Below are 72,089 nucleotides of genomic sequence, written 5' to 3' on the forward strand. Positions count from 1 at the left end.
CCATCGCTTTGATACCAATTTTGTAACGACCCGAACCCATGAGTCCGAATCGCTAACCAGGTCCTTACCTGAACCCAATGTCAACTAAGGACACTACCGTCCATTCCTATGTCAATACATATTATACGTGTCATTCCAGGGTTTATAAAAAAAGAGATAATAATAATAATTATTATTATTATTAAATAAGATCATAACTACAGAGTAGGTCAAAACAGTCCATTAACCCTTCAAGACCTGTAGAAGAGCGTCGTCCGCCACTTCCTTCCCGTATCCTAAAACATGTTAATAATAAAGGGATGAGCAAATTGTCCAGTAGGTGGTGTCTAAGACACACCTCTTGTAACCCCGTGAATCCAAACAATGAATATGAACAAAGTCGTAATGAACCATGTTATGCAATGAGATGCAATGTCGCTCCCTATTTCCAAAACATTTTCGTCATCATTTCCAAACTGTTAGTGAAACCCATCCTATGGCAACCCATGGCAACACAAGAGGAGGTTTGGATAACTGTCCCCAACCCATGGCAATTCCATGGCGTCATTTGGGGCCAGGTAACTCAACCACGCTAAGGCAATCTCCCTAATCCCTTCTAGGTCGCACTAACGCCACGAACACTAAGCAACTCTTAGGCGCCCGGGTTTTTCGCAAACCCTTTTCAAAAAAAATTTCCCCCAAAACAATTTCTTTTACTTTAAAAAAAAAAAAAAAAACACTTTTCCATTTTTTTTTCTCAATGGAATGCATGAATGCTTCATGCCATCAAATACCCATTCAACGATAAAATTCCATCAACATCAAGGTTTCATAATTAAAAGAAATTCTACATATTTATTAGTATAGCCACATCATTTTTTTTATATAGAAATTGAAAATCATTGGACGTTTAATACATCCACACTAAGCATGCTTCTACACCACAAAGAATATCATCATACTTTTAATTCAATTAACACATAGCATAGACTTATCACTTTAAATACAAATAACCACAACAAACATAATCAAGATAATTAAAATTAAGCATGCTAAAATGCTCAAGCTCCTGGCCTCCTCTGCAAAAAAACTCAGCTCCTTTTAGTACCTCCTCAAAATTCTCTCTGTATATTTGCTCTTAGCTCACTCTCTCATTCCTCTATTTTATTTTATTTTATTTTTTCCTTCTCTGCGAACTCTCGTCTCCCTCTCTCATTCCTCTATTTTATTTTATTTTATTTTTTCCTTCTCTGCGAACTCTCGTCTCCCTCTGTATTTCACTTTTTGTACACCCCCTCGACATTTCTCTTTCTATTAATCTCTAATACTCTAATCCAATGCACTAAACACACCTTATATAAACACATTCCACCGACAAAACAATTGTTCACCACACACACAAAATATCAAAGACCATAATCAATTAGTGGACCCGCCACCCATGCTTTCTTCTTCTTTTCTCATTCCTTATCTTCATGCCATCAATTCGGCAGACCCACCTGCCATCTCTTTTCAACAGACACAACATAGATACAATAACCAAATCAATTCACCCAAACAGCTCACGTGAAGCCAAAGACTTTTGGCAATAAATGGGACTCACGAAATCATTACAGCTTTTCCCTTTTTTCTTTTTTTTTAAAGGCATCCACCCATTCCTTCTCTCTTCAGCAAACAAATTATATATATATATATATAATCAAATCAAATCAAACCATAACTCCTTGTTAGACCCACAAAAGCCATTTCCATTACTCTCACTCTTCTTCCCACTTCAGCAGCTCCCATATATATATATATATATATATATAATCAAATCAAATCAAACCATAACTCCTTGTTGAACCCACAAAAGCCATTTCCATTACTCTCACTCTTCTTCCACTTCAGCAGCTCCCTCTTTTCTACATCATTCAACAGACATTAAATATATAAATGTACATCATATACACAAATGTAAACCTTCACCACTTCATCAAAAATCAAGACCCACCAAATTAAAATCATCACCACAATTTTTCTACCTTTCCCATTTCAGTTGACAGTTATCACCAACCTCCATTAAATATATATATGTTATATATACAAATGGACTTCCACTTAACCTTTTAACAAATCAAGACCTACAATTTAATAAATAAATTAATTAATCTACTAAAATTAAATACCAAAAACAAAATATCAATTACCCAAAATATCCGTCTTTAATTAAAATTAAATAATCAACTACAAGTCATGAAATAAATGCAAATTAAAATCCTAAAAATCTGGGTTATCACAGGTTAAGGGGTTATTTGTAGGGTTTTGTTCTATTATCTTCAATAAGCATTCTAGTGAATCTGAAATCTTCCATAATTATTTTTTTGAAGTGAGTTGGCTTCATTAGGTATTAATGTGTTATCGAAAAATTTGGTATTAAATGTATGTAGCAACTACACATTTCACATGTTTTTATTTGATATTTATAAGAAAAAAACATGGCAAAATTTAATATTAATTGGCACACTTATCCCCGGCCTTCACAATTAAAATAAGGTATTCACATAGTGCTGACTAACTAATGTCACACATAAATATAGCCTGAAACACCACCTTCACCGTCAAAATAAGATATTCAAATAGTGCTAACTAACTAATGTCAAACATAAAGCTAGGCCAAAAAATTGGAGATACCGGCCAATGGCTAAGGTACAAATGCTCTATGTTCCCTGCACACATTCACATTGTTTTGAAGGATATCATATTGTGCTTCCATTGTATTAAATATGTTGACTAAGTAATGGGAAGATATGAAAGAATTGATAAATTTCCTCAGGCCAGTTTTGAAATAACAACATAATAATTTGTTCAATTGACATATATTTATCTGTGACATTAGTTATTCGGCAATATGTGAATACATTATTTTAAGAGTGAAAGTGGTGAGTGAGCAAATGACAAATAATACCAAAGTTTGTAAATTTTTTGTTACAGCTTTGCAAGGTATAAAATCCTATATTCATAAATCTTTAAAACCAACCACTTTGGAGTGGAATAAGATGCAGAATTAAAATTCTGATCCTTGATCTATTTTATGCTTTATGTTTCAGCTCCAAAAAAGAAAAAGAAAAAAACTGAGAATTCATATTATTTATTCTGATAATTTAATTTTGATAAAATTTTATTTGTTTGATCCACTAAATTTTAAAGATGCTGAACATAACTCTAAAAATTGTTTTAGCTTTTCAATATGGAAATATAATACCATTCTCAAGGGAGGAACTATTAATGGGCTAACCTGTATAGCCCAAGTTGAATTAAAAAAAAAAAAAAAATAGTACTACTATTCATATAAGCTCAGTACACATGTAATCAATTTGTAATACTACTCTTCATTTTCTTATTAGCCCAACTGTTCATGTGTTTATTTGGGCTATATGCTACTGTTATCTTCTTGTTCGAACTGTTCTTGTGTTTATCTTTTATTTTTTCTTCCTTAAGCAAGAGCATAAATTATGTTAATTAGAAACCACAATTCAAAAAATTTACAACTACTAGAAAGTGAGGAAACATCTAATTTTTCCTTCAAATTAGGACATAAGTCCATATTCCCTAGAACATGGGCAGTCTTATTTCAAAATCTAAGTACCTTTATCAATTAATAGTTGAATGGATATTTAAGATTCAATTGGATAATTTTTTATTTTATTTTTACTTTGAAAACAAATTCTAATGGGCACTTTAATGGTGGATTATACTTGATTTTAAGTTGAGATCTAAACGTGGTAAATTAGGTTTGTAGGTCCTCTTGGATCGGATCTTCACTAAAAAATGATCAATTTCATAATTTAGTTACTTGAACATGAAAATGAGACCATATTGAACACATTATATATTTCCTTACCATATCTCACTTTTATACGAATTTTTTTTAATATTTTACAACTTTTATTGTGTTCAGTTTCATATTTTCTTATTTTTAACTCTTCTACGTTACAACGACTTTTTGATTGACAAGGTGGGTCTCGGAGTACGTCCGCTTTACTTGATAGGCCTGGAGGGTAGACAAAGATAGCAATCCATTTTTAATAATATATGTGTGCCACCAACTAATAATAATTTGTTCAAGACAAATTGCGAATTCGATGAATATGAATTATTAGAGATTGTGTCCCGAACATAAAGGTCCCCAAATTCAAAAAATGGGAAGATGTCAAAAGAGTTATTTGATTTGCATATCATAAAGTAGTTAATTTACTATTTGATATATATTAATTAAAAATCATTAATACTATTCAACAACTGAAGTTCAAGTCCATTGACCATTTCATATCTTTTTTCTTCACAATAAATCCCAGTCGCTGATAGCAGAGAGGAAAAAAAAAAAACACACTAGTATATCTATCCATAATATTTATTCAGCAAATTAACTTTGAGATACCGGTCAATGGCTAAGGTACAAATGCTCTATGTTCCCTCAACACATTCACATTGTTTTGACGGATATCATATTGTGCTTCCATTGTATTAAATCTGTTGACTAAGTAATGGGAAGATATGAAAGAATTGATAAATTTCCTTAGGCCAGTTTTGAAATAACAATATAATAATATGTTCAATTGACATATATTTATCTGTGACATTAGTTATTCGGCAATATGTGAATACATTATTTTAAGAGTGAAAGTGGTGAGTAAGCAAAAGACAAATAATACCAAATTTTGTAAATTTTTTGTTACAGCTTTGCAAGGTATAAAATCCTATATTCATAAATCTTTAAAACCAACCACTTTGGAGTGGAATAAGATGCAGAATTAAAATTTTGATCCTTGATCTATTTTATGCTGTATGTTTCAGCTCCAAAAAAGAAAAACAAAAAAACTGAGAATTCAAATTATTTATTCTGATAATTTAATTTTGATAAAATTTTATTTGTTTGATCCACTAAATTTTAAAGATGTTGAAAATAACTCTAAAAATTGTGTTAGCTTTCAATATGGAAATATAATACCATTCTCAAGGGAGGAACTACTAATGGGCTAACCTCTATAGCCCAAGTCGAATTAAAAAAAAAAGTAGTACTATTATTCATATAAGCTCAGTACACATGTTATTAATTTGTAATACTACTCTTCCTTTTTTTATTAGCCCAACTGTTCATGTGTTTATTTGGGCTATATGTTGTTGCTATCTTTCTTCTTCGAACTGTTTTTTTGTTTATCTTTGATTTTTTTCCCCTTAAGCAAGAGCATAAATTATGTTAATTAGAAACCACAATTCAAAAAGTTTACAACTACTAGAAAGTGAGGAAACATCTAATTTTTCATTCAAATTAGGACATAAGTCCATATTCCCTAGAACATGGGTAGTCTTATTTCAAAATCTAAACACCTTTACCAATTAATAGTTGAATGGATGTGTAAGATTCAATTGGATAATTTTTTATTTTATTTTTACCCGGAAAACAAATTCTAATGGGCACTTTGATGGTGGATAACAAACATATTTTTATACCTGATTTTAAGTTAAGATCTAAACTTGGTAAATTGGGTTTGTAGGTCCTCTCGGATCGAATTTTCAATAAAAAATGATCAATTTCATAATTTAGTTACTTAAACATGAAAGAAAAACAATATTGAACACATTATATATGCCTTTACCATTTCCCACTTTTATAAGAAATTTTTTTAATAATTTACGACTTTTATTGTGTTCAGTTTCATATTTTCTTATTTTTAACTCTTCTACTTTACAACAACTTTTTGATTGACAAGGTGGGTCTCGGAGTACGACCGCTTTACTTGATAGGCCTGGAGGGTAGACAAAGATGGCAATCCATTTTTAATAATATATGTGTGCCACCAACTAATAATAATTTGTTGAAGACAAATTGCGAATTGGATGAGTATCAATTATTAGAGATTGTGTCCTGAACATAAAGGTCCACAAATTCAAAAAATGGGAAGATGTCAAAAGAGTTACTTGATTTGCATATCATAAAGTAGTTAATTTACTATTTGATATATATTAATTAAAAATCATTAATACTATTCAACAACTGAAGTTCAAGTCTATTGACCATTTCATATCTTTTTTCTTCACAATAAATCCCAGTCGCTGATAGCAGAGAGGAAAAAAAAAACACACTAGTATATCTATCCATAATATTTATTCAGCAAATTAACTTTGACATACTTTTCAAAAATCAATCAATATTCCAGCACCATATAACTATTTTTAGGAAAATGATAATCTTTCTTATTAACAAAAAAAAAATACAGAGATGAAAATGTAACAAAAAAATTAGAAAACAAATGTAGTGTAAGTCTATCTCATGTGACATTCAAGCCTACTTATTCAAACTCTAAATATATGTGTAATATAAGTTTCTCATGCAGTGGAGAAGATGATTTAGGGACTGGAGGTGAAGTTGAAGTTGGAACATGTAGTTCGCCTGCCGAAGAGGGTAGAGCTGAACCCTAGCCTCGAAGTTGCCAGATCAAACTGTAGAAGATTGTCCTCTATTTGGTGCCCTCCAATCACTATAGAAGTCCTAGGATTTGATCCACCATCAACAAATCCAAGACACAACACATTGTCACTCACGTACACCATCGAGTTCGAACCGGTCATCGTCCACGCCACGCTCTCGCTCTGCAAAACCAGATAAATGTAGGGCACAGACGGCCCAACTCGAGTGCTAAGAACATTCTCCGAGCTAAAACAAACGTCGAATGGTGCAACCGATGCAACTCTAGTGATGTTACTGGCAGCAGCCTGACCGATAAAGGCCTCAGTGACTGCTCTGTAAATGGAGGTCTCCATGACGGTGTAGGGATTGACCAAGCTTATCTTTGTTCCTCCGTACCCTTCTTTGTTAATCGACAGCAACGAAGTGTTGAGTTGCACGACCGTGTCGCCAATCTTGATGGACTTCACTCCGATGAAATATTCGGCGGAGGGCTCGCCCTGGGAATAGGCCGATGCAGTACTCACGGGGTTGATTAATAGTGGCGTGTAGGTGAGTGACTGAGAGGCATCAATGTCAGGAAGAAGATTGTATGGACCGTTACCGAAGAATATAACACCGTTGGATGATGTGGAGGAGGTGAGACAAATGGCGAATTTTCTGTTGGAGCTGAAGGCGGAGGCAAACTGAGAGGGGAATCCGATTCTGGTTTGGCCGAGTCCCGCCATGCCCATCACACCACTAGCTAGGCCTTGTAGAAGGAAGGTTGGTGCACACGAGAAAATGAAGCTGGACACGGTCACTGCCCGACCGGGGTTTGACCCGTCCGTTGATGCAACCGACACAACGTCCTCAGCAATCTCACCGCCGGTGGCGGTGCGGGTGATGCTGTTGTCCGGAGAGACACCGCATGTGTTGTTGTTGCAGCCTGGCTTGGGTCCATTGTAGCAGTCCCCACAGCCACTGGCTCTGGCGAGTGAGCATTGGGCCGAGCCGCAGCGAGCAGGGCGGTAGGAGGAGGAAACATAGTTGTTTTCACAGTCAACCCATAGGAATTGGCCACCGATATCGACGACGAGGCTTACCGGGACGAGAGGGGTTCTTTGATTGATCTTGGTAAGGTATTGGAGGGTGGAAGGATCTTTGGAGACTGGAAGAACAAGAGCCTTGGGTCGAAAAGAGGTTTGAGCATTGGAGACTGAAGATACAAGAAATTCCTTCCCCTCTTTCTCTCTCTAGAATTCTTGTATTTCAACCAAAAAATCCCCCTCTTTCTTTCCATTACTTCCCCTATTTATAGATATTTACAAATGTTGATGGACTGCTGGATCTAGGCCCGTTCCTCCATGAGTCCTGGTCATCTTTGATGGGCTTATGCGCGTTCGGCCCATATGGCAGTGTCTTTCTATGGGCCTGACCCACCTGTACGGACTGAATGTCGCGTTTGCAAGTCATATCCGGCCCATGTCATCTCGGGCCTCCTCAACTGCCCCCATAATTACCCCTTGTTTAATAAGGGGGTAATTATTGAAGGCGTCTTATCATGACGTTGACGGCTCGAGAAACCCACATGGGGGAACGGACGGTCAGATCCAGAATCAATGTTCCGGGGCTCGATGAATTTCTCGCCTTCCTGACGCTTCGGCCCTCGGGTCCCCCTCGCCTTTATAAGGCTCTAGAATACCACTTCATGCCTTTTTACCGTCTCCATCATCAGTCAAATCTCTCTCTTTTTAGAACAGTGCTAAGCTTTTTCCGGTGAAATCCTTCAAGAGTCATTCTTCTAGTGGTCTTGCAGTGCTCTTTGTTGCTTTCTACCTCAGAGGTTAGTTTTGTTCCTTTTTACTTTCGGCAGGCTTCTTTTTACCCTTTTAGATCCTTCAAACACTTCCACCATGGTTGTAGATCTAGATGTTCTTCGTATGAGACTTACACTTCCTGACAACATCCAAGTTAGGGTTTGCCCTAAGGATGTTAATATTATGACCGGTGCCGGCCTCCTTCCCGGCGAAGTTTTATTTTCAAACCTTCAACTGAATGTCGTTAGGTTCCCTCTGCACCCCTTCTTTAATTATGTCTTCAATAAACTGGGGATATCCCCCTTGCAGGTAAACCCCAATTTCTTTAGAATCATATCCGTTATGCTACTGTTGATTCGTGACAGAAGTCTGGACCTTGACCTTATAGATCTTCTTCTGTGTTATAAGGTCAGTAAGATCCGAACTAACGAGCCCTTTTACCACCTCTACCCGATCGAGAAGATGTCCATATGTACGGACATAATCAAATCTGAAAAGGGTTGGAGGGATAACATCATGGGCATTAGTGGGGCTTGGTCTTCACCGGCTGCAGAGGATTACCCAATCCCGAGCGCCTTTGGCGTCTGTTCTGTTTCCTCATATAAGAAATTCAAATCTCACAAAAACGATTGCCCCTGCGAAACATGTGTTCCTTGCTTTTGTACTTTCTTATGCCGCTCCTTAGGAATACCTTGTGATGACTTGAGCTACAGTGTTTGCAGGGATAGGAGTAATTACTTGAAGAAATACGTTCTGAACGATATTCCTTCCTGCTCAGACCTCCTCACTTCAGACAACCTCCTAGCGCTCTCATCCCTCGGCTATACCATGAGCAGGCTTCAGATTCCCTCCTTTGGCAGGAAGAAAAATACTCCCCCAGCCACTTCTGCTGCTGGGGCAACCTCCTCTCCTGTATCAGCCTCTTCCTCAGCTACCATCTCTGACACCATCCTTAGCACGGTGGCTATTGACTCTGTTGTCAGCACCCCTGCTACCAACCCGGAGCGCGTCTCCACAAATCACTACAGCCCCTGCTGCCACTGGGGGCGCTCGGGACAAAGAACGAGGCAAAAGGCCTCATCCTGACAGTGGAGTCGACCCCGAGGAGGAACCTCTCATAAGAAGGACCCGGGTCTCTGGGCCGGGTGCTCTCTTGCATCGCCCGGTCAGAGCTCCTGCCCCCTCCGGGCCTGTTGCAGCTGGTGCCTCTGCTTCTGCTTCAGCCTCCCCTTCTCTTCCCACTTTACCACCATGGGCTCCTCGGTACACCCGAACGGATGGGACGTTCGTGAAGCCGAACGAGACCATGCTAAAGGATGGCCAGACCGCCATGGCGTATTATAGGAGCATGTGGACTCCGAAAGACCTTGAGGGGGCGAAAGGTCTATCCCAGAAGGATGTGTTCAGCCGCTTTCCCCAATCTACCATGGAGGTGACTTTTATTTTTCACCTCATGAATCCTCTCATATTATTTGGTCTTGCCTTCGTCCGACCAGACTATCGGTTTAACCATTATTAATGTATATCTATGCAGACTTTGTTCGGAATGATGGCTATGCAGAAGCAGGTCGAAATGGGGAATGCCAGGGCTCGTAAGTTTTCTGATAGCCTGGAGGTGGCCAATAAGGAAAACGACCTTCTCGCCAGCAAGAATACCGAGGTATTGGCTCGGCTTAAAAAAACCGAACAAGAAAGAGATATCTTGAAGAAGGAGAACGACTCTCTTTAGGATGAGAAGGATACCCTCCAGCTTGAAAAGAGCGTCTGGCAGACTGAGCGTGATTCAATCAGAGACGAAAAGGCAGAGCTCCAGCGCCTTCTGGCTGATGAACAGTCTACTCGGATGGCTTTTGAGAAGAGAGCTCTGGACGAGCGTACTGCTCTGATTGATACCATCAGCAGAGTGAACGGTGGGATGCTGGCTCTTCATGCTCGGTTCTCGAGGGTCGGCGCTCTTAGATATGCTCAAGGATTCTGAGAAGGTTTCTCCGACCGAGTTCCGGATGAGGGACAGACCAGCTCAACTCCAGATGAGGTTGATAAGGATTTAGGGATTGACCCTCTGGGGGTCTATGTTGACCCAGAACCCACCGAAGTGGAGCATATATTTGATGAGTGCCTGGACATTGCTTCCTCTAGGATAACTACAGCTCCTCCTACCGCTCTGCCTCTAACCGCTCCTCAATCGTCAACTGTGGTACCTCCCATAGCCACTGCTGACGTTGGCCCTCAGCAGAATGACTCTGTTATTCATCTTGATTCCCCACCTCGTGAGGGTGAGATGGCTGATAGGACCGAGGAGGCGGGTCGACACAACTAGGAGGCTGTCGGTACTGAGGCAGCTAGCTAGGACTCCTCCGGACTCTTCGATTCCATACTTTTTTGTAACAATGTGACTTGAATATTTCATTTTTTGTAAATCCAATGCTTATTATGAATGAGATGACAGAATTCTTTTTCTCTTTTTCCTTTGTGTTGCGCTCTGTTCAAACCCATTTTCAATATATATATTCCTTTTCTCTCTTTTCTTTTATATTAACTTTGTCGTGTGCTTGTTTATGGCAAGTGCTTGGCGTTCGGCTTGCGGTGCCAGCTGCCACTTATCTTGCTCAAGTGCCTGGCGCTCGGCTAGAATGCCACTTGCCACTTGGCTTTTTTCATCATTCATTTTTTTTTTTTTTTTTTAGCAAGTATCTGGCGTTCGGCTTATGGTGCCAGCTGCCACTTATCTTGCTTAAGTGCCTGGCGCTCGGCTAGAAAGCCACTTGCCACTTGGTTTTTAATTTTTTAGCAAGTGCCTGGCGTTCGGCTTATGGTGCCAGCTGCCACTTATCTTGCTTAAGTGCCTGGCGCTCGGCTAGAATGCCACTTGCCACTTGGCTTTTCATTTTTTAGCAAGTGCCTAGCGTTCGGCTTATGGTGCCAACTGCCACTTATCTTGCTTAAGTGCCTGGCGCTCGGCTAGAATGCCACTTGCCACTTGGCTTTTCATTTTTTAGCAAGTGTCTGGCGTTCGGCTTATGGTGCCAGCTGCCACTTATCTTGCTTAAGTGCCTGGCGCTCGGCTAGAATGCCACTTGCCACTTGGCTTTTCGTTTTTTAGCAAGTGCCTGGCGTTCGGCTTATGGTGCCAACTACCACTTATCTTGCTTAAGTGCCTGGCGCTCGGCTAGAATGCCACTTGGCACTTGGCTTTTCATTTTTTTATTTTTTATTTATTTTTAGCAACCCATTGAAAAGGAAAGTTATTTTTATAAATTTTGGGAATTTGCACATTCATACGTACTTGATTGACAACAAACAACACCCAATAAAGCCGAAACTTAGCTTTTATTGGTAGTACCTCTTCAGAGACGTGGCATTCCAGGGCTTGCTGACCAACCTTCCCGCCATGGTTTCTAACGTATATGCCCCCTTGCCTATGACTTCTGCAATTCTGTATGGGCCTTCCCAGGGTGGCATCATTTTTTTGACTATCCCCACCTTTCTTTTCAGAACCAGATCGCCAGGGGCAAAATCTCTGCGTTTCACTCTTTTGTTGTGACTATTCGCCAATACTTGCTGGTATGATGCTAACCTTATTGCTGCAGCGTCCCTCCTTTCGTCTATCATATCGAGGTTCAATCTTAACATCTTGTCGTTCTGATCTCGACTCCATGCTAACCTTCTGATAGTTGGGACCAAGTGCTCAACCGGTATAACCGCCTCGGTACCATATGCCATTGCAAACGGGCTCTCCCCAGTCGGCCGCCTTGGAGTGGTTCTGTAAGCCCATAGGACGTTCGGGAGCTCATCCAACCACTTCCCTTTATGGTCCTCCAGCTTCTTCTTAATGCAGGCGAAAATGGTTCTGTTTGTAATTTCTGCTTGCCCATTGGCCTGAGGATGACTTGCTGCAGCCAACTTCTGGTTAATTCCATACTCCTCCAGCAGCTCTCTTACTTGCTTGCTGTCGAGGTTCGTGCCATTATCCATGACTATTGATCTTGGAACGCCGAAACGGCAGATAATATTGTTCCAAATAAATCGTCTCACATGAGTCTGAGTCACGCTAGGATATGGTTCTGCTTCCACCCACTTAGTGAAGTAATCCGTGGCCAGTAACACATACTTGTTCTGAGCTCTTGCCGTTGGCAGAGGACCGACCACATCCATCCCCCATTGCGCGAAAGGCCATGGCGAGGCCATTACGTGCAATTCCTCAGGTGGTTGGTAGATCAATGGTCCGTATCGTTGGCATTTATCACACCTTCGAGAGAACTCCTCCGCATCTCTTGACATGTTCAGCCAGAAATACCCTTGTGTCATTGCTTTATGCGCTAACGATCTTCCCCCAGAATGATTGCCACACACACCTTCATGAATAGCTCGCAATACCTGCTACGACTCTGCGGGGGTGACACACTTCAAGTATGGGCCAGAGTAGGATCTTCTGTACAGCTGGTTATGCACGATGGCGTATTTTGCGGCATTCTTTTTGAGTTTCCTAGCTTCATCCCTTTGCATAGGCAAAACGCCATCTCGAATATAAGTAATGATGGGGTCAATCCAACTCGGTTCATACGGTATGACGTTGACTTGCCAAGGGTCAGAGTCCAAAGGTTCTTCGAAAATGGATGGCTGGGTCAATATTCCTACTGGAATCACCCTCGCCAATGTTTCACCGGAACTCGAAGCACTACATGCTAACCGGTCCGCATCTGCGTTCTGTTCCCTCGGTAACTGTATGAATTCAATCTTTGCAAAGTCCTTGGCTTTATGCAGAACGGCAGAACGATATGCCTCCATCATGTCATCCTTGGTCGCGTACTCACCATTTACCTGCCGAACAATCAACTGTGAGTCACTATAAACAATCAAACTTCTAACCTGTAGCTCTCTGGCCAACTTTAACCCATTCAGCAACGCTTCGTATTCTGTTTCATTATTGATGGCTCGGAACTCAAGTCTGAGTGCTTAACTCAAAGAAGTACCCTCTGGGGTTTGCAGTTTAACCCCAATTCCAGCCCCCATCTGGTTAAAGGAGCCATCCACATAAAGTTTCCAAGAGCCGCACCTGAGGTCTTCTTCCGTATCTTCAGAGTCACATTCTAGCAGGAAATCGGCTACCGCTTGTCCTTTGGCAGCTGTTCTTGGCTCATATGTTATGTCAAATGAACTTAACTCTATGGCCCATTTTGTCATTCTGCCCGAGAGTTCTGGCTTGTGTATAAGCACTCTGATTGGAAAAGTTGTTAGAACAGCTATAGGGTGGGATTCGAAATAATGCCTCAACTTTCTTTTTGCGTTTACCAGTGCAAGTATCACCCGTTCGGCCTTAGAGTATTTTCGTTCTGCCTCGGTCATTGTTTTACTGACATAAAATACCGGGTGTTGCACGCCTTCCTTGCAATGAATCAGAACGGCACTTGTCGCAACACTAGATACTCCAAGATACAAAAATAACTTTTCTTCTGGATCCGGGGCTGACAAGACTGGTGGGTTCTGCATATATTCCTTCAGATGGGTCAATGCTTGTCGTTGCTCATCTCCCCAGACCTGTCTTCCATGACTCCGAATCGTGTCAAAGAACGGCTTGCAGCGGTCTGACAATTTTGAAATGAATCGACTTAATGCAGCTATTCGTCCTGTGAGGGCTTGCACCTCTCTGATCGTCTTTGGTTCGGCATTTTTAATCAAAGCCTCTGCTTGAGCGGGGCTAACTTCGATGCCTCTGCGGTTGACCACGTGTCCCAAAAACTGACCGGAACTCACACCGAACGAGCACTTGGTTGGATTGAGCCTCATCCCATATCGCCTCAACACATCAAATATATCTTGCAGATGTTTCAGATGATCATTCTTCTTCCTACTCTTTACCACCATATCATCAATATAGGCTTCCACAATCTTTCCTATTTGATCCTTGAAAATTTTGCTAACAAGTCTTTGATAAGTTGCTCCCGCGTTCTTTAGTACGAAAGGCATAACTTTGTAATAGTATGTCCCTCGCTCGGTTACAAAAGAAGTTTTTTCTTCATCTGCCGGGTCCATAGGGATCTGATTATAACCTAAATAAGCGTCCAGAAAGGTTAAGCGTTCATACCCGGTGGTAGCATCCACCATTTGATCAATCTTTGGCAGCGGGAAGCTATCCTTCGGATAGGCTTTGTTCAAATTGGTGAAATCAATGCATACTCGCCATTTCCCATTCTTCTTCTGCACGACAACGACGTTAGACAACCAATCAGGGTAGTGTACTTCTCTGATAAATCCCGCATCAAGCAGCCTATCAACTTCCTCGGCTATGATTTGGTTACGTTCTGGAGCAAATCTTCGTTGCTTCTGTTTTACTGGTTTGAAATTAGGATTGACATTCAAAGAATGACAGGATACGGAGGGATTAATTCCAGGCATGTCTAGGTGACTCCATGCAAATACATCGGCATTGTGAGACAAGAAGTCAGCTAGCTCTTGCCGCTCTTCCCTGGTCAGTCTTATTCCTACTCTGGTAGTTCGTTCTGGCCTGGACTGATCGATCTGCACATCCAGAAGGGGCTCTTCGGTCAAGTCAACTGACTCCTCCACCCTGTTCTGCTTGGGCGGAGGTTCCTGTAATTGCTATCTGGGGCTTGCCGGTTGGACGGGCGCCTTCCCTTTCCCAGCATACTTTAGTGTGACGGAATAGCACTCTTTGGCTGCAACCTGATCCCCACGAATGTCTATTACCTTATTTTCATCGGGTCCGAGGCACCTCATGACCTGATGCAAAGTTGAGGGTACTCCTTGGACTCTGTGAATCCATCCTCTTCCCATCAGGAGATTGTACGAGGGGTGAATCTCCACAACCACAAAAGTTTCTATAAGAGTTCGTTCTGCAGCTTGAACTTCTACTTCCACCATTCCGACGAGCTCCACCCTCTTGCCATCGAATCCTAACAAGGGATTTCCAGTGGGCTTGAGCCTCTCTGGTTTAATCTCGAGCCGATCAAATGTGTCCCTCGGCATGACATTCGCACTACTCCCGGGATCGATCAGAACTCTGCGCACCAAGCAGTCCGCCACTGTCAAACTGACTACCAACGGGTCTTCATGGGGGATCTGAACACGCTGCAGGTCTGTCCTGTCGAACTTTATCTGTATCGATGTGATCTGCTGGTGTAGAGTATTCACACTGCTGACCCTTTTCTTCATCTGCGCCTGCCGTAGGCGCGCTCGGAGCAGCTCATCTGAATCTTCGCTGGGCTCGGGTCGACCGTGGATAGCATTGATTATACGAACTGGTTGTCAATTGTGGGAGCTTTGTTTATGGCTCCTTTTTACTTGTTCCATCGGTCGATTCTGCTCTGTCGCCGAGCCTTGAACGTAACTCGCGAACTCCCCTCTAGCTATCAACATCTCCACTTGCCTTCTCAAATTCCTGCATTCATTAGTCTGATGACCGAAATCGGAATGGAAAGCACAATATTTAGTCTGATCCCTCTGTTCGAGGAGTTGCCTAATTGGCAGTGGTGGATGAAACTTATCTTTGTTCTCCTAATATAGCCTCGCCAGAGTGACCTTCAGCGGAGTGATCAGCTCTTCCTCTCTGGTCCTTTTTTCTGCCTTCCAGGAGGTCTAACGCTGCGGCTGAGCCTGCTTCTGCCTGATCTTTGCCTTGGACTTCTCCTCGGTCGACACGAGCGACGCTGTCCGAGCGTTGGCTGCCTCATCTTCTTCTAGGCGCACAAAGCCGTCGGCTCTTTCATTGAGTTCATCCATAGTCGTCGGCGTGTTCACCACCAGATTGGTATGCAACGGAGTGCCACGTGTCATGGCTAACTTGAAGGCTTGAACCGCTGTAGAAGGGTGGCATTCGATCACCATACTCTTAGTGAGATTAAACCTGGTGAGAAAAGCCTGGAGACGTTCATCTTTGTGCTGTCTCATTGTGAATAGGCTTGAAATGTCCTTTAGCGGACGCTTGTTCCCATAGTACTGACTTATGAACTGATCGCACAGATCTCGGAAGCTACCAATGGAGCTCTTAGGCAAGTTCTTGAACCAGCTGAGCGCAGGTCCAGCTAGACTTGTAGGGAAACATTTGCACATTAAAGCATCGTTTTCCGTATTCAGGGCCATCTTCAACTGGATATGGTACACATGATCGATCGGATCGGTTGTTCCGTCAAACAGAATAAATACTGGCATAACAAACTTCCTTGGATGAGGGGCATTCAGGATCTCGTCAGTGAATGGTGAATCAACCGTTCGAGCTGCGGATCGGAGCGCTTCATTCTCTCTTTGGCGCCCGGTGGTAGCTCTGTGGGCTACGGTTCTGCTCTCCGAACCGCGATGAGTGATTATAGCCATGGAGGGCCGGTAGGACGGATCGAACGATCGTTGCTCTATGAGCTCTCTTTGCCAAGGCGACGCAACTTGGCGGCGATCAACCTCTATCACCTCCTCTCGGTTGAACCTTTCCCGATGCGGATCTAAGGTCATGGCTTCATTCTGTCTGATCTGCTCATGTCGCGGATCAACGTGAGTCGATCCTTCGTGATCCTCAACTCGACGAGCATTTGGCGGCAAATCACGGTGGAAAGCTGACTGACTATTCTCGTCCTGCTCGCCTTGATGCGCGATATTAGATTGAACACCTCCTTCTCCGGCCGGAGGTGGACGCGAAACCGCGGGCATTTGCTGATGTTGCATTCCAGCTTTCAATTCTGCATTCTCTTTTTTGAGAGCCTCGATCAAGTTCATCAACTCCTCAAGCTTTGTTTGCTGGACAGCCTCCATCGGATTGGAGCTTTCACCTATCATTATTCCTGAACGGAGTAAAGGCATTAATCTCAAGTTCGCGAGTAGATCCGAGCTTCATGAGTGGGAATTTTTCAGATCTGGTTTCGAATTCTCCGAATTATGCTCACGGTTGACGAGATCTGAATTGTCCAAATTCTAAATCCGTCAGATCCTGCCACAATCGAACAACTCGTTGTTGCGTAGATCTGAAGCCACTTCTGCCAAAGCTTGAGGAACTAAAATTCCTCCAGAGTAGGTCACAATCGCTCAGATCTGGATCTAACTCCCAAAGATCGAGTCTCGATCAACCGAATTGGTCTGAATCCACGCGATATTAGTCATTGATCAACCAATCTTCCATGCGATTCCCACAGACGGCGCCAATTGAAGATACAAGAAATTCCTTCCCCTCTTTCTCTCTCTAGAATTCTTGTATTTCAACCAAAAAATCCCCCTCTTTCTTTCCATTACTTCCCCTATTTATAGATATTTACAAATGTTGATGGACTGCTAGATCTAGGCCCGTTCCTCCATGAGTCCTGGTCATCTTTGATGGGCTTATGCGCGTTCGGCCCATATGGCAGTGTCTTTCTATGGGCCTGACCCACCTGTATGGACTGAATGTCGCGTTTGCAAGTCATATCCGGCCCATGTCATCTCGGGCCTCCTCAGAGACACAGAAATGAATAGGATAGAAGAGAGAAGGAGAAGCTGAATAGAGGAAGCCATTGTCGATCTAGCTAGATAGGATGATGGTGTTTGAGGTGGTGGAAGGCCACCTCTATTTATATATTGTGGATTTGCATAGTTTCTGCGGTGATTAGCCGCCGTGGACACGCCAAAGTCAATGAGGGCTGCTTTCACTTGCCAGCTCAGCGAATCCAGAAGCATTAGGTTTACGACTTTGACTTCCAGATTTTATTTTTTATTGTTTAATTTTTTATTTCCAAGAAATCGAATTCCTGTATTTGCAAGAAATGTTTGCATCGAATTCAGGCCCCTGGCCAGATAAAAAAATAAAAATAAATCAAGGGTTGTCATCCGTGGAATATTTCTGGTCGTTTGCCAACTTTCTTTCATCATCATCAATCAACAAAATGAGTCCTCATATTTGCAAGATATGTTTACGTGGAATTCAGGCCTTTTGCGAAAAATTAAAAATTAAAAATTAAAAATAAAAAAAATTCAAGGTTCGTTATACGTGGAATTCAGGTCCTTTGATTATCTTCATTATTATTATTAATATGCATATGCTAATTAAAATTAAGTGGAATTATTAATATGTTTATGTTCAGTATTGTATCTGTACAAAGAAAATTATTTATATTTACCGGAAAAAAAAAGTTATTTATAGGATAGCATAATTAATTTCACTTCCTATTCAGTACCATGTTAGAGAGTACCATTTTCCTACGGTAAATGAGATTTATTAATGTAACACCAACTATGTGAGGTTGACAAATATCATGCCGACAGACTAACAGGTATACTATTCAAACACTTTGGCGCGGCATAATAGGGGATTTGATCTGATCAAATAAGTAATGCAGTGGACTCACACAATGGTCAACTAAATATTCACTTCAAACATTTTGGTTAACGGATAAGTGGGGAGAAAAACTCAATTACAACTAGAAGCTTTCACCTTTTCTATATTATAATGTTCTTGTATCCTATAATACTAGTAATTTTTATAATAATAGAATGTTTTATTTATAACGGTTCACTCCACCACATATAACCACTTTATTTATTTATTTGTTTTTATCAGGCGATGTAAGATTGTGTGTCCATAACTCATTCAGTGTGATAACTTGTTTAGTGGCTCGCACAAGGGCAGATCCAATGGTGGACGAAGTTGGGCTTCAGCCCCACCCCGAAAAAAAAAAAAAAAAAATTACCATACTACTTTAAGCCCAGCCCAAAAATAATAATAATAATAATAATAATAATAAAATAAAAATAGTAATGATAGCCCAATCCAAAGTTAGTCCAGTCCAAAATTAGCCCACTCCATTTTAAAAGGCTGGATCCGCCCTTGGTCTCGCACCCACACACATGATCATCACAATCCACTCCCTTGGAGGGCTTGACGTTCCCGTCGACACATTTTCAACTAAACCTGGCTCTGATACTATTTGTAACGACCCACTCCACCACATATAAATACTTCACCTTTCTCGATGTGAAATTGTGCACTTATAACTCGCCCAGTATAATAGTCTGGCAGTGTTTTGCACCTGCTCACAACACACTCGTCCACAGAATCATTACAATTCCACTTTCACGTATAAAAATAATTGTGATAAGAATAAAGAATGGATTGAATAATGATGGACTTATTACGTAAAAATAATCATCATATAATAATATGGAATAAAAACACTGCCAACATACGTAAATGATCTATAATATCAAACTTTAATTACCATCGTAGCTACCTTTATCTTGCACGTGTGCATAGTGGTGAAATTTTCAAACGGTTAAAAGATGAAAGCCGGTTTTAATTTTGATCACAAATTACAATTAATAGAGTCAAATGGACAATTCATGGCCATGTTTCGACCCAATTAATCATGCATCGAAATCAAATGCATGCATGAAAGGAAAATGGTAGTGATTGATGTACGTGGATATTCTATTACACTGCTGGAAATACATAACCAATCCAAACCGATCGAGATTGCATTTGAGGTATATATATATATATTGGTTTGACGTGAAAACTTTAACAATTATTGATCCTTTTACAACTCACACTTATCAATTAAGTTCGAATTTACTTACTCAAAGAGAGTCAAACACAATATAGTCTATATATGTAGAGTTCTTGTATTAACTACTGAACAATTGGAACTATCTCGTGCGGGCTTTTGGATGTTAATAACAATAATATTAAAAAGTTGAAGAACCTAGTATTTTATTGAATGGAAAATTTAAATCCCTCTAAAGAAAGTCTTCATAAACTATTATCATTATACTAACTCAAATTGAAGGAATACAATTTAAAATTTAGGGGTATCGGGTTTCTGCATATGCTCGATTTTTATTGAATTTAACTTTAAGTAACAGATGCAGTTGTAGTTTTGTTAATTCTTTCATTTGATAGTTCTTTTTTCTTTTTTCCTAGTTGGTATTTTATTCAGAGTTCTTGTTTTGTTGAAATTTTAGTTGGTTGTTTATGTTATTTGAGAGCTCTTGTTTAGTGAGATATCAGTTTATTTCTTTGAGAATTTTTTTTTTTTTTTAGTTTGTTTCGTTGAAATTTAAGTTTGTCTTTGTTTTTTTTTTTGGGCATAAGAATGGAAGGCATCTTGTGAGGTGGAATGGTTTAAAATATTTTCGTTTTAAAATAGTTCCCTATAACTTGAGAGCTGAGACTTGGGTTGCCGTGTAGATGTTGGTAGAAGTGTTGGTTTCTTTTTGTCGGACCATCCTTCTGTCTGTCACCACCCAAAGATAGAGGAGATACTAGACTACAATAAGAGTGCATAACGGGTCTGACCGGGACAGCCAGGCCCGCTGTCTTGGGAGCCGAGGCCCGAGGCTGTGGGCTTTAATTTTTTAACAAGCCGGGCCTAAATTCATTTTTGAGCGCCCAAGCCCGGCCCTTGGGGTTGACAAGACGGGATGCGGGCTTAAAATGGGCCGGGCTACGGGCTTTTTTATTACTATTTTCTTTGTAAAGCAATGCATTATGTTATTGTTGCATGAATTTGACTTTTACTTAATTTATGAAAAAAAATCCTTTATAAAATGTAAGTTCACCAACTTTACTTTGGTTACTGGAACTTTAAAACTTCAGCATGAAATTTTAAAACAATTAACTTAAGTCTTACGTAAACTTAACATGTGTCTTATATAAAATCCAATAACTAATCGTATAATTTATAAAACAGTTAACTTAAGTTCCAAAGTCCAAACTAACTCATGTTTGAATCCAGTAAAAGAATATCGCGCCATGAGTAAAAAAAATGCTTAAAAGTTAGTTTAGAATGTCAATAGTAAAAGAATAAAAATTGAAAAAACAGTAAAAAATGAAAAACTTAACATGAGTAACTTGGATATATAGATATAAATTAATATAAAGTATCACGACTTTGGTGGACGGGCTAGCGAGCCTTCGATTGTTGTAATTGAATCACCATGTACTTCATTCGATCAGAGCATGTTCTTGTTTTTCCAAACTTTCCTCTAATGGGTTTATAGACATCTCTTTCCTTATAAGATTATGCAATAGACAACATGCCAAAATGATTCGAGTTTGTGTTGTAGTCGAATAATAAGGACTCTTCAGAATTGCCCAACGCATCTTAAATAGTCCAAAGCATCTCTCTATCACATTCCTTGTCAAAGAATGCTTCATGTTGTAAAATTCTCGAGTAGTAGGTTGGTGTCCATCCCTCCAATCATTCGAGTGATATCTTTGTCCTCTATATGGTGCAAGAAATCCTTCACAATTTGCGTACCCAGCATCAACAAGATAGTAGTAACATATATTGGTAATAAGTATAAGTGTACCAATTGGAAATTCTATTTAAAATTTAGTTGAAGTGTAAATATTATTTTTTTTTAATAAAAAAAGCTTGAGAAACTTTAAATCCATTTCTATTGTCCATTGCTTCTCAAAGCACTCTATTATCAGCAATTGACCCTTCCCACCCAGGTAATATGTAGATAAATTGCATGTCTTTTGAACACACTCCTAACATATTTGTAGCAATTTCACCTTTGCGTGTTCTATATCTAGGCTTATCTTTTATTGGTACCCTTACCTTGATGTGTGTCCCATCTAAAGCTCCAAGGCAATTCTAATTTTTTTTTTTTTTTTAGGAAAAAAAAAGTCATTATGGTTATTAATAAATAAAAGATATATTCTTTCAAAAAAATAAAAATAAAGATTAATTACCTTAAACCATTTCCACCTCTCATCAGTTGAATTAACAAGAAGCGGCTCTAGTTTTTTAAGTAAGACTTCTTCAAAACGCACGAGAGCATTCAACACATCTTGAAAGTGTCCATTGATAGTTTCTCCTACCGCTCAAATCGAAATTTAATAACCCGATTCTTGACATGATCTGCAAGAATGTGAATAAGCATTGCTACTTATTCATCTATCGACATATTTTGGGCATCTTTTAACCCTCCTATACTTGTAAGCATGGAGCACAATTTGGTTAACTTGCCTATTCATCATAAGTTATTCTATTCAAGTCACATCACTTGCATAAACTAGTTTGTATATAATTTCTCTATTTTGGTAAAAGTTTATGACATATCTTGAGTTTAATAATCACCTTTGATTACAGAAGTCTAATATACAGCATATTAGATGAAACCACCAATTTACCGCATACAATATATTTAATATAAATACATTTATTGGTGCTAATTTCTTTTTCCTTATCATCTTCCTTGTCCCTAAACATAGGCGAGCCATAACTGCATAAATTTAACTTAATTATGAGATGCAATTATAAACCTTAAATATAGATTAAAAAATAATAATAATAAAAAGCAAATTATTCAACAACTCAAGCTAGAATTTAACAAAGCCTGCAAGTTCTAGTAGAGCCCATATAACAAAAGTAGCCAGTTCCACTTAAATTAACAACATGTAAAAATGTCCAAAACTAAAATTATTTGATTCTAGCATGCTATTAGTAAAAGCTCTAAGGCACACTACTAAAATTTATTTATTTGAATAGTAAGTATATATATATTATTATGGGAGCACAAAAATGAATAGTATATGATAGCAACAAACTTTCAAAAGAATTCTTTTCCCTGTCAATTAAATAAGCAATTCCTACTCCAAACAATGTCCTCGAATGAATGTTCAATAGTTAATCTCAATTGCTTAGATGTCAACCCATATAGATTTTGTAAGTGAATATTTGATTCTGCATTCATATTAAAAAAAATTAAAAAAAAATTAAAATTAAAATTAAAATTAAAATTAAAAACCGACAACAATAATAACAACACCACAAATAAACAATTCCACTTGATTAATAGGTCAGTAATAAATAAATATTAATGATTGTTAATTTTTATTTTATATTATCATTGCTTCATATATAAATGTTTGAAGAGAGAAAGATGGAGAAATCACACAAACGTTTGAACACAAAGATACAAAAAACAAAAAAAAACAAAAAAACAAAAAAAAAAAATACAAAATGAAAAAAGTGATATACTCAGAAGATAAAGAAATTAATACCTGTAATTTGGTTAAAGGTCCTACAACTTTTTATCAATGGCCGACCTGGGTATATTCAGAAGAGAGTAAAGGTGAAAAACCTTTACCACGTCTAATAAAGAAGCTCGAGAAATGTGAAAGATTTTTTGTCTATGCAAAAGATTTTTGCCTGTTATTGGAATGCGAAGAAGGACTTATCGGGAATATTACAAAAATATTTAATCTTACTATGGAATGGAATGGCCATTCCATAGGTTTAGTAATGGAATGGATTTTCATTATAATGGAATGGTTATTTCATTCCATTCATGCACACTAAACAAATGAATGGTTGAAATGGACATTCCATTTCATTCCATTTCTGCACACAAAATGTAGCATAAGTGGATTAAAATAAGTACCGAGACAATGACATAAATGTGATATATAAGTCATTGTATGCCTTAAAATATTCTTGATATATCAACTAGTGTATTTGATAAGAAAGGTTTTATATGAGATAGCATATTATATTCTCAATAAAGTAAGATTGAGATAATATTAGCTAAGATAACAAAAACATAGCAAAATTTGATATGAAAGATTTTATATGAGATAACATAGTATATTCTCAATAGAGTATGATTGAGATAATATTAGCTATGATAACAAAAGCCTAGCTAAATTTTATAGATGTGAATCTCAAATATAAATACTAGTCAAAGTATATCACTGGTTGAGATTGTAAGTCATCTTACAAATTGTGATTATTTGAACATTTTCAATCCAGGATATGGTCATTGAAAAATGATAAATAAGGTAATTGAGATACACCATAAGTCAAATATTGCATAGATCGAGGAATCTAACTAAATTGGAGGTGTAACAGTAAGGATGGCAACGGGGCGGGGTGGGCGGGAACTGCATTCCCCATACCCATCCCCGATGCATTTTTCATTCCCCATCCCCTCCCCCATCCCCGCTTAAAATTTTGCCAGAATCCCCATACCCGCCCCCGCCCCCGACACCTGATCCCCGTCCCCGGCCCCGGCCCCGTTGCTATAGCACAAAATTTAATGTTTCTAAAAAATTAAGTTATAAAAAGAACAAAATTTAAAGAACACTTTTTATAGTTCTATTTGAAAGTTGTTCCAGAAAACTAAACCAAGCAATACATTTTTAAATGAGCTTAAGATGGCAGGCACTCTAACTGATCCAATTCATCCAAGTTAACATTTGACACAAAATTTCACTTTTCTTTAGATTCTGGAAGCATAAATTGATACTAAATGCAACAAAATTACCAGAGTTCAAATAGGGTCAAAGATGCTAGATAGAATTATAGATTTCCAAAAAACAAAAATATATCTTTCCAAACAAACATCAACCTTGACTAAGTAGAACAAAAGTAGCTAAAACAAAAAAAGTTCCAAATATATTAAGCCATCCATGCATCACTTCAAAAAAGCAAGTTTGCATGTCCTGAGTTGTTAGAGCTGGACAGTAACTTCAAAAAAGCAAGTTTGCATGTCCTCAGTTGTTAAGAGCTGGACAGTCACTTCAAAAAGGCAAGTTTGCATGTCCTAAGTTGTTAAGAGCTAGAGAGAGTCACTTCAAAAAAGTAAGTTTGCATGGCCTGAGTTGTTAAGAGCTAGAGAGTCAAGGTCTGTTGTCAATTATTTACTTGAGATACAAAAAATAAATTTTGTTTTTGTTAAAAACAATGATTGTTCCTGTAGCAAGAATAAAATATATTGCTAATAAAAAAAAAAATTAAAATAAATTAATACCTTAATTCAAAACATCATATTTTGAAGAATCATCATTCATCATCACAATCGCAAAATATATTGGCATTGGATGGGTTTAAGTCTGCACAAGCTCCTAAAAAACAAAGCAAAATATTTTAGATAGCTATTAAATAAAATAAAAAAAATTAATAACATAATTTTTAGAATTAATTACCATCTTCTTCACTCAATAACCAACCTTGGGCACACATCAAAGCCTCCAAAGTAGTCGGATGAAGTTTGCTACGATGTGGACTAACCAATCTACCACTGGTGCTTAAAGCAGCCTCGGATGATACTGTAGACATGGGGATAGCTAAAATGTCCCTAGCAATCTTTTGCAAAGTAGGAAACTTAATTCCATTTGTCTTCCACCAGCATAAGACATCAAAAGTAGTTGTTCTAGGCAACACATTTTCATCCAAGTAAAAATCCAGCTCACTCTTTGCTGGCACATTACTTAAACTTATGTTCACAAACAAATCAAACTTTGAGAGATCATCATCCTCCTCAAAATTCACATCTTCAGCTGAAGAAAGAATATTAGAATGTGAACTCCCTGCACTATTTACATTTGAGCTAGCTGAAGAAGGAATATTAGAATATGAACTCCCTGCACTATTTACATTTGAGCTTGCTTTGCTTTGGTACTCACAAACTAAATCATGACAACTTTGTCGAACCTTTTCAATTTTATCTAATGCTTCACCACCATAAATTTTAGGAAAATAATATTCAACCAATTTCATTTTGTATCGTGGATCTAAAACCACCGCCATTGCCATCACCTCATGACAAACATCCCAATATTTCAGAAATTTCACCATCATTTTTGCTGCCATCATTCTAATGATCTCAAGTGGGCTTTCAAGCCAACTAGACAATGCAACTCTAATTTCACAAATTTTTTGAAAATAGCAATTTGAAGTAGGATAATTAGATCCAGAAAACAACTCCGTAGTAGAATAAAATAATTTCAGCTTTGCACAAATTTCTTTCCCCCTTTCCCAATCTTCATTAGTTGGTACTTTAGTGTAAAGCCTCTCACATATTTCCAACCTTGGGAACACATCTTTATATATTAAAGCGACTTCAGGCATAAGATATGTAGAGTTCCAACGAATTTTACAATCCAAGCATAGCTTTTTATTACATGGAATCTTTAATTGGCCAGCCGATTCTAAAAAAATTTCAATCTTACCCAGAGTTGCTGTTCAAAAATACACACTATCACGGATTATTTCAATCCCATCCCCCATTACTTCTAACCCATCTTTCACAATTAAATTCAAGATGTGTGCACAACATCTCATGTGAAGAACCTTCCCCTCAAGTAATAGTGTACTTGAATCAATCTTGTCTAATGCTATGTTTGGTTGGAGGGATGGATTGAAGAGGGATGGATGAGAGGACGGATGGATGAGGCTTTTCGTGTTTGGTTGGAGGGAAGGGAAGAGAGGGAGGAAGCAAGGAGGGTTGTTGCATCCATCCTTTCTTCATGTTTTTCTATCCGCCCAATTTTGGGGGGAAGAGAGAAGAGAAAAAATGAATAACTACCAACAATATGCAATTTCCAATTTTAACCTTTTTAAAAAAATTCAAATGGATATCTACTTGTTATTATTTTATACAGTGAGGATATATTGGTAAAAAAATTATAAAAAATCTCTTTCCCTTCCTCCAACCAAACAAAAAAAAGTATCACCCTATCCATCCTTTCTACTATCTATTCCATTCAACCAAACAAAAAATGGAGTAGACACCTTCCGTTCCCTAGGGATTCCTCATCCATCCATCCCCCTATCTCTTCCATCCATTTTTCCATCCCTCCAACCAAACGAAGCATAAGAGACTACCAATCATGGCATCATTTGTGGTGCAATTATCCAAGGTAATGGTACTCAACTTTCTCTTAATATTCTAATCTAACATGGTATTAATAAGCACTTCAGTAAGAATTTCCTTATTATGTGGAGCAGGCACATATGTAAAGCTAAACATAGTAAAATAAAATAAAATAAAAAATATGCATAATTAATAAACAAATAATACATACTCGCATTTGTTTGCACATAAACTAAGTATACAATATATTTCTAATAGATAGAAATAATGCATATAATAAATTTACCTCAAAATTCTTCGTTGCAATTTCCATGAATCGTCAATAAAGTGAGCTGTTACGGCCATAAAACCTTTCTTTGAGTGATTACAAGTCCACATATATGAAGTAATGGAAACTCTACCATTAAGCTCCTCCATAAATTTTCTTGTTTTAGCCTTCTCAGAATCATATATCTTTAAAATGTCACCCTTGATTGTGTTTCGGGAAACCATATTAAACAAAGGTTGAAGACTATTAACAAACTTTCGAAAACAAGAATGGTTAAGCATGGAGAATGGATACTCATGTACTATGATCATGCAAGCAAGCTCGTGTTGTGAGACATTTTGATCAAATACAAAATTACGGTATTCCACTTGTGCTTCACTAGTGTCTTGATTCTTTATAATATTGGATTGTAAAACAAATTGTCTCAAGTCACCATTTCTCTTTCGTTTCTTGCAAATTTTAATATGGTCATGCAAGCTCTTGGTTCCATAATTACTTGGTGCTTTCAACCTTGCCTTACAATGGTTGCAAATACCAAATTGCACACCATTAATTGTTTTCTTTGAAAAATCATTCCAAACTACTGATGTCAATTTTCTTTTTCTCTCTGATGCAATAATTGTCTCATCGGGGGTTCCTAGTGAAGTAGGAACCGTAGCTAATGATGAAACAACATTTGTTAAAGGATCTACAACATTATTTTGTGGTTGGGATTCTCCATCTGACATCTTTAAAGTTACTATGCTGAAGATAAAAATAAAAAACAACAATCAATCTAACTTTTTTATTCCAAAGATGAAGCTAACAAACACTTTTGAAAGAGCAAATGACCCAAGTTTTTAAGTAACGAAAATCATGAGAAAATACTTGCAAAAGACAACAATTTTGCTAGGTTGGGTTCACTTAAGTGATCAAAACAATTAAATCTGACACAAAATTTTTGCTAAGTTGGGTTTTTTTTTTTTTTTTTTTTTTCAGAAAACAAACAGTAATAGATGTTGAGTCTGACCCTTAAAATTTTCCTTTTACTTTTTCCTTCCTCAATTTTTCTCAGCAACCAAACAGAGGGTACATAAAAACTTTCAGTAATATTACAGAACAACTGACTACAGTCAACACAAGTAATTACCGACTGAAAACAAAGAAGAAAACCCCACAAAATTGAGGTCCAAAAGGTTCAAAACAAACAAAAATTAATAAATTGCAAGTACCTACAGCGAAAATCCAAGAAGAAGAATCAGAAGATCCCACAGAGAGCAAATCGTTGACGCGAGTCACGCGATGGATCCAATTTTAGGAACTCCAAAAAGAAAGCTTATGGCTTAAAGAGGAAGTAGGAGATAAACAGTTAAATATAGATTAGCAATAGCAGAAGCACAAAAGACCCACTAAATCCGAGAAACAAAGAGATCTCAACACTTAACAGAGCGACCGAAATAACTTACTAGACCCCGGTGAGTCGGTGACTTAAGTGATGATCTGATGACGCCGGTGTTTGAGGGAGGATGACAAATTGACAGAGTGGGTGTCAAGCTTTGCTGTTGCGGTCACTTGCTCAGATTCTCTCAATCTCCCTTTAAGACGAGAGAAAGAAATGAAGTGGCTAGGGTTAGGGTTAGACAAAATGTTTATATATATACTAAATCTAATTTAAGTAATAATTTATTATATATAAGGGTATATTTGTAATTTTATATTTAATTGGGGCGGGGCGGGGCGAGTTTACCCCATCCCCGGCCCCGGTGGGTTTTCATTATATATCCCCATTTACCTAAAAGGATTCCCATCCCCACTATAAACGGGGCAGGGCGAGGCAGGGCCTCGGCGGGGATGGGGAATTTTACATCCCTATGTAACAGTGATGTAATATGGATGTGAGATATTAAGGACTTTAAATCCAAGAGCGGATATGTCTTCAATATTAAAGGTGTAGTTATATGTCCTTAATATAAATCAAAGTTAAAAGTTTTGAATAAATCAAATAGAAAAGTGAATAAACTTAAAGAAGATGACATTTCAAAGTAAGTTTACACTTGTGTCACTAAAGACAAGGATATTGCTAATAATAACCAATTTTAGGGTACAATGTATATATTTGCTCTGAGGAAATCTCTGTAGAGTATAATATTTCAATATACAATTGTGTGGCCACATATAAATTTGAGGGTTGTATTAGAGAGTAATTGTACAGATCATCGAGGGGAATGGGGTTAAAGCCAAAAGCTAATGAGTCATGCAACTTAATGGAAACACAACCTAGCTAATTGGTCAAGATCTAGGTTCAAAGGAACAACAGAAATTCTGAATGACTTACAAAAATAACTGGAAAGATATAAATTTTCTACCCAATTCTATGATGAGACAGTGCTACCTACAGTGAGGATTAGGATAAGCTACATTTTTAATGATCTTATACCTTGAAAATTCAAGTGGGATATGGTAGAATACTTTTAATAAGAAGTCACCTATATGCGTGTGAAGTGAGGCCGCTTCTATGAGAACTATGAATGCTAAGTTATTTATAACACTCATGAATACCAAGAGTTGTCAAGGTCAAAATGAACATAACAATTAGAACTAACTTCATGAGGAAAGGTACTCTGTGTTTGCTATTGTCTTGGTTTACATCAATGACTAAATAATTCAAGACATCACGTTCACTAGTTAGCCAGAAAATTCGATAGTAATACATTAAGGAAGGTTCAAGGTCAAAAACTACCTATCCTGATGCAATAACTTTTTGACTATACTCTCTGTAGTGTCCGGATTATCATTTACATTTTAGCAACCAATTTCCATTCATGTGGGGAATAGTTAGAGATTTGGTGCAAATGAAACTTGTTAATTAAAGAGTCTGTAACTATAATGGTACCACCATAGCTTTTGCGACATAAATAACCCATAAATCTAGTTATTCACGTAGAGTGTATCTATAGAGTTTCCAAATTATAATGAATTCTTGACACGTGATTAAGTTGTAGTAATGATATTGTGGTTGAGGATTGGTTGGAAAGTAAGAAAACATGATTGAGACTTAAGAGTCACATTGAATCATGTCTACATTTGTGAGTTTGGGTTACAAACAAAACATAACGTTGTTGACGGTTGGTGATCGGTTGAATTGTTGGTGAATAAACAAATGATACATTTATGAATCATGTCTATTCAAACCAACAATTGCATTGTTTCCAAATAGACACACCCATACACCAAGAGGTATCCCAAACAGACACACCCATAAACAAAAAGGTATCCCAAATAGACACACCCATACACAAAGAGGTATCTCTAAGTCTATAAATACCCTACTGGGCTATCATAATTCAATCGTTCATTTTTTATTATTCTCTTCCTCTCTCAACATGAACCCAACCTAAGTAGGTGTAGGTTCAAGTTATAAGTCAAGTTATCCAAGCCACTTAGACCCAAGTATAATATGGATGAGCCATATTAAAATTGGTCCGAGCCATTTGGTTCAGATTGCACCTAATTTATTATTTATACAATATAGATGTATTTTTAAGTCAGAGAGAGTATTACACAGAGAGGTTCGCCGTATCCACGAGTTTGAAGTACTGTGAATGTAGACTGTTGTATTATGGGAGACAAACACCGTGGAGTCCGTCAGTACTATATGGGGTGTAAATTATCTTAAGGACATAGTATTCAACACTAGTCTTGGTCCAGGTTCTTTATGTATTATTATTATTATTTTATTGCATTATTTGCATGTTTAATTAAATATTGAGTTGCATATTTAATCAATTATTTCTTAACATATTATTAATTATCTCATAACATATTAGTATAAGGTTTGTTATATCTTAAATGTCATATGAAACATATATTTTCTAACAATATATTTATATACGTATCTCCAAAAAAAATATATATGTATATATATCATTTGTTATGGAGAGAGTATTATTTTTGGAACATAAATTATTATTATTTTTGGTTAATAAATCAATAAGAAAGCTTGGGGAAAACTGGACCGCACAGAAGGTTTAGAACCTGCGCGGGCAGAGCGCCCACACGTAGGTGGCATAAAATTTCCCATTGTTAAATATTGGATATCTGAACCTTAGTTGCAACAAATTGGTATTTTTGTTGCCAAAGTCGAAACATTTTGAAGATTATTATATAAATTTATGTAAATGTACTAAATTAAAAATAGGGGTAGCATATTGTTCTAAGTCTCAATAAGAGACCTAAATATATCATAAATTTGTAACCATGCATATATATATAAGAAAATAATTGCTAGTATATAATTAAGCGTTATTATATGATACACTCGTGAATCAGTTAAGTGAAGAATATGAAATTACATGAGAGATCCGTTGCTCCTAACGTTTTATTGATTAACATATTGGGCTTGGACTTATTTGGTTTGGGCTATTAAGATGCCTTTGTTTGAATTTCTAATTCCTTAGTTTTGTGAATATTGGGCCTTGGGCCCTGCTTTTCTTTACGCCACCTGTACAGTTTCTTTACATCTAATATATTTGCTTAACCTTCCCCACAAAAAGATTTTTTTTTTTTTTTGAATTATTATTATTTTTTTTGAGTACACACACACACATGTATGTAGAATTGTAAAATTTGAACATGTATTGGGTATCTGGGTGGTACTCCTACCCAATGAAGAATTGTCATTTTCTATTATCACAACCGGGTTAGTTGAGAGTACCACGTAGTTACTCTGCAAGAGGTCTATATAACGAAAAATTATTTTTTATTTTTTTTTTTCACTATTTCAAGTAAAATTGAAGCTGAGAAAGTCTTGGAACAATCTCCTTGGCATTTTCAAAAAATATTAAGTATTCCAAAAAATTGGAGAAAAAGAATGGCTCTCCTAAAAGAAAAAGTGGAAAAAGTTCCCTTAGGCTATTGACACACAAATCTAATATGCTTAGAATATGTGTGGAAGTCAGAGCCCGGGGGGAGCTTCCTAAGGAGTTTGACTTCTGGGTGAGCGAGTAACACGTAATGGGTGGTTGAGATTGCTTCTCTGGTATTGAGAAGTATTTTTATTTTAAAAAGTTACGGTGCAATGTGTTTGGTAGTAAAAAAAAATAAAAATAAAAATTTCTTATAGATGGTAAAGCGTGTTTAAGTAAAGTTAGAATCGTAATTTTTAAAATTGTGTTAAGAGTAGATATCCATGTTTTTAGATACTAATTTTTAATTTAATCCCTTTATATTTTTTATAAATACAATTTTATCCTTTTTACAAACAAATAGCTGGGATTCTGTAACAAACGAAGATCATAGTTTATTTTGAACTCTCCAAATCAGATACAAATTAATCATCATTAAAATATATTTAACTTATTTATATTTTAGTACTTAATACAAATTCGATATCATAAACAAAATATGTGATATTAAAAATAAAATAAAATAAAATAAAAAAACCTAAGTAAACTAATACAAGTTGATCTATGTTTAGTTTAAGGGTAATATAGTAAAATTAGTAATAAAAGTCTTTAAGCAACATTATTACCAAATAAATATAAAAAGTGTTTTAATGGGTCACCAAACACTTAACTGCATTTTACTAACAACAGTTTTATAACAGCTTTACTATTTAAAACGCTTTTAATATTCTAACAGCAATTCCAAACGGGCTCGTAGTATATCCCAACTTTAGTGGAGTTAATGGGTTGGGTTATAAGGAAGACCCATTTTGCATCGTTAGTTTTGTTTTTTGACAACTAAAAATAACCAAAGCTTTCCAAAACCCATTACCAATTTGTTTAGAAATTTCACTACTCTAAAATAAGGTTTTGATTTTATGTTTTGTTTTGAGTTTTTGAGACACTGTACAAAACATAAGCTAATACCGTAATTTTGTCCTAAAGACTATCTCACTCTCAACCCACCCCATCCTTGACCCAAAAAAAAAAAAAAAAAAAAAAAAAAATAGTTTCCTTTGACTATTTTTTGTTCTCACTCTCAACCCACCCCATCCTTGACCCAAAAAAAAAAAAAATAGTTTCCTTTGACTATTTTTTGTTCGATCTAGATTTCTTGTCAATGGTAAGGGGTTTTTTTTTCATATGAATTATATCAATATTTAGGACTTTTATAACCTTTGATAATGCTTATACAGCATTTCGCTTGAATAAAAACCCTAATTTCCTCAATGATCTACATGTGTATATAATTTGATAAATATATAATCAACTTCATATATAATAAAAGTAGAGAAAAGAAAACTAGAGAGAAAAACCTAATTTAATGTTCGTCTTTACTTCTCCGGTAATTCCCACAAATATGATATATATGTATCATTTGCTCATCTTTGAATTTGTATGCTTTCTTAATTTAATTATGACTTAAATATATTAATATTTCAACAAGGAAATAAGAAAGTCTAAACTTTATTAAAATTGAGGACATATTCGTATTTTTATTACTGCCACATCATATTCAAGATACATACCTCAAATTTTATTCGAGACGTGTAGCATTACTCATAAAAAATGGTATTTTTACTATTTTATTATTTTTCAATTATATTTTAAGATTAAATGGTATTAAAATATTTATAAAAAAAAACGAATATTCTCTGTTTTAAAAAATTCAACATATGTACATTACGAAACATGTTTTGCTTTTAACCGAAATGATTAGACAATTTTTTAAAACTTGCCATTTTCACATAAATAACAGCACAACAAAAAATAAAAACCACAACATTACCAAACATGGCCTTACCATTTATATTACTTGTTTGGAATTGTGTAGAGAGTGAGAAGTAGACCAGTAAATGGACAGAATTTGGATTAGATAATAGTCCGATCCGAAATTAAACTATAAATATTTGATCAAATCAACAAAGAATTAGAAAATTTAAACACCAAATTTATCCCAAAATTTCATTCACCATTTGTGTTTGCGTAATAAGGAAGAAGAAGAAATAGTGAAAGAATAGGAACAAAATACGAAGTCGGATTTGTTGTCTAACATGGAAGGAACACTGGTTAAGGCTAGTAAGATCTAATAGAGAGCAAGAAAAGGAAGAAGAGAACGAAAAGGGTAGAGAATACCACAGCTCATGACAAGGGATTTGGGCCTTTGGTGGCCAATTCTTGTCAACACTTTGTTTCCTTCATCGCTCTTCCTTAAACACCAGTGTATATTGTGGCGATCTTGTGGTCGGGTGTAAGAGACACTGACAAGCTACTTTTAGGCCAAGTCGCACCCTGTCACTAATTCAATATATATAACATGCATATTTATATATATAATTTTAATTGGATCAGATCACCTTTAATTAATATTCGATTTTTTAAGGTATCAAATTATTAGATTTGGATCAGTATAGGTAATGAGATTTTTTAATCAATCCAAATCCAGATAATCGGATAGGATTTGGGTTGGAATATAGAAGAGAAGATGTTTCCCTTTCAACAATTTTATTTATTTATTATTATTAGTAGTAGTATTTTTTGCATCGGTAAATTGTTGACTTTGAACTTGCTAGAGAAATAGCAAAAAATCATATTGTGTGTGTGTGTGAGAGAGAGAGAGGAGAATAAAATAAGTGAATGAATAATATTTTGCAATTGTAGGAAAATTTCTCAGCGAATATAGTGGGTAATTGTTACAAGTGAAACTTGTCCCACATCGGATTTGGATGGAGGTTGAAGTGTGTATAAATGGGTGGGTATGCAGCACTACCCAATAGTTCGAGCTTTTGGGTAAATGGGCAAGCGCCCACCCGTTACAGTTGGTATCAGAGCCAGACCCAATCCTTAATCCGGTGTCACGCCAAGCGCCCGGCTCGGAAGGCGTCCGGGTCTGCCTCCGGGTAGGCAGGGTGGTCCGACTGCAACGAGGGCGTTGCGTGGGTTCAGGTGGGGGAGAATGTTACAAGTAAAACTTGTTCCACATCGGATTTGGATGGGGGTTGGAGTGTGTATAAATGGGTGGGTATGCAGCACTTTACAATAATACACATGAAAGTCGGACCAGGATCACCTCCAGTTTGCTCCATTTGAAATAAGTGACTGAGAATGTGTCACATCAATTAAAAAAATTGAGTAACTAATTTTTTTACCACCCATTTAAATATTGTATTTCATATATATATAAACTTTAAATATTAATTCTAAAATACGTTTTCTTTCTCTAAAAGCTACGACTGTCTTCCTTTCTCTCTCTCTAAAAGGGAAGAAGGAAATAATACCAATGGCAGTATGAGGCGAAGAAGAAGAAGTGAAGATCGAAGGTCTGAGGCGAAGAAGAAGAAGGGAAGAAGGAAGGATTGAGGCAAAGAAGAAGGAAATAAGGAATGTCTGAGGGTTAGGGTTTGAATTTCGAATAAACAAAGATGAAGAAAAAGGGAAGGGAAAACGAAGAAGAAGGGAAGAAGGTCTGAAGCTAGGTTGGAAAAGTTGGGGTAAGTTGGGATGCACCTTAAGAAAATGGTGGGATTCATCGTAGGAAATGTTGGGATGCACCAGAACGGCGGTGAGGCGAAGAAGAAGTGAAGAACGGCGGTCTAAGGCAATGAAGAAGAAGGAAATAGTACCATTTTAAATGGTATGCCACCTTAGGAAAATGTTGGGATTTACATTAAGAAAATGTTGGGATTCACCTTAGCAAAATGTTGAGATTCACCTTAGGAAATTGTTGGAATGCAAAGTTGGGATGTTTGTAATAAAATGTTAAGATGTATTTTAGGAAAATGTTGTGATGCACCACTTTACAAATACTTTGGGATATATGTTACGAAAATGTTGGAAAATTGTTGTGCTGCCGTTGGGAAATTGTTGTATTGTAACAAATAAGGATAATTTGGGATACAAGTATAATTTTCAGATTTTATTTTCAAGGAAATCCTCTTATTTCTATAAGAATGGTAGAGACAAAGAAATTATACCTCTTGCTTTGATTTGGAGAAGTCTGATATGACCTTCAATTTGGAAATAGAATCACTTATTCTATCTCGAAATAAAGCCTGCTTCCTGCTTCTATTTGGAAAGAAATCAAAATCTATTTGGAAAGAAATTAAATCCTAAACGGGGTTGATTGATATTTTGGGAGAGAAGAAGACTAGTTGGGTGGCGGGATTTCAATCAAAATCTATTTGGAAAGAAATCAAATTCTAAACTGGGTTGATTGATATTTTGGGAGAGAAGAATGGCTGGGTGGCGGGATTTCAATTTTATTTCAAATGGGTTGCTGAAATGAAGGAGGGAGGGAAGAAGAAATAAGGGAGGAAAGAAGAGTATATTTGAATATATATATATATACATACAAAAATTATGTATAAAGCAAATGTAATTTTTTACCCACTATGGTAAATACTATTCATTCACAAAAATGGATCAAATGTTTGCACTATTTCACTGGAGGTGATTTTCACCCCATGGAAGTCAAACTAATAACATGTAATTGGAATAAACAAAAACAGAACTTGAAAACAGAGATAGAAGCTTGGCTGTGTGTGAAATAGTGCACTTCATAAAAGCTGCAACATTTTTTTTTTGGGTATAGAAATGGAAAAAAAAAAGAAGGTGAAACTTACTTGTTAGAAGCTTCAATTCTTGCTCATCCCCCTTGACTGTAGGTGTATTTTTTCTAAATCTGATAGGAGCCTTTCCCTTCTTTGAGATTGAAGTAAAAAATGCAAGACCCATGACATTTATTTGTAATAGTGTATGTAATACCCCTAATTTTAAAAGGATAGTCTCGGTATTTATTTATTTATTTTTATTGTATTTTTTTTTAATTGTTTAATTGATTATTTGACTAATTGTTTATGTGTTTAATTGAATTAAGTGTTACTTGATTAATTGGCTACTTATTTATGTGTTATTTATATTTTGTCTAGGTATTATTTGTATTATTTGTTTAATTAAATTGTGTACTTAAATGATGTATTTGATTAATTGTAATTAATTGTAAATTAAATGATTAAATGTTTTATTTTATTTTATTTTATGGTTATGGTTAGTGGTAATTAGCTAACTAATTAGGTCCCATGGACTACTTGGATAGGAGGTTGGATGGGTATGGATAATTACCCAATGATAGTTCTATATGTATATATATAGATATATATGTATATACATATATATAAAAAGGAAAGTAATTTATTAATATTATAGTAACTTTAGTATTAATAAATAATCTGATGTATATATTTTATATATTTATATAATAAGGATACGTAACATGTTTTAAGTTACCTTTTTAATATTATGGTAACTTTAGTATAAATAAATAATCTGATGTATATATTTTATTTATTTAATGAAGATATAGATAGATTATATACGTAACATGTTTTAAGTTACCTTTTAATATTATGGTAACTTTAGTATTAATAAATAATCTAATGTATATATTTTATTTAATTAATAAGGATATACATAGATTATATACGTAACATATTTTAAGTTACCTTTTTAATATTTTTATTTTTATTTTTTTTTATTAAGTTGACTTGGATTGGGAAAATGAATAGGGTTATTATTTAGCCTATAAATACACAACTATAGGTTGAAAAAGGAGTGAAAATATATCACGTAATATATTCTAGAGAGAGAGAGTTAGAGAGAAAAGGAGAAAGAGGAAGGAAGGAGGAGAAAACCCTTTAGAGGGAAGATCAAGGAAGAAGAAGTTTAACTTTCAATCCGAAAGTTTAAGGCAAGTTCTTCTTCTATCTCTTTCCCTTTGATTCGTATTTCTGTACATGCCTAGGAAATTCCAGGATTTATTAAACACATAAAATTAAATAATTATGCATGTTTAATTGGGTTAGAACATAGGTTTTATGAAATTGGTTCATATCTGTTCTTGTGTTATGAATTGATAAAATGCATTATTTTGATTTGATTTCTTATATGAATTTTTGCATGTTTAAATTATGTATTTTTCATATCTGTGGAATGATGGAACGTAGAAACATGCCTAAGATTCCTGAACATTAAATAGGGACTAGGTTTGGGTTTTAGTAAATTTAAATAGACTCAATCATAATGATACTTACTATTTGAATGTTTTAAACAAACGAATGGATTTAATCTTTTAAAATATTTTAGCAATTTAGATTAAATGTGTAGGATGAATTAGATATGGAGAATCCTTATTTAACGGTATAATAAAATATCATCATGTATAAGATTCAGTTTGTGTAGGACATATGATATAAGAAGTTTAAAGAAATAATAAGTCATTCCTATTATGTGATAACTTGATATCATATTTATCATAGTTATTTATGGAATATTTGATGTATTTCCTTAATTGTTACATCAATTGTTGGATTGTGTGGTTTAATGCACCGGTATGGGACGGTGGCATTCTAGGGATGGATTAACTTATTAGTTAAGTCCTACCTATTTTATATAAGGGAATGGATTAACTAAAATGTTAAGTCCTACTTATATTTAAGTCAGGTCAGCTGAACAAGTTGAATGACTTATGGATGATTAATTTATTATATAAGGGAATGGATTAACTAAAATGTTAAGTCCTACTTATATTCAAGTCAGGTTAGCTGAACAAGTTGAATGACTTATGGAGGATTAATTTATACTGGATAGGATGGTTACTAGATTTTATATATATAAGTATGGTGCCATGATATGAGGTTGAGTTTCAGGATCAATGGTTAGGGCGCGTATATCGCCAGGGATGTGTAGCTAGATATAGTGTAGTTGTGTACCCTGGTAGGTCTAGGTACTCATGCCCACTATACGTGCGTTTTGCATGTTGCCTACTATTCAGGTTGAGACAACCCTATAGTCTAGTGAGGTTCCTTTAGTGTGTGTATATATATATACGGACTACTAGTTACTGTTGGATTGACTAGGATGTATACGTGTATCGGATCTCTGCTTGGACTGTAGTAGAGTAGAACTTGTTTGTGGGCCTGACCCACCATTATTTTTCAGGTGTTCGTCACGAGTAGAGGTTGTTCGTGCTGAGTGGGGATCAGTCTACTTCATTCTTCCGATGCTACATAGGAGTTCCTTTATGATTCAGTTTCCTGTTTTAGATTACTGTCATTTGTTTAGTTTGGATTTTCTAGGGGTCCACACAGTATAGATTCCCGAGTTGTATTTTGGAGGATCAGTTGTATCAGAAGAGTTTATTAATTAATGGAAATATATTATGAGGTTTATTATTAGATTATCATTTTAGTTTCTTATCAGCATTTTATTTATTCTTTTTTATTCTTTTGTACTCTGTGTTCGTTTATTATCAATTTGTTTTGATATCCTCGGGTATTCGGGCGTGGGCCTGGCCAATCCGCATTCGGAAATTCGGGGGTATCACAGTGTAGGTCACATTTTAGTCGATTAATGCTATTGCAACTTGGAAGGAATGATAGTGACTCAGTGAGAAATGCTACGGGAAGCTGGAAAGGAATGATAGTGACTCGGTGAGTTTTTATGCATCACCCAACTAGCTAGCCATGGAAAAGGGATTGACTAAATGATTCAGTAACTTAGTGATTGATGTAGAAGAGATTGGCAATGATTTTGGAGCCGGTTTGGACTGTCAGGTTAAACAGGCGGATTGACACAGTATTGTCATGATTATTTTGACGAACCCATCTTGATCTAAAAAGACCCAAAACTGATCGGAAATAGCCTAACTCATAAAACTTAGCAGCAAAGCTGCTAAGGTAAGATGTTTTTATGCTGAATTCAATCGTTTAGGTTGGGAGAATTGCATTTTCTCAATTTTTGAATATTTCAAAAAAAAATTTAGAAGTCTAAACGAATTTGAAATACTTTCCTTTTTGGTATTTAGTACATTTTAGCAATTAGATTTTTTACCTTATTTTTACAAAAGTTTTGGAGAAAGTTTGATTTTGAGTAGGAAACGGATAGTTTACTTATGTTTTTAGGGTTCTTTATTAAAAATACATGTACTGTAGAGCTAATTATAAATTCAATTAATTATCAATAATATATCAGAGTCTGCAAATTTTTTTCCAAAGTGGAGTTATAATTACCCTTGTTTGTTATGAATGTTTCGAAGCTTCGTTACATCAGAAATAAAAAATGCAAAACCTATGACATTTATTTATAATAACGTAGGTTGCATATTAGTCCATGGTTGCCACTTGGAAGGAATGATAGTGACTCAGTGAGAAATGCTACCGGAAGTTTGAACGAATGACAATGACTTAGTGAGTTTCCATGCATTACCCAGCAAGCTAGACGTGGAAAAGGGATTGAACCATCAAGTCAAACGGACAGATTGACACAGTTTTTTTGAGATAATTTTGACGAGTCCATTTTGATATGAAAATACCCTAAGGTAGGGTGTCTTTAAGCCAAATTCAATCATTTAAGGTTAGGAAATTACGTTTTTTCAATTTTGAATATTTAAATATTTGTTAGAAATTTAAATAGATTCGAATTACTTTCTTTTTTGGTATTTAATACTAGTACGTTTTAGTAATTAAGTTTTTCACCTTATTTTTAAACAATTTTTGAAGAAAGTTTGATTTTGAGCATGAAACTGCTAGTTTACTTATGTTTTTAGGGTTCTTTATTATAAATACATGTAATATAGATTTGATCATTAATTCAATTATTAATAATATATTAGAATTTTTTGCAAATTTTCATGGTTATTTATTTTGAAAGAAAGTTTGATTTTGAGCATGAAACTATTAGTTTCCTTGTGTTTTTAGGGTTCTTTATTGTAAATACATGTATTGTAAAATTGATCATTAATTCAATTGTTAATAATATATCAAAATTTTCAGCAAATTTTGGTGGATTTAAAATTACCCTTGTTCTTTTTGTGAATGTTTTGTATACTTATGTTGCTCCAGAAAAAAAAAATGCAAGACCCATGACACTTGTTTTGATAGAAAAGTCAACATCAACGTGTAAATAGAATATTTTTGAGTCTTCTCAGATTTTTCCTTACGTTTCGTGGAATTCTAGGCTAACAGCCTAACACACCTTCAGGTATTGTTTGAATAAGAAAAATTTTAAAAACTAATTTTAAGTGTTCTTCAAAGCACAACGATTAAGGATTTTTAGTACTTTTAAAATTTTAGGTTTTCATTGTTCAATGAAAAGTGAAACCTCCGTCACTTTTGACTTTTCATCGCTCAAAAATACATATATATATTTGAGTGTTTTTCTTCCAAAAGATGAATAAAAAATTAATATATTATTATTATCTTGAATAAAGTGGAGTAGTCAAGATACATGTCACTTTTTTTTGGTCTTTATGATATGTATAAATATTTTTTTATTTTTTTTTAAGAATTATGATCTATACCCCTCATTTCTTAATTATTTTTTAATTTAAAAAGCACTTAGAATGGGACATACTGTTTATCTCATATCTTTCGAGATTAGAATCCTCTTAAGTAACAATATTTAAAAGGTAGAATCCAATATTGAATTAACGAGGTGGAGGTTCACCTTTCATCCACACTCCACCTCTTCCATCCTTCAAAGCTATTGGTACCAAAACTCGTAAATTTTGGTGGATTATTACCCTTAATTTTTTTTTTTTGTGAATGTTTTGTAGCTTATGTTGTGTTAGAAATAAAAAATGCAAGACCCATGGAATTTGGGTTCTCGCTACTACAACTTGGAAGGAATGATAGTGACTCAGTGCAAGATGCTACTAGAAGTTAGAACGAATGACGGTGACTCAGTGAGTTTCCATATATCACCCAGCTAGCTAGCCGTCGAAGGAAATGACCATTTCGGTCTTGGCAAAAAAGTCAGCCTCAACTTGTAAATAGAATATTTCCGGGTCTTCTCAGATTTTTCCTTACCTTCGTGGAATTCTAGGCTAACAGCCTAACACCTTAAGGTATTGTTCTTTAAAGCACAACAATTAAGAATTTTTAATTCTTCTAAAATTTTAGGTTTTCATTGTTCAATGAAAAGTGAAACGTCTATCACTTTTCATTGCTCAAAAAAACACACACACACACGAGTGTTTTTCTTCCAAAATATGAATAAAAAATATAATTTATTGTAATTATCTTGACTGAAGTGGAGTAGCCATGCTAGTTAAGATACCTGTCACGTTTTTTTGGTTGGTGAAATTTTTTATTTTGTTATTTTACAAGTGTCAAAATCAAAGTCCATTTTTTTTTTTTTTTTTTTTTTTTTTTTAAAGAATTACGATATTTACTCCTCATTTCTTAATGATTTTTTAATTTAAAAAGCACTTAGAATGGGCATGAATATTTATCTCATATCTTTCGGGATTTAGAATCCTCTCAAGTGACATTATTTAATAGGTGAAATCCAATACTAAATTAACAAGGTAAAGGTTCACCATTCATCCACACTCCACCTCTTTGATCCTCCAAAGCTATTGGTACCAAAACTTGTGGAGTCCACCCGCATGATCCAATAATAATAATAATAATAATAATAATAATAATAGTAAATAAGTAAATAAATTGTGGTGTGTGTGAGTTAGTGCTGTGTGTGATTATTATTATTATTATTATTATTTGGCAAGAAATTCAAACACGGGTATTTATTTATTTGTCCTTTTGGGATTTAAACTTCTAATTTGAGAGATAAAAATAAAAAATAAAAAATAAAAAAAGGTTCGGTTTGGGTCACTTCTAATTTTTTTACAGCAAAATTGCATTTTCAACCACACTTAATTTAAAATAATTATTCCCGGGACAAAAATTGTTTTCATTACAAATATAAACATAGTACATGCATATACGAAAACATGTTATATACTTCGACTTTCTGCATTTACTAATTTATATTCTAACACTTTTTACCTTATATATATACACACGAAAACATTTTCATACATATTTTCATACATATTAACTGTTAAATCTACATGACCAGTAAATTTCTTTATATGCATATTATGCATGTCTTTAGAATCGATAAATTATTTTCAAACTTTCAAATGAACGCTGAAAATTTAGAAGAAAAATTGATTTCCAGTGTGATAATTACTTCAATATCTATATGATCTTCATAAAAAATAAAAATAAAAAAATAAAAAATCATATCACAAATTATCAGATGCAATATCTTATCATCTTTTACCAAGTTCAAACTTTCACATTGGTTCTAATTTTGCAGAAAGCCTCCACAGATAGAACCATTTCATTTGAGTGGACTCACAATTTTTTGAAGGGAGAAACAGTTACGAGTCTGAATTAAATCTAACAAAAAAAACTAGGAAAGGGGGAAGCGATTTTAAAATAAAATCTATAAACTTGAATTACTTACAATTTTCTACATACTCCAGGTCAGCCTATCTTTTACAAGAGGAAAATTTTCAGAGTTGCACATAAACAATGGTAAAATGAAGCACCATGTAAAAGAGTAGGAAATTGAGGCCATGGACAACGAACAAATAATTTCATCCAAAGAAGCCCCATGTCCATCCCGAAAGCCGATACACTTCGTTTTTTTTTTCCGCAGCATCAGTAACAATCAGCTCAATTCTCCAGCGCGCCCAGTGCTTTCATATCCTCCAAGAAGGCTGTATATGAGTCATCAATGCTCTGTGGTTTTGGTGCTGCCGACTCTGGTTTCACCACTGTAGGAGCAGCTACTGGTGTGGCGCCTGGTGCCATGTTTGTGAGTGATGGCTTTGGTTTTGCCTTTGGAACAGCAGTCTCTCTCCTTACGCGAACAGATGCAGGAACCTGTGTGCAGACCAAGAAATAGACTTAACATGGGGAGAATTAAGCAATCAATTAGAGTCCCAAATTAATGGTAAGCTCTGCTCCTAATCATGATGCTTGGCAAGGTGAGATAGTGTGTGCAAATGTGGTCATACAAACCCATTGAAACTCCGGCTAATGATTATAAATGCAAAGCCCACAGTAGTTTTGAACTTTTTAGGCACTATTTGAAACTTAAGATTAGGATATATGAGCAATAACAATAACAGGATGAATCCAAGTAAACCTAAATACACTAATTTGAGTACCAAAAATAAAATAAAATAAAATAAAATAAAAACATTCTTGCTTCAATTTCTCTTATAAAATTTAAATAAAATGTATTTTTTCTAAAACAATATTGTCTTATACTTTTCAATTTTTTTAGAATAATCAATATTTTAGCAACATTAGAATGAGAAGGTACAGAACCAATGACATAATGAGGAGCCTTGCTCAATTGTATAATGTCTAGGAAAGATGGGTAAGTACAGGCCCACATGACTACCACCTCATGTACTACTCCTATGCAGAAAAGCTCCCAATAAGTCAGCAACTTCATAGTATTGGCACAACTAAGAGTACGAATTTCTAACATATGAACCCGTTTCTGGTGAACAAGAATACTTATAATACAACAAGCTTTTCAACTTCAAAAATGATCCAAATTCCAACACCAATGTTATTTACTTCACTGTATTCGTTGTTCTTCATGATTTTTACTTCTATTATTAACAAATTTGGCAGGTTAGTTGGCTAACAGCTAATAACTGAAACAAGTTCAAGTCTACAAATGACATATTACCCGTGCAGGATGTACAGAGGGACCAACTGGCACCTACATTCCCAAGTGCAATTATAAAGCCTTTGTCTTGGTTCACCTAGCAATTAATGGTGATTAGGAATTTCAAATTCATTTATAATTGGAATGGGTAGATATAGCAACCACAGAACTCCATGAGACCTGAACCTCAGCAATGCTGACTCTAAATCTCAGAGTGGTTGAACCCTTGGTTTCTTTTTTGGTAGTAAGTCAGTTGAAGGGGGTTGGGGAGTGAATTCTTTTTATTCATTGTTTCTGAAATGTGTTCTTTATTATTATCAATATATAAATGCATGTGTTTGTATAGATATATATGTATCTATATATTTTAGGGAGAGTGGATAGGGAAGTACCCAACAAAACATCCCCATAAAAATTATCAATATATATAAAGCGAGAACCCAAATTCCCAATCTTTAGTTACATGAACAAAATAAATCAGAATTTTCCCATTGGGTCTGTCTCCTAACATATATGCAATACACAAGTTTCTATAAAAGCTTCTTAGATTATGTTACTACAGTTTAAAATAATATTCCAAATTTTTGTTTATCAGTTAATCTCACTCTGGACAGGCTACATTTCAATAAATGGAAATAAAGATCCCATTCAAATTCCACATTCTAAGAACTCTTAATGGATGACAACATTCCTGTAAGAGTTTGACCGAAAAATAATGAGAAACAATAGAAAGCACAAATTATATGCAAACATGTTAACAGATTCACCATAAAGCGGCATGGTAATTCATGAAAACCGATGCAATATATAACAGAATAACTCACCATGGAAGTAAGCTCTGGAGTGTGCTGAGCTAGTGGCCTCTTAACAACAGTAGATGCAGCTGATTTGATATATGATGGCTTTTGAGGGGCAAAAGGCCTTGCAGCATTATCATCTAGAAAAGTAGGTGGAGGTCCTGGTGGAAGTGGTGGTCTCATCATGGGGGGAGGAGGTCCAGGGGGAAGTCCAAAAGGTGGCCTTGGAACTAGTGGGACCATAATTCCAGGAAGGCCAGCAGCAGCTAATGGTGGCCGCATGTCTGGTGGAGGTGGTGGTGGCGGCAAACGTGAAATTCCTGGGGGTAATACATCAGGCTGAAAAGGCGGGACCAGAGCAGGTCCGGCCACTGGAGGCTGGTGTCTTGGAGGAGGTGGTGGGGGAACCATTTTAGAAAGATCCTTTGTCCCTGAAGGATTTTTGTCATCAGATTCAGATGGTATGCCTTCAGACTGATTATTTGCTGTCTTCAACGGCAACCCAGGCGGTGGGGGAGGTGGAGGAAGCAAGGTAGTCACCTGATGAGAGGGAGAAAGAGATGCTATCACTTTCTAGGCATCAGCTAGAAAAAGAATAAATTTCATTGTGTACAAATATAAAGTTCATGGGTTTTGGATAACTATGTATACTTTTTCAAATTACTTTTTTTGGGTGGGGATAGTTGATTGTTAAGTTTTGCTAGACAAAAAAGTACACACTTGTTCGATCCATTAACTTCACAAAAATAGGTCATTTAATTATATTCTCAAAGAAACATGCCTATGTTACTCATCCAAGAGGTTAAGTAACATGCTTATGTTTCTCATCCAGAAGGTTAAGTCCACATTTCAATTGAAAATCTGTGTCTTAATTCAGTGAAGGAGTTATGGCAAGAAAATAAATCATTTTTTCTTAAGTCAGGGAAGGAGTTATGTGAAAAATATATAAATAAAAGGAAGAGCTTACTTGGACTGCCTCTTTGGAGGTTCGATCATCTGACTTCACGAAATCATTTTTTTCTTTCTCACTTCCCCCAGTGCCAGGTGGAGGTGGCTGAGTAGAATGAAGGAGGGGTGGTGGTGGAGGAAGGGGTGGGTGTATTGCAACTTGTTCTTTAGGTGGGGGTCCAGGAGGTGGCGGTGGAAAAGGTGGCGGAGGTGGAGGAGGTAAAGGCAAAGATGCAGGCCTAATAGAGCCATCACCAGCATCCACATCATCAGGAGGAGGTGGAGGTGGAGGTGGAGGCGGAGGAGGAACTGCTAAAGCAACATCCTCTGACTCTGACTTTGATGATGATGCATCACCACTTGATCCAGCTGCTGATATAGGAATTCTGGGTCCTGAAATAAAAAGCCAAGAACAGAATCAGAGAGAGAGAGAGAGAGAGAGAATCAACATATTTTAGTATGGTATAAGCAGTAAAACAACCTATTGATGATTTGTACATGGGAGGCTTTCCGGGTGGCGGTGCTCCCGTAGGGTTCAGTGTGGGATGATAGTATACCGAGTCCTGCATGAAATAATCACAAAATGTGGGTCCTTTATATGCATAAAAGTTCAATATTTTAGCATATATGCGCGAGGTAAGAAATTACTTCAGGCTTTGGGTGCTTGACTCTTTCTTCTTCTTCTGCAGTTGGCCGTCTTCGGGGAGGTCCTAAATGACTGCATCACATAAAAGACAAAACAATACTATCAAATGAAAACATATAAAGGTTGAAAAAAATTGTAAATTGTAACTCTTGTGCAAAACAAGATGAATTGAAAAAGAAAAGTCTTCTTCACCTGAACATAACTGGTGCCTCACCCTTTTCCTTCAATTTCTCTTCATATTCCTGCCCAGATGATTCAAGAAGACTGACCATCACATACAGATGTCTCAATACTAGTAAATGCGAGATTATTAAAGTGCACAAATTAAGATATGAAATACAAAGGCTGACCACCATTAAATGTGTCAGTTGTTAATTGAGGAAAATCATCATCATCCTTGCCTTAATCCCGTATGAATGGGGTAGGCCACATGAATTCTCTCTCAAAGCTTTTCTATTACATGGCCAATTCACCTACTATATTTAACTTTTTAAAATCATTTTTAATAACCTCTTGTTATTTTTGGCCGCCCTCTCTGTCTCTTACCTTCTATTACAACTAGTCTTCCTTGTTTGACCGGCTTGTCATTAGGTTTCCGATGTATATGTCCAAACCATCTAAGTCTGCTCTCTCAACTTTTCTTACCAATGGGTGCTACCGTGCTAGTAACCCTATCACTTCTAATCACTCCACTCGTCCATCTTAACATCATTGAGGAAAATGGATTGTGATAAATAATAATAACAACAACAACAACTCAATCCTTCCAGCACATTCTGTGAAATTTGCAATTCTACACAATTCCTCTATTTTACCTTTCTAACTATTGAATTCTAGGGGTAAGGGCTCATTGGGAATCAAACTAAAAAGAGAATTGCTTCTTATTACCACAATTCCCAGAATGTATTTCACCTAAATAACAATGTTCTGGTGATTCCAAGACAAAATAGGTTCCAACAGTCTGCTTGGAATAGCAGAGAAGTACCATCCATTTTTTTTAATGAAATTATTCCACTGACCAGAGGGGAGGAAACCTGTCATACCACAATTTTGAATCAAAAGAGAGATTTCAGGATACGACAGATCTATTAAATCCAAGGTGTATGCAAATTGCCATAATTCCCATAATGTAATTCACCTAAACAAAATGTTCTGGTGATTCCAAGAAAAAATAGGTGCCAACAGTCTGTTGGAATAACAGAGAAGTACCATCCATTTTTGTAATTGATCTATTCCATGACCCGAGGGGAGGATACCTCTCATACCACAATTTTGAATCAAAAGAGAAATTTCAGGATACGACAGGTCTATTAAATCCAATGTGCATGCAAATTTGTTAAGTGCATGGGAATTGAAGTTTGACATAAAAAATAAAAAAAAATATTGCAAGTAGATTATAAGTGTAGCACTTTTTAGGAAATATAAGTGGCAACAAGAAAATTATGCATGAACTTCCTTACGTACATTAATAAAATAAATAGGGCAAAAGAAAAAAAAATTCCTTGAACTATCGAGTTTTTTTGTAAATAACCTCCTTGAATTATTAATTGGCAAGAAACTCCTTGAATTCACTCCAAATCTAGCAATAACCCACCTACCATTCATTGCCCATTAAAAAAGAAACAGCAGAGTGATCACGTGGTCTAGTTTTCTTCTTTAATGACAACTATAACCTTTATCTCCTCTCTTTACCGGAATGGGACCATCCAATGACGATGGGCTTCTTTACTGTGTTCTCAATACCATCATTACTCTCATATTCTTCACAAGGCAGAAACTTTGAATCCACACACACACACACACACACACACAAAAAAAAAAAAAAAAAAAAAAAGGTCTTGGCTTTGTAGAGATAAATAGAGAATGGAAAATTAAAATAAAATCGTTGCAGAGAAGGAAGTATAAAGAGAGAATGTAAGGGTGTGTGTGTGTGTGTGTGTGTGTGTGTGTGTGTGTCTATATATATAGCGAGAGAGATGCAGAGAGTTGCAGTGGAGGTGGTGAGTTTAGAAGAGAAAAAGGAAACTCCAAAACCTACATAGAGCTTCTCTCACCTCTGTTTTCCCTCGTCTCGTCTCTAGTTGCTCTCCGAATACCATGCTCTGTTACCTCTGTATTTTGTTCATAAGAACTCTTCCTCTCCCTTCCTATTTTCTGTTTCTGTTTGAATTTAAGCTTCAATACACAAAAGTAAGTTCCCAAAAGCAAGAGGGAGAGAGCAAGGGTTGCATCCAATCTGATTCAAAGATTGAACCTTTCTGACTTTGCTAATGGCGACATTGACAGTTAAACCAAATAAAACCAATTCTAACTCCTTCGAATTTGTCATTGAATAAAAATAAATAAATAAATAAAAATGGTTGACAAAGATTGTTTTGAAGCTTACACCGCACATACCCAACACCCACGCACACCCAATCAACACCTCTCTCTCTCTCTAACCCTACTTCATGACTCATGAGCCACCGCCGCGGCAAAGTCAACACACACCATTGATGGTGAATGGTCTGATTGTGCATCTAGTTTTGATATGGTGGCGGAGCGAGTGGATGTGGATTTGAGACATTTTACATAAATATATATATAGAGAGAGAGGGATAAAATGTTCTTCATTCCCCACTCCATCAAATTTTCATTACACGGAAGCCAAACTTTTTTCAAAATGTTTCCAAGCAAATTGATATCTATTGCAGATGGAGGGTTATGAGAGATTCTGGGAATCTCATTTCTTCAAGTTAAAACTCACAAAGAGGTTTTGGAGGTGAGAGAAAGAGAGTAATCTGGGTCTTCTTTGTAGTCCTTTAGCAATTCAAGTTCTAATATTAAGCTTAAATGGAAGATTCATAGTTGTTAAAGGCGCGCCTAGGCTCCAAAAAAGCCCCAGGCTTGTCAAGGCTCAGCTAGAGTGCCTCGATCTACTACAGGCCAGGCCCCTTCAATCAAGCTCACATAAAGCCCTCAGGCTCACATAAAGCCCTCAAGCTCACGCCTTTTAGTAGGCTCCAGGCTCAAAAAAGGCGTGCCTTGTATTTTTTAATCATTTATTCATTTCATTTTCTTTTTTACTTAATGACTACTTAATTAAAAGGTTTTGTATCATATATTCCATTGTTTAACCTTACGAAATATTTGTCAAAATTCATAAATTTATGGTTCACTACTTACATTAAGTTCAAATACTGCTTGATTATGAATATATATAATAATATATGTTTAAATTTGCATTATTATATACGTGTGCCTTACTTCAATCAGGCTCGCGCCTTATACTGCGCCTTGCGCTTAGGTTCCAGAAGGCCTTTAGCGCCTTAGTGTGCCTTGAGCCTTTAACAACTATGGGAAGATTTGAGAGAAAAAAGTAATGTTTTTCCCTAGTGATCCACTGATCCTTGCTGGTCACTTCTCCCATGTACTCTATTTATTTAAGTTTAAGCTTGTATGAATTAAAAAACAACACATTCAGGAAAAACAAAAAACAAAAAACAAAAAAAATTGAGAGAAAAATTTCTCTCTTGTTAGCGATACGAAAATATATACATATATACACTGATGTGATGTGTCTTCACATTCTTCATTGAGATGAATTTGAAGAAAATTGTGAAGAGTGAGAAGGAATACATATGTATAGTGTGATTAAGATTATATATATATAGCATATTCATATACACTAATTCCATGTATCTTCATATTCATCACTGGGATGGATTTGAAGAAATTTGTTAAGAGAGAAGGAATATGCAATGATTCATGGTCAGTGGGATTAATATTTCATATAGGTACATATATATATATATATATATATATATATATATATAATATTTGTATACATGTATTATGTACATACCAAGAATGGGTATACGTAGATGCAAGGGTAATACTAGCATATTACTAATATTAAGTGCGTGACATCAGGGATTTCCATTGTTCACTCACGTTGACTATCAAAAAGGGAGGTCAGTTTTACAAATTTTAATTTTCAAGGGAGGTTAGAGTAATTTTGAAACCATAAGGGAGGCCGGTGTAATTTTGCAAAATGTCAGGGAAGGTCCATGAAATTTACCCAAAATATAAAGGGATAAAATTGTCTAATGAAAAATAGTTGCCTAAAAAATGAAACCTCTACAAAACACAGTTTAAAAAGCTAGAAATCTTAGCTTCATTCAAAAGCTCGACAGAGCTAAAATTGGCAACCATTAAAAGTTCTTTTAGTGGTTACCAAACACATCTAAACATTTTTTAAAAAAAAAATAAAATCGCTTTTAAGTGGTTGAAAAGTAATCCCGAATGGGCTATTAGTGATAAAATTTGAGAAAGTATAGTTAGGTGGTATGGTCATATACAAACGTAGATCCGAATATGCACCGATTAGAAGAGGAAGGGTGGGTTGTTTGTCTAGAAGGTAAGTACTTATCAAAAAAAAAAAAAAAAGAGGTAAGCGACAGAGAGATGGTTGAGAAATGGTATATAATAGGAAAGAATGGAAACAGAGAATTCATGTGATGTGGCCGACCCCATCCATGTGGGACAAAGGCAAGGATAATAATGATGGTTTTAGAAATATAAGACTAGTGTTTGTTTGGGTAAATTACATTGGCCACTTTTCAGTTGACACTTGACAATATTACATGCAGATAGAACTTTGTAATTTTTCCCGGTCAACCTCCCCTATAGTTTTGACTTTCATATTCCTCCCTTGCTGTCAATTGGATGGACTGTTAAAGAAGTGATTGCTGGAAACTCCAGATAACAAATTATGGAGATTGGATAGTAAACTGAAGACCACTGGATAAAGGAATAGGATTGATTAATAAAAGGAAGAACATAGGATTTCACTTAAAGTTCCTCATGCTCAATTTGGTACAAAAGTAGGAAGATTCGAAGGTATGAAGAAAAAAATCTAGGATTATACCCAATGTTCTTTGTGCTCCATTTGGTACAAAGAATGGAAAATTGGAAGGGAGGGAAAGTAGGAAGGATGGGAGAGATATCCTTAACGGAAGTAAGGATCCTTTCCTTCATGCTGTCTGGTTGAGTGGAAAGGAAATGCATAGGAGGAGAATTTGTATTATGCCATGATTTGACCATTACAGCCTTGATAATTAAGAAAAAGGTTTAAGTACATTGACCGGGGGGGGGAGGAGAATATGGTGAAGGTGCTTAACTCCTCTTTCCCATCCACTTTTTGGAAAAAAGTATAATGGTAGTCCTCGAGGGGGGCCTCCCCCCTCTTCCCTTCCTTTCCCTTTGGCCTTTTGCCTCTATAAACAAGGATCTCCTCCCTCCTTCCTTTCTTGTTCTCCCCAACCTTCCCTCCATTTTCTCCCAGCTATACATAGGATTAGGTTTCATTTCTTCATGGATCAAGTTGCATAGCAGAAACAAAATATTTTATTCTCTAAAACTCAGCTCTATTGATAGGAAAATAATAAGCATTTATATTTCCTTCCAACAGGACTAGGTTTTCAGAGTTAGGAACTCCGAAACCTTGACAATTAAGAATATTTTAAACCTACTGAGGTCACATATCAAGACACGGTAACAAGACCCAAAACAATACCAACCACTACTACTTCCCAAATCCAGCAAATGTGAAATTACCAAAATTAAAATTGACACCCTGAAATTATGAAAACAGAACACTACTAAAACCGATCGCAGCAAATCAACCAATGGTGAGCATAAAATAAGACTAGATTCAACCCAAATCTTGATCACTCACCAACTAAAATGGGTACCATAAAAGATCCCCAGTTGCATTAGTACATATCAACAAAATTACTGCTTCTTACTGAAAAGGAAAAAGGTTCCAGCAACGCATTAGTTTAGTTTGACATATTAAGGCTATTACCTTCCGCTTTTTCATAACAAGGTTCAATGTGTCCTCAAGTTGTCTCTTCTTATGTTTTCTAGCTTTATCCAGAGCACCATCTGCCTCTGCACCAATAGATAAGAACTTTTATTATTTTATTGAAAGCTACTCAACCAACCTGTATATGTGACAAATTTTGCAAGAACAAAAAATATAGTCGAGAGTCTGCAATAAATATGCCTAGAAAGAAACTTGTCAGGCTGTATACAGAAAATTTGAAAGATAGATCTTCAAAGCTTGGGTGGAGCAAATCCCCTCTCTAAAAGTTCCTAAGGATGGATTCATATAATTTTCTTTTTCAAGTTTACTTAATTTTATTGATGATGCAGTGCTTCCTGTTTTGAAGATTTTTTATTGAGATCAAAGAATTATCTTTTATGAAAGAAAAAAGAAAGAAATGAGCAAGTAAAAACACAGTCCAACAAATTGTGCAACCAAAACTATATATGACCACAGGCAAGTGCTTGTGGTAATGAAAATATCAGATTAGGCCTAAATAAGTCTAATTTTGAGGCATGGCAGATTTGCATTTATATACAGATATAACTTACTCATCAGTTCCAACTTGTCAATCTGCTCTTTCAGCGTCTCAGGATCCTTCTTTAAAATTCCCACCTCCCTCACCTTTTTCCTTTCTTTCTTGTTCTGTTAAATAAAAATAACATAGTAAGGTAAGTGCTGAACAAATCCAGACCACACACTAAAACAATCAATGACAAAAACAAGGTGTCACCTAAAGAGAAGTACAGCAAAATGCATGAACGAAAATTACAGAAGGGCATTTTTAGATACCTAAAAACCTATATTTAAATAGAAAAAAAGTGATTGACCAAAATATATAATAAATTAAAAGCAATCAAACGTGTGTTACATGGACTCTTCAAAAGTAGGTTAAGACCAGTGTTGTACACACAATACTCAACCATAGGTATGAGGTGTGAGTCCAACACTTCTGGTCAGGCATGAACCTAGAATGCATATCCAATTATTCAATTTTATTATATTATTGCTTCAAAAAGAGTGAAATTGTTATATTAAACAACCTAAACAGCATATCCAATTATTCAAATTTATTATATTATTACTTCTATACGAGTGAAATGTTTATATTAAACACTATATTTTATAAAAGCTTATTTTAGTCTAGAAAATAAAATAAAATAAAATAAAATATTAAATATTATAAATAGTTAGTAATGTTTCTATGTCCTTCAGTTTGGGGATTTGACATGTCTGACACTTGAATACATACTCGTACCCGACACACACACATACACGAGTCTGTAACTTAAAATCAAACTATTAAGTATAGAACAACAATAGGGCATCACATCAACACAATTCTGTAAATGTAGCATACCAATTGAGCTAAAAGCTAGTGTTAATTTTCATGGATGCACACATACACACACAGATAACAAGGAAAAAGCAAAGCTGAAAAGGAATTCATATTAATATCCTCAAATTATGTCAGAAACTGCAAATCTAATTTAAATTCTTGGCTAAAATTCGACATTGAATTCAATCAAATGTCTTATACAGCTTTCCATTTGTTTATAATTTCATATACAAAACTGAGTAAGAATAAATAAAAATGAAATAAGATTTTCAAATCTTTTTTTTTTCTTTGAAAATAAAAACAATGCACCTCAACTAAACCAAATACTATTTCTGTCATTCTTAATTGAGTAAAAAGAAAAATTGCAGTTCTCTTCTTTTTCCAGCCACTAATCAGAATTTGAGCGATTTAGGGCACCAATCTGAGCACTCCAAGAATAAATTGGAACACAATAAATATCATAAAATATTAATACATATATTATATGTTTTTGTATGCAAGTAATATATGAAACGAATAGAAAAAGTTTGTTTTTTAAGGTGATTAGTGATTACCCTTTTCAATTCCTTCTTGCGAAGCTCCTTGCGATAGGCGTCCGTAGGGTTCATGACTTTACCTCCCTTTGTGGTCTTCATGTTGCCCTCTCTCTCTCTAAGATCTTCTTATTTCTTCTTCTTCTTCTTCTTCGATTCGATTCGACGTCGAATTGCGGGCAAATTCAGGCTTACAGTAAGAAGAACACTCTCTCTCTTGTATATATGTATATATACAGTATATATATGCGACCTAACTTTTTTTTTTTATAAAAAAAATGTATTTCAGTCGGAAAAAATCTAAACAAGAAAAGAGAGCAAGGCTGTGGGCCCGTCCAGTCGGCCGGCGCGTTGCTAGGGATGGACTCGATGTCAAACTGACCCGTCCGGTACTCCCAGATCATTTTGGGCTTAAAAAATAAAAATAATAAAAAAAAAAAAGACAATTCTTGGGTCTTTTCATTGATGGACTTTATCCAATACAATTTAGAGATGTGTTTAAATTTTTAAAAATGGGTTAAACTCAAATCTTTTTTTTTTTTTTTTTTCGTAATTAAAATTTTTAGAATCCCTCTTCTCCACACAAATACCCAATCTCAATCTAAAATCCCAATCTATTTACATCAATCAACACTCAATTTTTTATTCAATATGTAAAACAATATACAACCCAACAGAAGCTCATAAGTGACACAAAACTGCACTAATCAGAATTTGAGTATTCACAAACTTTTAATATTTCATTTACATATTTTCCACCAATGAAAAAAAAAAAAAAAAAAAAAACTGCCCTTAGCCCTATCAATGGAAGGTGTTGGGAACTTGACAAGGATGCAAAAGAGAAATCTAACCCTGACCAAAATTAGATATACAAGATAAACTAACTCTGACTAAGAAATAAATATACGAGAAAAACTTTATTCAAATATAGGATAATATCAAATTTTCATATAATATTTTAAGGTCTTTGACCGGTGTTCTCGTCGTCCTACACCAACAAGTTTGAGAGTGAATTTTAGGCGAGGGTCAAGAGTTTTACATTTATAAAAACCACTACTACTTTTCACTATAAATATAGCTAGGGCGAGTAGGAATCGTCCCAAAGGATTGGAGTCGTACTTGGTTGTGGAATTGCAATTAGGGCTAGTAGGTCGAGTGATCAAACAATAGGTTGGTTGGTTAATTAGACTAGAGAGAAACTAAATTAAACTAAGTGACAACAAAAGAATGCAATTAAGAACAAATAAGAGAGAGAAGAGTCTTGGGGTTTAGAGATCACCACCAAGCAATGCATTTCTATACCATTGACAAATGACTAATGAGGGCAAATGGTGTGTTGCAATATTGGTGTGTGTGTGTGTTTGGTTGATTCAACAAGCAAGGATGGCTAGTCAAGCATGTATTGTCTAAACATCATGTAAAAGGCACAATATATCTAAGCAATAAAGTATATATTGTCTAAACAACATGTGAAAGGCACAATAAATCAAAATAAGTCATTAATCCTTTCATTAAGCTCACAATCCAAATACAACACAAGGTTAGAGACACATGCTACTTGCATTCAAAAGCATGGATCATCAAATAACAAGCATGGATTGTCCTCCCATCTAACACTACACTACAACTACACTACATCTACACTACTAACATGAAAATAAACTAAGGAAGAGGCACAATCCATCAAGGAATAGTGATGAGCACTGAAAAGTGCGTATTTAAACCCCTTAAACTTAGGCATTCTAGTACCTTTATCTATCTTACTTTACCGTTTTAGATTAATTTCGTATTATTTTCATTTTCAGGCACTTATCCCGAAAATAAACTAACTCAGCCAAATAAGAGCTTAATTGAAGCAATTCTGGGATTAATCAAAGAAAAGAGCAAAGTGGAGAAAGAAGGAAGCAAATGAAGCCGAAGGTGGCAAGCAGCAAAGTTCGATCGATCCAAGTTCAAGGTTCGATCGATCGAACAATGATCGATCTCAGCACTTTAAGATAGATCCAAGCCTTGACCCAAAAGCATAAAGTTCCAAAAGTTCGATCGATCCAACATATCCTTCGATCGATCGAACACTTTTGTCCTTATTCAAATGATTGATCCTATCCACAGTTGTATCACCCACTAAACACTTTTTGTCCTTTTCCCATAAATATCTCGGATTTGTCTTTTTCCAAAAAGCTCAGCCAGATGGATCATGGATCGATCCAGCCTAAGTTCGATCGATCTCACTCACTTTCGATCGATCAAACTTCCTCTAGTGCGAAAAAGTTAAAATTCTATCTCATTGAAAGTTGTCCTTTATCAAATCATTAGGGAATATTGTGTGCACGACCCCAGCTCATTTTGGGTGTCATTTTGACCTACCTATATAAGGATAAGGATTGCTTTTTCAAAGGGAGCCAACATTACTTTCATATCATCTCTTGGAGAGGAAGCTTAGAGGAGGAGGAGGTTAGAGACACCATTGGAGACTCTTCATCAATAAGGAGCAGATTTCAACCATGGAGTTAGCCTTTGAGGGTTGGAGCATCATCACTACGAGTGGCTAGATATCCTCTTGGGGCTAGAGTTAGCCCCAAACATACTTTCTATATCTTAATCTTGTGTATTATTGAGGGATTAGTGTTGTAATTAATGTTTTGACACTTTTATACATATAGATCTTGTTTATTCAATGATTTATGTGGTTTAATGCTTCCAATCAATCATTTCATTCTATCCATATGTCTATGTATGCTAGAATAGATGTTCATGTGTTTACCTCTATTTCTTGTGTAATTGATACATGTCTATGTGTATTAATGCTATGGATTTAGGGATTGTCTAAACATTGTGCTTAAAAGAATGCTCTTGTGATTTTCTAGATGGTCCATGCTCACTTCTTGATGGATTGTGCCTCTCCCTTAGCTTAGTTAGTTTAATTTCATGCCACTAGTTTAATTGTAGTGTAGTGATATCATAATTGTTAGATGAGAGGACAATCCATACTAGTTGTTTGATGTTCCATACTTTTGAATGCAAGTAGCATATGTCTCTAACCTTGTGGTGTGTTTGGCTTGTGAACTTAATGGAATGATTAATGACTTGCTAGATATGTTGTGCTTCTCAAATGCTATTTAGACAATATATACTTAATTGCTAGATATGTGCTTTTCATTTGTTGATTAGACAATGTATGCTTAAATTGGTCACCCCTGCTAATTGAATCAACCAAGCACATACACACAAATATTGCAACACACTTTACCCTCTTTAGTCACTAGTTGGAAGTGTAGAAAAGCATTGCTTGGTGGTGATCTCTAAACCCCAAGATCTCTCTCTCTCTCTTGCTTACTCTTGTTACATTCGATCACTTAGTTTAATTTAGTTGCTCTCTAGTTTACTTAACTAACCAACCATTTGTTGATCACTCGACCTACTGACCCTAGTTGCATTTTCACATTCAAGTACGACTCCAATCCCTTAGGACGATCCCTTCTCACTCATACTACATAGTATAGGTGTTAAGCGGTTTATAAATTTAACTGTGATGCCCACTTGACACTAATTTCCAATCTTAAGGTGTTGTGCATTATTTTGTGCACACCTGGGGGAGAGCCATCACCAAATAGGTATGAACCATCAAGAAAATCACAAGTGCATTCCATTAAGCACTATGTTTTGACAATCTCTAAATCTATAGCATCAATACACATAGACATGCATCAATAACACAAAATCTAGAGACAAGCACATGAACATCTATTTTAACATACATAGGCATATGGATAGAATGCAATGATCAATTGAAAGCATTTAACCACAAAAATCATTGAACAATCAAGATCTATATATATCAAAAAGTCAAAACATTAATTACAACACTAATCCCTCAATAATACACAAGATTAAGATATAGAAAGCATGTTTGAGGCTAACTCTAGCCCCAAGAGGATGTCTAGCTACTCATGGTGATGTTACTCCAACCCTCAAAGGCTAACTCCATGGAAGGAATCTGCTCCTTGTTGATGAAGAATCTCCAATGGTGTCTCTAGCTTCCTCCTCTTTTCTTCTACACTAAGAATAGCCTCTAAAGTTGTATCTACCAAATGCTAAGTGTCTCCAATGGTGTCCCTCTCAAAAAGTGCATCATATTCCTTTTATAGGTAGGTCAAGTGACACACAAAATGAGCTGGGGTAGTGCAAAGCATATTCCCCAATGATTGGATAAAGGACAACTTTCAATGAGCTGAAAATTTAACTTTTTCGCACTGGAGGAAGTTCGATTGATCGAACATTGGACTTGGATCGATTGAACATTGCTGAGATCCATCGAACTTAGGCTGGATCGATCCAACTGGTTGAGCTTTTTGGGAAAAGACAAATCCGAGATATTTTGGGAGATATTTTTGGGAAAAGGACAAAAGTGGTTAGTGAGTGGTACAGCTGTGAATAAGATTAATCATTTGAATAAGGACAAAAGTGTTCAATCGATCGAAGGGTAGTGTTGGATCGATCGAACTTTGGACTTTCTGCTTTGGGTCAAGGTTTGGATCTATCTTAAAGTACTGAGATCGATCAGTGTTCGATCGATCGAACCTTGAAGTTGGATCGATCGAACTTTGCTGCTTCCCACGTTTAGCTTCATTTGCTTCTTTCTTTCTCCACTTTGCTCCTTTTTTTGTTTAATCCCAGAATTGCTTCAATTAAGCTCTTACTTGGCTGAGTTAGCTTATTTTCGGGATAAGTGCCTGAAAATGGAAATAATACGAAATCAATCTAAAATGGTAAAGTAAGATAGATAAAGGTACTATAATGCCTAAGCTTAAGGGGTTTAAATATGCATTTTTCAGCACTCATCAGTCTTATTCATTCCCTATTTAACACTTGATATAGTATAATTTAGTATTTTTTTCAATTTGGGTATAAAAATAATCGTATTCTTTTGGAAAAAGGATAAAAAAAAAAAAAAACAACTTTGGGATTCGGTTTAACCCGTAAAAAAATGAGTAATGATTATTTTTAGAAAATTTAAAAATTTAAACATGTGTTTAAATTGTATTAGACCACATTAGTTGAGAGTAGGGGTTGTAATTCGTGTTCGTGTCGTGTCAATGTAAGGGTATTATACTAAATAGGTAAACCCAAACTCAACCTATTTAATAATTGTGTCAAGAATCCTCAATACTAACCCAACCCATTTATTAAACAAGTAAACGTATTAACCCGTTAATGACCTATTTATCAAAACGAGACATTTAATATTTAATTAAATACTAAATAATAGAAAAAATTGTCATAATTAATCCAAATATTCAAAATAAAAAGAAAAATCATAAGGTATAGATAAGGTTTATGATGAGCGCTGAAAAGTGTGTATTTAAACCCCTTAAGCTTAGGCATTCTAATACATTTATCTATCTTACTTTACCGTTTTAGATGATTTCGTGTTCTTTCCATTTTCAGGCACTTATCCCGAAAATAAGCTAACTCAACCAAATAAGAGCAGAAATGAAGCAATTCTAGGATGAATCAAAGAAATGAGCCAAGTGGAAGCAAAAGGAAGAAAAATGTGGAATTCAACATTTTCGATCGATCTCAAATCAAAGTTCGATTGATCCAAAATGATCAATCTCAGCACTTCAAGATGGATCTGAACCATGATGACATTTTTAGAGATCTCAAAAGTTCGATCGATCCAACATCATTCTTCGATCGATCGAACTACCTTGTCCTTATCCAAATGATTGATTTTATCTAGTTGTACCACCCTACCAACCACTTTTGTCCTTTTCCTAAAAATATCTTTGAAATATCTCAGATTTCTTTTTATCCAAAAGGTGCCGCCATTGAGGATCGATCCAACTTCAGTTCGATAGATCTCAGCCATGTTCGATTGATCCAAGTCTAAGGTTCGATCGATCGCACTTCCTCCAGAGCGAAAAAGTTAAATTTCCAGCCCATTGAAAGCTGTCCTTATCCAATCATTAAGGAATATTTTGTGCACGACCCCAGCTCATTTTGTGTGTCACTTGACCTACTTATATAAAGAATATGTTACACTTTTTGAGGAGGAGATACTTAGCATTCTTAGGATCCATTTATCACAAGAGAGGCTATTCTTAGGGAGGAAGAAAGGAGGAGAAGGCTAGAGACATAAGCTTGGGAGCTCTTCATCAACCAAGGAGTAGATATCTTCCATGGAGTTTGCCCTTGAGGGTTGGAGAAGCATTACCATGAGTGGCTAGACATCCTCTTGGGGCTAGAGTTAGCCCCAAGCATGCTTTCTACATCTTGATTTTGTGTATTATTGAGGGATTAGTGTTGTAATACATGTTTTAGCACTTATATATATATAAATCTTGTTTATTCAATGATTTATATGGTTTAATGCTTCCAATTGATCATTTCATTCTATCCATATGTCTATGTATGCTAGAATAGATGTTCATATTTTTGTCTCTATTTCTTGTGTTATTGATGCATATTTATGTGTAAATGCAATAGATCTAGAGATTGTCATAACATAGTACTTAATGAAATACTCTTGTAATTTTCTTGATGGTTCATAGTCATTTCTTGATGGATTGTGCCTCTCCCTTAGCTTAATTAGTTTAATTTCATACCATTAGCTTAATTGTAGTGTAGTGGTAGTATAGTTGTTAGATGGGAGGACAATTCATGCTTGTTATTTGATGTTCCATACTTTTGAATGCAAGTAACATATGTCTCTAATCTTGTGGTGTATTTGGCTTGTGAGCTTAATGAAAGGATTAATGACTTGCTAGATATATTGTGCTTTTCACAGGCTACTTAGACAATATATACTTAATTGTTAGATATATTGTGTTTTTCATATGTTGCTTAGACAATATATACTTAATTGGTCATCCTTGCTAATTAAATCAACCAAATACACACACACACACATTAATATTGCAACACACATTTCCCTCATTAGTCACTTGTTAAGGGTGTAGAAAAGTATTGTTTGGTGGTAACTTCTAAACCCCAAGATCTCTCTCTCTTACTTACTATTTATTGCATTCAATTATTAAGTTTAATTTGTTCTCTAGTTTAATCAACCAACCAACTATTTGTTTGATCACTCGACCTACTAACCCTAATAGTGATTTCACAACCAAATTCGACTCCAATCCCTTGGGACGATCCCTACTCACCCTAACTATATTTTTAGTGAAGGTAGTAGTGGCTATTATAAATGTGAAACTTGGCCCTCACCTTAATGCACACTCTTAAGCTTATGGTGTAGGACGGCACGACCATCAGTTTTTGGCCCCGTTGCCTGGGATTAGGCAACGTCGTATTTGTGGAATCAATTAGGAAGTAGTACTCTTTTGATCGTGTCTTTACTTTGTTTTCAATTTTTGTTACTTATTGTATTTGTTCTTAATTGACAAGGAGCATTGAGCTAGGAGGCAAGCAAAGGAGTTAAGCAAGCAAGGAAAAATGCTAAAAATTTGAAAAAATTGCTAAGCTAAGCCTAAAAAAAAAATTTGGAGTTGAAGTGCTAAAGGACCTTTGTGAGCTTTTCTTTACTCAAACCCTTAGTTAAATCGGCGGCCCGTGTGGAGGCTTGTTTTTATATTCTTAGATAAATCGTGAGCCTGCGTAGAGGCATTTTAATTATTCTTTGCATTGTTATCAAAGCATGGGAGTATGGGATCATTGTATGTGAAGGAAGTTTGTTGATTATTGACTTATTGCGAAGGAGGAGTGCTTGTTTTGTTATGATTTGTGTGTCGCTTGTAGTCTTGTATAGACCTTGTCATATCATTCATTCTAGGCATTCACATGGAAAATCTAGAGGGTAATCTTGGCTACTTAGACCCACGTTTCATGCAAAATCCCCCTCTTAATCAACATGGCCCCGGAGTTCAAGCTCCAATTCCTCCAATGGTCCTTCGTGATCATTATAATCTTCATGCATACCATGCACCTACTTGCATTGTGTTGCTTAATTTTGAGGCTAATCAATATGAAAGCAAGCCCGAGACCATTCAAATGTGCCCACTCTTTTATGGCTTAGTTGAAGAGGAACCATATAGGCATCTTAATGAATTTCTTGAATTATGTTCTACCGTGAGGTACATGGATGTCCCAGAGGAAGTTCTTAAATTACTCCTCTTCCCTTTCACACTTAAAAATAAAGCAAAGCATTGGTTCAATACTTTAGGGGTAAATTCAATAACATCTTGGGCACAAATGCAAAATGAGTTTTTTAAAAAAATTTACCCCGTAAGTTTGACCAATGTAATACGTGCTTCAATTAGAGAATTTTCTCAAAGGGAAAGAGAGTTGTTGCATGAGGCTTGGGAGAGATTGAATGACTTGCTAAGAAAGTGTCCACATCATGGTATTCCAAAATGGCAAGTTGTCCAATACTTCTATGAAAGCCTATCCGACATGCAAAAGGACATAGTTGATACCTCATGTGAAGGTTCGTATTTTGGAAAATATGAAGATGACATTTGGCACCTTTTTGAAAAAAATGAGTGAGAACTCTTTGCATAAATATTACACTTCTCGGCTTAATCATGGTTTTAATAAAAAGAAGAAAAGTGTAACAGTGTGTCAAATTGAAAGTTCAAGGGAAATTGTAGCCGAGGTTAAAACTCTTTCTCAAAAACTTGATCAATTCTTGTTGAATCAAAAACCGGCTATCAATTCATCTCCTTTTCATCATACAACTCATCTTTGTGAGCCTTGCATGACATGTTCAAGTGTTTTACTACTTTTGATTGTCCCCATGGACATGTTGTTAATGAACACTTTGAACAAGTTAATGCTACATTTGCTCACCCTTATTCAAATGCATATGTTCCATTGTGGAATGAAAGCTCAAGCCTTTATCAAGCTAAAATTTTTCAAAGAAAATACATTCCAGCTCATAAAATGGAGGTTCTCAAGGGTCTGTTTCTTCTTCTTTCCATCATCAAAGAGTGAATGACCTCTCACATCCTCAAATGTATGATTCCCAAGTTGGCTTTCATTATCCTCAAGCACTTTCTAGTAATTCTACATTTGAAGATAAGGTTTTGATGGCCTTGGGTAGCTTAGAGAAGGATACCAACTTGTTGCATTCCCACCTCAATCCATATCAAAGCTTGAATCCCAAATTGGGACCATAGCTAATGCGTTAAATGCAAGAAAAATTGGGAAATTACCTAGTCAACCCGAGAGGAATCCAAAAGCCCAATTTTGTGTGGAAGCAAACCCTACATCGGGGTGTTCTTCCCAAGCTCAAGTGAAAGCCATCACCACCTTGAGAAGTGGTAAGCAAGTGGACAATAGGGTTGAACTACCAAAGGAAGATGGTGAATCGGTGCAACCTAAAGTTGTCACCCATCCAATTCCCAATTCCACTCCTACTTCCTTAAATGAAAAGGTTCTTAACCGAAACTTTCAATCTTCTCCATCATCCTTTCAAATTACAAAGTCTTGTGAGCCAAAAGCTCCATTCCCTTATGCTTTAAAAGAAACTTCGCCTTATGGGAGGCAAGAAGGGAAAATACATGACATGATGGAAGTTTTTAAGCAAGTCAACATAAATCTTCCTCTTTTGGATGCCATTAAGCAAATTCCACCTTATGCAAAATTTCTAAAAGATTTTTGCACACAAAAGAGGAAGAGTAAGGGACCAAGCCCTAAAAAAGTGTTCCTTACGGAGCAAGTGAGCTCTATTCTTTAATAAAACACCCCACTTAAGTTCAAAGATCCCGGTGCTCCGACTATTTCTTGTGTAATTGGAAACCATGAAATTCGTAGAGCTCTTCTTGACTTAGGTGCAAGTGTTAATTTGATTCCTTACTCCGTATATGTCCAATTAGGATTGAATGAGTTGAAGCCAACCTCGGTGGTGCTTCAAATGGTCGATAGATCCGTCAAAACACCTAGGGGCATGGTTGAGGACATCCATGTCAAAGTGGATAAATTGTACTTTCCAGTTGAATTTGTAGTTCTTGATACCAAATCGGTTGCTAATCCCACCAACCACATCCCAATCATCTTGGGAAGACTATTCCTTGCCACCGCAAATGCAATAATTAATTGTAGATCTGGGATTATGGACCTTTCTTTTGGCAATATGATGGTCAAACTTAATGATTTCCATGCAAGTCGACATCCCATAGATGAAGATAAGTGTTGCCTTGTTGATGTGTTAGATGAGGTTGTTGAGGAATCAATTCCTACCATGGTCATGAAACAACCAATTGAGTATTGTCTTTCATCTCTTTTATTCGATGATCCTCTTGTTTCTTGTCTTCTTGAAATGTATGGAAATTGTGGGTTTGATGATGAAAAATCAATGGATGAAGTAAGCAATCTCATGGAATCTGTTGCAAGCTTGGATTTTCCATCTTGGAAAACTCCAATAGATACTCTTCCTCCACTCTCTAGCACTCCACCGGTCTCATCTTTAGTTTCTCCACCAACTCTTGAGCTTAAAACTTTACCTTCCAATCTCAAGTATGCATTCTTAGGACCAAAAGAGACTTTTCCGGTTATCATTTCTTCAAGTCTTGAAAAAGACCAAGAAGATGCTTTCTTAAGTGTGCTTAAAGAAAATAAGGAAGCCATAGGATGGAGTGTGGCGTATCTTAAGGGGATTGACCCGTCTATTTGTATGCATCGCATACTTATGGAAGATGATGCAAAACCCTTTAGGGATGCCCAAAGGAGACTTAATCCAAACACGAAAGAGGTAGTTCAGAAGGAAGTTGTCGAACTCTTAGATGCCGGAATCATTTACCCAATCTCCGATAGCAAATGGGTGAGTCCAACTCAAGTAGTTCCCAAAAAATCGGGGATTATGGTGGTTGAAAATGTAAAGGGTGAGGAAATCTCTAAGCGTACCACCAATTCATGGCGTGTATGCATTGATTATCGCAAATTGAATGCCGCCACTAGAAAGGATCACTACCCCTTGCCATTCATTGATCAAATTCTAGAGAGATTGGCCGGGCAACAATATTATTGCTTCCTTGATGGCTATTCGGGGTACAATCAAGTAGCCCTCGACCCATTAGACCAAGAGAAAACCACCTTTACATATCCATTCGGCACATTTGCTTATAGATGGATGCCTTTTGGTTTGTGCAATGCACCCGCCACATTCCAAAGGTGTATGATGTCAATTTTCTCGGATATGGTGGAAGAGTATCTAGAGGTTTTCATGGACGATTTTTCTGTTTTTGGGTCTTCATTTAATGTATGCCTCAAAAATTTAGATCTAGTGCTTAAGAGATGTCGTGAAACCAACCTTATACTTAGTTGGGAAAAGAGCCATTTCATGGTTCAAGAGGGTATTGTTTTGGGTCACGTTATCTCAAGGAGAGGAATAGAGGTAGATAAAGCAAAGGTTGAGTTTATTTCTAAATTACCTCCACCTTCAACGGTGAGAGAGGTTCGCTCCTTTCTAGGTCATGCTGGCTTCTATCGCCATTTTAGCAAAGACTTTAGCAAAATTGCTCGACCCTTGTGCAATCTCCTTGCCAAGGAAACTCCTTTTGTCTTGGATCAAGCATGCCTAGACGCTTTTCATAAATTGCGTGAATTATTATCATCTGCTCCTATCATGCAAACTCCCAATTGGTCATTGCCATTTGAAATTATGTGTGACGCTTCTGATTATGCCATGGGAGCAGTTTTGGGACAAAGAGTGGGTAAGCTTCCTTGTGCCATCTACTATGCAAGTAAAACTTTCTCAGGAGCTCAATTGAATTACTCCACTACCGAGAAAGAATTACTTGCCGTAGTGTATGCTCTTGATAAATTTCGTTCATATCTCTTAGGGTCCAAGGTTGTTGTTTATTCTGATCATGCCGCCTTAAGACATCTATTGACAAAAAGGGAAACAAAACCTAGGTTAATTAGATGGATTTTGCTTCTTTAGGAATTCGATTTTGAAATCAAGGACAAGAAAGACACTGAAAATGTGGTTGCCGATCATCTTTCTAGGTTATCGATAGAGCCTTTCCCTAATTTACCAATTTGTGACTCTTTTCCGGATGAACAACTCTTTCAAATTTCCAAGAGAAAAATGCCTTGGTTTGCCGACATTGTGAATTATTTAGCAATTGGCAAACTTCCAACTTCTTGGTCAAAGAACGAAAAGAATCGTTTCTTTGCCAACATCCGGAATTACTATTGGGAAGATACTTTCTTGTACCGTTATTGTCCGGATCAAATTATGAGGAGATGCATTCCGGAGAGTGAAATTCCAAGTGTCCTAGTGTTTTGTCACACTCTTGCATGTGGTGGGCATTTTAGTGCAAAGAAGACTGCCTTGAAGGTTCTTCAAAGTGGGCTCTTTTGGCCCACTATTCATAGAGATGCTTACAATTTTTGCAAATCATGTGAGAGATGTCAAAAGATGGGGACAATGTCTAGAAGAGGTATGATGCCCTTGACCAATATACTAGTTTTTGAGATCTTTGACATATGGGGCATTGATTTTATTAGTCCATTTCCTATGTCCTATGGTTTTCAATACATTCTTCTTGCCGTTGATTATGTTTTCAAGTGGGTGGAAGCATGTGCTACCTAAACAAATGACCACTCCATGGTCATTCAATTCATTAAATCCAATATCTTTGCTCGTTTTGGTATACCAAGGGCTATAATAAGTGATGGAGGAAAATATTTTTGCAATCAATTCTTGAAGCACTTATTTCTGAAGTACTCCGTCACTCATAAGGTAGCCACTCCCTACCATCCTCAAACAAGTGGGCAAGTTGAAGTGTCTAACCGGGAAATTAAGCATATTCTTGAGAAAACGGTTAACACCACCCGGAAGGATTGGTCACGGAAGCTATATGATACTTTGTGGGCTTATCGGATGGCATATAAGACTCCCATTGGCATGTCTCCTTATAGGCTTGTATATGGAAAGCCTTGCCATCTTCCGGTTGAGTTAGAACATAAGCCTTGTGGGTGGTTAAAAAGCTCAATCTTGACCTTGATAAAGCCAGAGAGAATAGGCTACTTCAATTGAGTGAGTTAGAAGAATTGAGACACAATGCTTATGATAATGCCAAACTCTACAAAGAAAGAACTAAAGCCTTTCATGATAAGCATATTGTGAAAAAAGTCTTTGGAACCCGGTCAAAAAGCTTAGCTTTTCAACTCTAGACTGAAACTCTTTCCTGGGAAATTGAGAACAAAATGGGAGGGTCCTTATGAAATCATCTCTGTTGCACTTCATGGGGCGGTTGAAATCAAAAATTTGAAGAAGGGAAACATTTTAAAAGTTAATGGACAAAGGTTGAAACCTTACATAGAGGGTCAAGTCTTTCAAAGACATTTGGAAACTGCACATCTAGTTGACCCGGTGTATGAAAACATAGAAAATTGCATTAACAAGGGACCAAAAGCTTCTTTTGAGCTTAATCCAACAAGTTCTTCAAAGAACCATTTGTTGGGTGGAGTTCAAAGCATCTATCACCCCAACAAGGGGGGGATGCATAACAAGATCTTTGATCTGTGCTAAAAGAGCCCAATGTGTTGCTAGCGACGTTAAAAACTAGCAAAAGCATTTCGTAGGGTGTCAAAACCCTATTCCTCCCTCATTTCTATCTTAAATTCCATTTCTTGTGAAGTCTAGATATTGGCTTTGGGTTCATACACATGGCTAGGGACTGTGATTAGGATTGCATGCACTTTCATATTGGAGTTGAGCATTTTACATAAGTTCGATCGATCTCAAATGAGAGTTCGATCGATTGAACTTCTACCTACATTCAACACTTAGAAAATTTTTTGACCTGCATCCACTTGCATCCAAATCACCTCTATGTCCCATCGTTCGAACTTATTCTCAGATCGATCAGAAGACCTTAGATTGATCCAACTTCAAAGTTCGATCGATCTTGAGCTCCAACACGTAGAAAATTTTTGAGCCTGCATCAACCTGCATATTTCAGCTCTCTGTCTCATCGATCGAAAATATTTCAAGATCGATCTGAAGTTATTCAATCGATCCAACTCCATCATTGGATCGATCTGCAAGTCCTAACACTTAGAAAAATTTCTGAACCCAAAAACCTGCATATTTAACCTATTTATCAAATTGATCAAACATTTTGTTCAGATCGATCTTAATTTTAGAATTTATTGTTTTGACTTTGTTTTGACTTTTAAATTTTAAATTCAAAAAAAAAAAAAAAAAAAATTTATTTTATTTTATTCTATTCTCTTCAAAAATTCCAAAAATATTTTTATTTCATTTTTATTTTACTTCCTAAAAAAAAAAAAAAAAAATTTTCCATGGTGCCCTTATATGTAGTTATGCATATTTTATGTTTGAGTTAGGGCTTGATCTCATATCTCATTTTCTTATTGTACTATATTGTCTTAGATTGCATGCTTCATTATTCTTATCCCATTTGATATTTGATGTGAGTTTGCTAGTGTGGTTATTTAAGTAGGTTTTTGATTCCAAGTTTGGGGGAGACGTCTTTCGAATTGGATCACTACAGGGCTTCATGCTTTTGCCACCACGGTATACTCTTTCCATCTTTTCCATTGTTCTCATTGCACATTGAGGACAATGTGAGGTTTAAGTTTGGGGGTAAGGTGTCTTTGTTGCATTCTATTTAAAGTTGAATTTTAAATGCATGATTGAGATTTGAGATTGATTAGCGATGATTTTGATCTTTTGAGGACTATATTGCTTAAAATTTAAAAATTGCTTGACTTGAGAGTCCAATACTCCTTGTATACCTTGTGGAAGCCATTTAGGAGTAAATTTTTCGAAAGATTGATATCTTGCTTGCACTTGTGGTCCACATCATTTTGATTTTGTGATTGTTTTGAAATTCACTCTAGGATTCTACACTAGCACAGGCGCACACTAGCATTCATTTGTGGGATGCATGCTTTGTTGATTATTGAATTGGTTGTATCCCAATTGGGCTAGTAGTGCATTGAAAGCTTTCATTCTTGATAAAGGTAGATAACAACCCCTTTTCACTAAGTAACCGGGATTCTACCTTTATCAAGCACTGAACTTCTCGCGCCGAAAGGTGGAGGGCCCAAACTCTAGGTTAATAATTGAACTTGCTTACAAAAAAAAAAAAAAAAAAAAAAAAAAAAAGCAATAAAAAGTGAGGACTTCTCCCAAAAGGTGAGGAGTGGGAAATGATTAGATGGAGGTTATCTTGATTTGTAACCTAATTGATTTGAGCTTGTAAGTCCGTAGGGGTGTTTGAACACCTAATGCCCTAAAGCCGTCTGGTTTGGGAGTCATTGACCTAACACTCGACCTCATGAATCGCTAGAAAGCTTAATAGATCAACACATTGTACCATACTTTCATCTTTAATCCTAAAAAATAAATATATAAATAAATTCGAGTGAAAAGAATAAGCGCACCTAGAACAATAAAGCTTTAATAAAAGGTCCACTTTTTGTCTTGATGATCGGTACTAGATTTGTGTGCTAGTTTGAAGGTAAGGATGTGATTAATTGTTTAGTTGGCTTAGATAGCAACATATTTGATGCCGGTCCACTCAAAAAGGATTCTAGAGTTGTTTTGATTTGCATGATCATTTTATTGATGTGTGGAGGACTATATTTGTTTGCTTGATGTTGAAATTTTAAGAGATTGCTTAAAAATGTTTGAAAAATTACATACTTGAGGTAGTTTTCTCCCAATACTTGTTTGCAGTATTGGTGCCTCTTTTGAAATAATGAGCTTAATGTTTGTGGATATCATTTCTGAAAACCCTCACGAGACTTCATGTAATACCCCAGTATTTTAAAGGATTTATTAAACGGAATTAATTACTATTATTTTATTTTTAAATGATTTATTTGGATTTATTTTTATTTTTATTTATTTATTATTGGCGTAGATAAATTATCTTGTTTTAATTAAATTATATTTCGTGATTTTATATATTGATTGTTGGCGTGTTGATTTTGTTGATATGGTGTGAATTAGTTGTAACTTCATGTTTGTTAGTGTGTTTTGTGTAATTAGTTTTCAATACTTTAAGTGGTTGAGTAATTATTTTATTTATTTAAATTATTGGAATGGGCTTAGGGGAAATTGGATCAAAGGATGTGGTATTGGGCTTGGATGAAGCCTTGTTGGGTAATTAATTAGAGACCCATGGTTATGAGGTTATTTAAAGGATGTTGTTGTGCATAAATATAATAATAATTATTATTATTTGAGATTAATTAATTAATTATATAAATATAATTAATTAATTATTATTATGGAAGGATATATAATTATATATTATATATATATTTATGGATAAATGTGCATATGATTTAATTATTTAAGGAAGGAAGTATACATATATATTAAATATAATATATGTGTATTTGTATATATGTGTGTATATATATATATAACATAATATATGTGTATATATATTTATATTATTAAAGGATGATTATTATTTATTTAATAGTCATACTAGTAATAGGATTAGGGTTATGTGTATAAATATACATATAACGTTTTATTGTGAAAAGTTTTCACGTTAGAAAAATAAGAGAGAGCTAGAGAGAGAAGAAGAAGGGCTAACGAAGAGGGGGCCGGATCAAAGAAAGAGGAGACCGGATTTGGAAAAGAAAGGCAAGTTCTTCTCTGCTTCTTCTCTTAAAATTCATAAACCTATCACCTCGAGTATCAAAATTATATGTTTATTGTGTTAATTAAAAATAAATTATTAATCGGATTAGAAGAGCATGTTTATTCTTTACAAAATTTTAGATTTAAACATGTGAATAGATGTACGAATAGTTTTGATAATTTTAAATCTTGTTTGTGAGGTTAGGTTAATTAAATTTTATTTTTTTAAAAAAATTATCATAGATTGCTTTAACCTTGTGAAGCATGTTTAAATAAATTAAATAGGTCTAAATTTAATTATATATGTTCAAGTGGGCCCAAAATAATTAAATTAAGCTTTTGGGATTTTTCTAAAATTTTCTAGGATTTTATGAAGATTTTCTGGAATTATTTTATGTTTTTTTTTAGAATTTATTTTATATAATCTGTATATATATATTGTACATATATATGCACTGGAGGGTTAAAGAAATCGGCGCAACAAATAGGGCGCTTTGATTCGGTGAGTCGCGGAGCGCAGCACCTCTATGCGCCTCAAATCAGGACCTTAGGATGGTCCTGATGATTTCCGGATTATCCAGTGTGGGTGTGTACATGGGTAGAAGGTGTACACATTGATCTAGGCCCTTGGATGGATTTGGTCAACAAAGAATATGTCCGGTGCATCGCAGCGCATGGAGTTCAGTGTGTGTGTGGATTTGGACCGTTGACTTGATCCAATCAACATAAAATTAATCCAGTGTGACGCAGCTTACCCAAGTCCGGATTTTTAACCAACCAGAAGCAGCCACATCATCCAGAATGAAGAACAGGTGCGTGGGGGCGCGTGAAGAT

General features: G+C 35.9%; 1 protein-coding gene across 1 annotated transcript; it reads right to left on the minus strand.

Annotated features, from left to right (window-relative positions):
* Positions 1-43,270: 43,270 nt before the first annotated feature.
* On the minus strand, positions 43,271-54,917 carry LOC132282983 (protein EARLY FLOWERING 5). The gene is made up of 9 exons (XM_059784842.1): positions 54,683-54,917; positions 53,341-53,434; positions 52,769-52,854; positions 47,113-47,162; positions 46,923-46,992; positions 46,756-46,837; positions 46,294-46,667; positions 45,354-45,866; positions 43,271-43,727 (listed from the first exon to the last, which is right to left on the minus strand). Exons 1-9 carry the CDS (start codon positions 54,761-54,763, stop codon positions 43,518-43,520), a joined length of 1,560 nt encoding a protein of 519 aa, XP_059640825.1. The 5' UTR covers positions 54,764-54,917; the 3' UTR covers positions 43,271-43,517.
* Positions 54,918-72,089: the final 17,172 nt, after the last annotated feature.

Source organism: Cornus florida, unplaced genomic scaffold (assembly GCF_030987335.1).
Source record: "Cornus florida cultivar Cherokee Brave unplaced genomic scaffold, ASM3098733v1 CherokeeBrave_3.0.0_Hap2_Chr11, whole genome shotgun sequence".
Classification (NCBI taxonomy): Eukaryota; Viridiplantae; Streptophyta; class Magnoliopsida; order Cornales; family Cornaceae; genus Cornus; species Cornus florida.

Coding starts and splice junctions, on each gene's coding strand:
- LOC132282983 (XM_059784842.1), bottom strand. CDS start 54,763: ATGAAGACCACAAAGGGAGGTAAAGTCATGAACCCTACGGACGCCTAT. Junction 53,435..54,682: donor GCAAGAAGGAATTGAAAAGG/GTAATCACTAAT, acceptor TTTATTTAACAG/AACAAGAAAGAAAGGAAAAA. Junction 46,838..46,922: donor TCAAGCACCCAAAGCCTGAA/GTAATTTCTTAC, acceptor TATTTCATGCAG/GACTCGGTATACTATCATCC.